Here is a 72,089-nt window from a genome sequence, read left to right on the forward strand (position 1 = left end):
AAACTAGTAAATTAACATTCCAAGTAGACATTTAACAATATTCTATACGTTGTTAGATCTCTGTGTATTCAAAATGGTGAAAAATATTCTGGGATCTTTTCCTGAGGAAAATGCAGGTTTGTCTTTTTGGGGTACTGTTACATTCAAGAAAATATGTTATAATTTTTCTAGCTATATCCAATTAGCTAGTTACTACTTTCTTTTAAAAAATTTGTCAGCAATTTTTCAGATTGCAGTGACCATATATTCAAGAATATTTAGTATAAATAGATTATACTTGCTATGACTATGGCTATAAACTGATTCCTATTTGTCCTATGTAAAAGATGTATGATAACATATATTATCTCCAGATCTAATTTCAACAATAGAAGAGTGAAGGAAAGTATTTAAACAATTTAATTTCCAAAATGTAGGTTATATTTATTGTTTTTTTTAAACACTTACATGTATAACTACTGTGACGTAATAGTATTTACAGAATAATAGTATTATGACCACTAGTGGAATTGAAGTAGAATGACTAATTTGATTCAGTTCTGAAAAGAACTGTAACTAGAGTTTTTTGAGGTGGCATCAAGGAATGAAAGTGTAAACAGACAAGCAAATACTAATCTTTAAACAACATGACAGAGACAAATATCAAACAATATTTATGAGTATGTATAAATTAGTTAAATATGCCAGTATAAGAAAAATATAGAAAACAGAGGTACTTGAAATGAAAATGTTGGCTGATTTAGTTAAATAAATATTTAAAATATGTGGATTTAGAAATGCGAACAGGCCACTAAACTATAAGTATGTATTCAACCAAATTAGTAATTAAGGATGCAAACTAAAATAACAGTTTCCTATTATACTGGAGAATTTTAAAATGGTTAAAAATGTACAATACTTTACAAGGTGTTGTAATGGGCACCATACTGCTGACTGGATTGTGGACTGCACAATGCTATTTTGGAAGAGGGCAAGCGATTTGGTGGTATTAGTTAAAAATAAAACTTTGTATATATGTTCATTAATCAAGCCCACTTTTTAGAAATATAGCTGATAAATATAAAAGCATCATAATATAAGAATGTATGTACAAAAATACTTATATAGCATTAAAATATATTTTTGTTTTTGAGGGACTAAGTTATGCCCTTATCATATATTTTACAGGTACTAAAAATATGGGGTGAATTGTGTGTACTGGTATGAATGAACAGCATTGATATACTGTTAAATAAAAAATAAAAGAATATTATAGAACAAGGTGCACGGTTCACCTTGCTAAAAAAAAAAAAAAAAACTCCATGAATATATATTTAATTGTATTATGTGAGCATATTGTTTGGTGCAGAAAGATTCAAAAGAAATCTAATTTTGATCAGTTTAAACAAATGAGTTTTATGCAAAGAAAATATTTTTTTTCTTTATACTACTCAGTATTTTTGAATAATTATATGGCATATGCTTACTTTATAATTAATTTTTATTTTAATGTAAAAAAGTCTCCTTGACAGAATTTAAAACATACGTACCTACTTTAGTATGATATTAATGGCAAAAAAATTCCTGTAAACAAAATTCTGCACTGCATATTGAAATTAATAGCTGGAAAAATTTTAAATAACAAAAGTTAAATAAAGGAGTAGGAGTATTAATATAAAAAAGTTGACATTCAAAGAAAATGACTTTAATGAAACAGAAGATTTATAATGAAAAGCTATAATATTCATGACACTTTAAAAAATATTCTCAAATATATTAGAAAAAACTGTTAGAAATACAATAATTTATTGATGTGAAATTGATAGAAGTGTATTGGTTTAAAAGAATAATCTGTGGCAAGAAAACAGAAAATATATAGAGAAATTAGTTAACAAAATTAATTACACATATGAAAGTCCTCCTTTTTTCAGTGTCCATATAAATTCATGTTGATTTCTCATGCACAAAATTTTGAAGAAACTCAAGTAAATCAAAAAGACCACAGTTTTACAGATTACATTCTTCAACATGAAGTCCATATAATTGAAATAGATTGTAAATGGTTAGATATCAGAAATAACAATAACAAACCTCCAAATACCTGAAACTTCATAGCAAATCAAAGTTAAAATTGCAAATTTAAAAATCACTAAAAAATTTAAATATCACAAAACACAACTCAAAAGATAAAATCTTAAGTTGTAAGCAAGTACTAATTAGACTCATATCTTCATTATATCTTAAAATCATAATATTTTACAAAGAGTAAATGAAACAAACAAATAAATAAACAGAAAAACAAAGGTAATGATTTTTTTTAACGTTTTTATTGGAGTATAATTGCTTTACAATAGTGTGTTATTTTCTGCTTTATAACAAAGTGAATCAGTTATACATATACATATATCCTCATATCTCTTCCCTCTTGCATCTCCCTCCCTCCCTCCTTCCTTATCCCACCCTTCTAGCTGGTCACAAAGCGCCGAGCTGATCTCCCTGTGCTATGCAACTGCTTCCCACTAGCTATCTATTTCACATTTAGTAGAGTATATATGTCTATATATACACTACCACTCTCTCACTTTGTCCCAAATTACCCTTCCCTCTCCCCGTGTCCTCAAGTCCATTCTCTAGTAGGTCTGTGTCTTTATTCCCATCTAGCCCCTAGGTTCTTCATGACCATTTATTTTTTTTGGATTCCGTATATATCTGTTAGCATACAGTATTTGTTTTTCTCTTTCTAACTTACTTCACTCTGTATGACAGACTCTAGGTCCATCCACCTCACTACAAATAACTCAATTTCGTTTCTTTTTATGGCTGAGTGATATTCCATTGTATATATGTGCCACATCTTCTTTATCCATTCATCTGTCGATGGACACTTAGGTTGCTTCCATGTCCTGGCTATTGTAAATAGAGCTGCAATGAACATTGTGGTACATGACCCTTTTTGAATTATGGTTTTCTCAGGGTATATGTCCAGGAGTGGGATTGCTGTGTCATATGGTAGTTCTATTTTTAGTTTTTTAAGGAACCTCCATACTGTTCTCAATAGTGGCTGTATCAATTTAAATTCCCACCAACAGGTTATGAGGGTTCCCTTTTCTCCACACCCTGTCCAGCATTTATTGTTTGTAGAGTTTTTATGATGGCCATTCTGAACGGTGTGAGATGATATCGCATTGTAGTTTTGATTTGCATTTCTCTAATGATTAATGATGTTGAGCATTCTTTCATGTGTTTGTTGGCAATCTGTGTATCTTCTTTGGAGAAATGTCTATTTAGGTCTTCTGCCCATTTTCTGATTGGGTTGTTTGTTTTTTGATATTGAGCTGCATGAGCTGCTTCTGTATTTTGGAGATTAATCCTTTGTCAGTTGCTTCATTTGCAAATATTTTCTCCCATTCTGAGGGTTGTCTTTTCGTCTTGTTTATGGTTTCCTTTGCTGTGCAAAAGCTTTTAAGTTTCATTAGGTCCCATTTGTTTATTTTTGTTTTTATTTCCATTACTCTAGGAGGTGGGTCAAAAAGGATCTTGCTGTGATTTATGTCATAGAGTGTTCTGCCTATGTTTTCCTCTAAGAGTTTGATAGTGTCTGGCCTTACATTAAGGTCTTTAATCCATTTTGAGTTTATTTTTGTATATGGTGTTAAGGAGTGTTCTAATTTCATTCTTTTACATGTAGCTGTCCAGTTTTCCCAGCACCACTTATTGAAGAGGCTGTCTTTTCTCCACTGTATATTCTGGCCTCCTTTATCAAAGATAAGGTGACCATATGTGCGTGGGTTTATCTCTGGGCTTTCTATACTGTTCCATTGATCTATATTTCTGTTTTTGTGCCAGTACCATAATGTCTTGATTACTGCAGCCTCGTAGTATAGCCTGAAGTCCGGGAGCCTGATTCCTCCAGCTCCGTTTTCTTTCTCAAGATTGCTTTGGCTATTCAGGGTCTTTTGTGTTTCCATACAAATTGTGAAACTTTTTGTTCTAGTTTTGTGAAAAATGCCAGTGGTAGTTTGATAAGAATTGTACTGAATCTGTAGATTGCTTTGGGTAGTAGAGTCATTTTCACAATGTTGACTCTTCCAATACAAGAACATGGTATATCTCTCCATCTATTTATATCATCTTTAATTTCTTTCATCAGTGTCTTATAATTTTCTGCATACAGGTCTTTTGTCTCCTTAGGTAGGTTTATTCCTAGGTATTTTATTCTTTTTGTTGCAATGGTAAATGGGAGTGATTTCTTAATTTCACTTCCAGATTTTTCATCATTAGTGTATAGGAATGCAAGAGAATTCTGTGCATTAATTTTGTATCCTGCTACTTTACCAAATTCATTGATTAGCTCTAGTAGTTTTCTGGTAGCATCTTTAGGATTCTCTATGTATAGTATCATGTCATCTGCAAACAGTGAAAGCTTTACTACTTCTTTTCCGATTTGGATTCCTTTGATTTCTTTTTCTTCTCTGATTGCTGTGGCTAAAATTTCCAAAACTATGTTGAATAATACTGGTGAGAGTGGGCAACCTTGTCTTGTTCCTGATCTTAGTGGAAATGGTTTTAGTTTTTCACCATTGAGGACGATGCTGGCTGTGGGTTTGTCATATATGGCCTTTATTATGTTGAGGTAAGTTCCCTCTATGCCTACTTTCCTCAGGGTTTTTTTCATAAATGGGTGTTGAATTTTGTTGAAAGCTTTCTCTACATCTATTAAGCTGATCATATGGTTTTTCTCCTTCAGTTTGTTACTATGGTGTATCACATTGATTGATTTGCATATACTGAAGAATCCTTGCATTCCTGGGATAAACCCCACTTGATCATGGTGTATGATCCTTTTAATGTGCTGTTGGATTCTGTTTGCTAGTATTTTGTTGAGGATTTTTGCATCTATGTTCATCAGTGATATTGGCCTGTAGTTTTCTTTCTTTGTGACATCTTTGTCTGGTTTTGGTATCGGAGTGATGCTGGCCTCGTAGAATGAGTTTGGGATTGTTCCTCTCTCTGTTATATTTTGGAAGAGTTTGAGAAAGATAGGTGTTAGCTTTTCTCTAAATGTTTGATAGAACTCACCTGTGAAGCCATCTGGTCCTGGGCTTTTGTTTGTTGGTAGATTTTTATCACAGTTTCAATTTCAGTGCTTGTGATTGGCCTGTTCATATTGTCTATTTCTTCCTGGTTCAGTCTCAGAAAGTTGTGCATTTCTAAGAATTTGTCCATTTCTTCCAGGTTGTCCATTTTATTGGCATATAGTTGCTTGTAGTAATCTCTCATGATCCTTTGTGTTTCTGCAGTGTCAGTTGTTACTTCCCCTTTTTCATTTCTAATTCTGTTGATTTGAGTATTCTCCCTTTTTTCCATGATGAGTCTGGCTAATGGTTTATCAGTTTTTTTTTTATCTTCTCAATGAACCAGCTTTTAGTTTTATTGATCTTTGCTATCGTTTCCTTCATTTCTTCTTCATTTATTTCTGATCTGATCTTTACGATTTCTTCTTTCCTTTTGCTAACTTTGGGGTTTTTTTTGTTCTTCTTTCTTTAATTGCTTTAGGTATAAGGTTAGGTTGTTTATTTGAGATTCTTGTTTCTTAAGGTAAGATTGTATTGCTATAAACTTTCCTCTTAGAGCTGCTTTTGCTGTCTCCCATAGGTTTTGGGTCGTCGTGTTTCCATTTTCATTTGTTTTTAGGTATTTTTTGATTTCCTCTTTGATTTCTTCTCTTGGTTATTAAGTAGTGTATTGTTTAGCCTCCATGTGTTTGTATTTTTTCAGATTTTTTCCTGTAATTGATACCTAGTCTCATAGCATTGTGGTCAGAAAAGATATTTGATATGATTCCAATTTTCTTAAATTTACCAAAGCTTGACTTGTGACCCAAGATATGATCTATCCTGGAGAATGTTCCATGAGCACTTGAGAAGTGTATTCTGTTATTTTTGTATGGAATGTCCTATAAATATCAATTAAGTCCATCTTGTTTAATGTATCATTTAAAGCTTGTGTTTCCTTATTTATTTTCATTTTGGATGATCTGTGCATTGGTGAAAGTGGGGTGTTTAAGTCCCCTACTATGATTGTGTTACTGTCAATTTCCCCTTTTATGGCTGTTAGTATTTGCCTTATGTATTGAGGTGCTCCTATGTTGGGTGCATAAATATTTACAATTGTTGTATCTTCTTCTTGTATTGATCCCTTGATCATTATGTAGTGTCCTTCTTTGTCTCTTGTAATAGTCTTTGTTTTAAAGTCTATTTTGTCTGATATGAGAATTGCTACGCCAGCTTTCTTCTAATTTCCATTTGCATGGAATATCTTTTTCCATCCCCTCACTTTCAGTCTGTATGTGTCCCTAGGTCTGAAGTGGGTCTCTTGTAGACATCATATATATGGGTCTTGTTTTTATATCTATTCAGCCAGTGTATGTCTTTTGGTTGGAGCATTTAATCCATTTATACTTAAGATAATTATCGTTATGTATGTTCCTATTACCATTTTCTTAATTGTTCTGGGTTTTGTTATTGTAGGTGTTTTCCTTCTCTTCTGTTTCCTGCCTAGAGAAGTTCCTTTAGCATTTGTTGTAAAGCTGGTTTGGTGGTGCTGAATTCTCTTAACTTTTGCTTGTCTGTAAAGGTTTTAATTTCTCCATCAAATCTGAATGAGATCCTTGCTGGATAGAGTTCTCTTGGTTGTAGGTTTTTCTCTTTCATCACTTTAAATATGTCCTGCCACTCCCTTCTGGTTTGCAGAGTTTCTGCTGAAAGATCAGCTGTTAACCTTATGGGGATTCCCTTGTATGCTATTTGTTGTTTTTCCCTTGCTGCTTTTAATATTTTTTCTTTGTATTTAATTTTTGATAGTTTGATTAATATGTGTCTTGGCGTGTTTCTCCTTGGATTCATCCTGTATCAGACTCTCTGTGCTTCCTGGACTTGATTAACTATTTCCTTACCCATATTAGGGAAGTTTTCAAATATAATCTCTTCAAATATTTTCTCAGTCCCTTTCTTTTTCTCTTCTTTTTCTGGGACCCCTATAATTCGAATGTTGGTGCGTTTAATATTGTCCTAGAAGTCTCTGAAATGGTCCTCAATTCTTTCATTCTTTTTTCTTTATTCTGATCTGCAGTAGTTATTTCCACTATTTTATCTTCCAGGTCACTTATCCGTTCTTCTGCCTCAGTTATTCTGCTGTTGATCCCTTCTAGAGAATTTTAAATTTCACTTATTGTGCTGTTCATGATTGTTTGTTTGCTCTTTAGTTCTTCTAGATCCTTGTTAAATGTCTCTTGTACTTTCTCCCTTTTATTTCCAAGATTGTGGATCATCTTTACTATCATTATTCTGAATTCTTTTTCAGGTAGTCTGCCTATTTCCTCTTAATTTGTTATGTCTGGTGGGTTTTTACCTTGCTCCTTCATCTGCTGTGTGTTTCTTTGTCTTCTCATTTGCTTAACTTATTGTGTTTGGGGTCTCCTTTTCCCGGGCTGCAGGTTCATATTTCCCATTGTTTTTGGTGTCTGCCCCCAGTGGCATAGGTTGGTTCAGTGGGTTGTGTTGGCTTCCTGGTGGAGGGGACTAGTGCCTGTGTTCTGGTGGATGAGGTTGGATCTTGTCTTTCTCGTGGGCAGGTCCACATCTGGTGTTGTGTTTTGGGGTGTCTGTGACCTTATTATGACTTTAGGCAGCCTCTCTGCTAATGGGTGGGGTTGTGTTCCTGTCTTGCTAGTTGTTTGGCATAGGGTGTCCAGCACTGTAGCTTGCTGGTCTTTGAGTGTAACTGGGTCTTGGCGTTGAGATGGAGATCTCTGGGATATTTTCGCTGTTAGATATTATGTGGAGCTGGGAGGTCTCTGGTGGACCAATTTCCTGAACTTGGCTCTCCCACCTCAGAGGCACAGCCCTGACACCTGGCTGGAGCACCAAGAGCCTGTCATCCACATGGCTCAGAATAAAAGGGAGAAAAAAAGAAAGAAAGAAAAAAAAGATTAAAAAAAATTAAATTAAATTAAAAAGTTATTAAAATAAAAAACAAAAAATAATTATTTAAAAAATGTTTTTAAGTAATTAAAAAGAAAGAAAGAAAGAACAGCCAAACGAAAAAAGAAATCCACCAATGATAACAAGAGCTGAAAACTATACAAAAAAAAAAAAAAAAAAAAAAACCCCAAAAAAAACAACAGACAGAACCGTAGGATAAATGGTAAAACAAAGCTATACAGACAAAATCACACACAGAAGCATATGCATACACACTCACAAAAAGAGAAAAAGGGAAAAAAAATATATATATATTGTTGCTCCCAAAGTCCACCTCCTCAATTTGGGATGATTCTTTGTCTATTCAGGTATTCCACAGATGCAGGGTACATCACGTTGACTGTGGAGATTTAATCCACTGCTCCTGAGGCTGCTGGGAGAGATTTCCCTTTCTCTTCTTTGTTCGCACAGCTCCTGGGATTCGGCTTTGGATTTGGCCCCGCCTCTGCGAGTAGGTCACCTGAAGGTGTCTATTCTTCGCTCAGAAAGGACGGGGTTAAAGGAGCAGCTGATTCGGGGGCTCTGGCTCACTCAGGCGGGGGGGGGGAGGGAGGGGTATGGAGGAGGCGGGGCGAGGCTGTGGCAGCAGAGGCCGGTGTGATGTTGCAGCAGCCTGAGGTGCGTCGTGTGTTCTCCTGGGGAAGTTGTCCCTGGATCATGGGACCCTGGCAGTGATGGGCTGCACAGGCTCCCGGGAGGGGAGGTGTGGATAGTGACCTGTGCTTGCACACAGGCTTCTTGGTGGCAACAGCAGCAGCCTTAGCGTCTCATGCCCGTCTCTGGGGTCCACGCTGATAGCCGCGGCTCGCGCCCATCTCTGGGGCCCCTTTAAGTGGCCCTCTTTATCCCCTCTCCTCGCGCACCAGGAAACAAAGAGGCAAGAAAAAGTCCCTTGTCTCTTCGGCAGCTGCAGACTTTTTCCCAGACTCCCTCCCAGCTAGCTGTGGTGCACTAGCCCCCTTCAGGCTGTGTTCACGCCGCCAACCCCAGTCCTCTCCCTGCGATCCGACCGAAGCCCGAGCCTCAGCTCCCAGTCCCACCCGCCCCGGCGGCTGAGCAGACAAGCCTCTCGGGCTGGTGAGTGCTGGTCGGCGCCGAGCCTCTGTGCAGGAATCTCTCCGCTTTGCCCTCCGCACCCCTGTGGCTGCGCTCTCCTCCGTGGCTCCGAAGCTTCCCCCCTCCGCCACCCGCAGTCTCTGCCCACAAAGGGGCTTCCTAGTGTGTGGAAACCTTTCCTCCTTCACAGCTCCCTCCCACTGGTGCAGGTCCCGTCCCTATTCTTTTGTCTCTGTTTTTTCTTTTTTCTTTTGCCCTACCCAGCTATGTGGGGAGTTTCTTGCCTTTTGGGAGGTCTGAGGTCTTCTGCCAGCGTTCAGTAGGTGTTCTGTAGGAGTTGTTCCACATGTAGATGTATTTCTAACGTATTAGTGGGGAGTTTCTTGCCTTTTGGGAGGTCTGAGGTCTTCTGCCAGCGTTCAGTAGGTGTTCTGTAGGAGTTGTTCCACATGTAGATGTATTTCTAACGTATTTGTGGGGAGGAAGGTGTTCTCCACGTCTTACTCCTACGCCATCTTGAAGCTCCTCTATGGTAATGATTGATATCAGCTTCTGTTGTCAGAAGGCCCTGGATTTGAATGTTGGCTCTGACACTACCTGGACAAATTATTGAAATCACTGAGTCACATTTTCCTCAGATACATGATTTATTACCATTTAACCACTCTGAACTTCACTTTTCTGTAAATGAAGATAATATTACCTACCTCATGTATTTTTGTAAGTTTTAAATATATAGTATTCATCCCAGTACCCTCAATAAATGTTAGTTATCCTTCTATTAACTCAATCATTAATAGTGAAATGATCACAGAGCAAGATATTTTCAAATGATCTTCAAATTACACCTCAATGATTATTTACTAACTCTGCCCATAAATAACATTAGACTTGCGCACAAAATCTGGGTCTACCAAAGGGCATTCGTGCATCCTAAAGCGCAAAAACTTGTGAGCAACACAGGGAAGGTGACTGCAGGTTAAAAGCACTGCCATCTTGCTAAGAATTGGGTTACTCATCTATAACGTATCAGAAATAACCTCTTTAACATGGTTATTACAGACCATTCTGTTAAGAGAATGTGTTAAAGAATTTTCTACATACAGATACACTGCACATTATAGCTGTTACTTTGTGCCAATGTGCAGAGTGGAGAATTTGCTAGCATCCTCTATTCCATGCAAATCACTCTTCTATTGGAGAATTACATACTGCATAGGAAAAAAAAATTATCTAAAGTGGAATTTGGATATTCATGAGGATCTATTTTGGTTTATGGTGAGATCTTAGGGGACACAAATGTTGTTTGAGCTAAGAGATTCTTTTAAATGAAGAAATGTGGGAAGTGAGACAAGGGATTTGACGCTATTAAAAGTTGTGGAGAAATAATGAAATAGAATCTTAGAACTAGCAAGACAGCACAAATTTCCTGTGTTGTGATTCAAAAGTTGGGAGAAGTTTGCTTGATTAGAAGGTAAATCAAATGACAATTTCCTTATTTTACACGTGCAGCTGACAGAACTATAGTAAGAAATTATCACAATGAAAAAATGAACTACCATCATGCAAAAACAATTGTATATATTAAAAATAGAAAATATTTTTAAAGTTCATGAATAATAGTCTGAGGTATTCATGATTTCACACGTTTTTGTTTATTCATTTGCTAAACCAATAAACAGTTCTTTGCAGAGGAGGAAATATTCTTGGTCAGAGAAGGATGAGATAAAGCAAAACCATGCACTTTTAAGAAGCATATAGTTGTTTCGGAAGTCTTAAATCAGGTGCATAAATCTACACCAAAAAAGAAAGCTGTATATAATGCATGATTACATTATAATTATTAAGTGATATGGAAATTTAGGGACGGAAGACATCAGTGAACAGGGAGTATCTAAAATAATTACATAGGTAGATTACCTAGTACTTTCACTACTTTACAGGAAGAAAAAAATGCAACTGATGAATTGAGAAGGTAGAGAATATCAAAAGTAAATGCTTGAAGTATTTTATTTTAACAGGCTTAATGGTTCTTAAAATTAACTTCAAGCTTTAAAATACTGCTTCCAAAACTGTTGGGAACATCAGTTTCACTCTGGAATGGATCCAGGTGAAGATAACAGAGAGTATAATGCACAGTGACATGTACTGGATGCAACAAATAAATAAAACAAATTTTCAGATTGAAAATAGCTGGTTCTATTAAATACTGTGTAATTTCAAACTTGCCAGTGAGAAGGACAAAAGCAGAGGAGAACCTTATGGACTGTGGAAGAGAAAGAGACATTACATTAAAAAAAAAAAAAAAAAAAAAAGGCTGGTGATTCTGCCTCTATGCTTATGAACTTATCTGAGACAGGAAATAAAACCACACAAAAAAGTTTCAAGGTCCAGGACCATCACACATGCTTTTAACTTATCAGGAATTGACTATTAAAACAATTGAATAATAAAAAATTGAGAACACATTTTTGGTCCGTAAAAGATAGTGTAGGAGAAACTACCAGTTTTATTGGAAGTTGTACTCAGTGTCAAAGTAGACTAACCTACACATTATGATGACACATTAGAAATTGTAGTTTAAAAACATCTCAATTTTTAATGAGTCTCCTACATGAAAAGTTGGCTTCAGGATAGAGTTCTCCTTTGTCTGACATTCAAGTCCTTTCAAATTTGGCAAATACATATGCCTTTCCTAGGGTTGCCAGATGTAGCAAATAAAAATACAGGGCATCCAGTTAAATTTTAGTTTCAGATTAACAATGAATAATCTTTTAGTATTATCCATTGTTTATCAGAAATTCAAACTTGAATGAATCAACTGTATTTTATCTGTAAGCCCTGCAGTTAACACAACATTACACAGAATGACTACTATGTGAAAATTAATTGTTGGGACAATGTGATGGAAAAATAAAGTTGAAAAAATGTTGTCTTAATTTGGCCTTCCCTGATTCAGTTGTTGAGACAAGGATTAGAGAGCAGGTAGGTTATTTGGAGGTAATCCGAGGAATCATGAGTCAGAGAATCAGGAAAAGAGACAGAGAAACCTAGTCAGCCAGTAAGCCCTATGATCAAACAGTGACTGCCACTGTGGGAAACTAGAGCTTAAACCTGCTGGGGATTCTGGGAGTCAGTAAAAAACACTTACCTCAGAGATATCTCACCTGAGGAGTGAAGGGTATGGGGTATTTATAACCAGTTCCTGTCTGTATTTGGCTGAGGTCAGCTATCAGGGCTAGAATTCTACAAAGACATTCATTCAGCAGAAAAAAAGCCCTCAGACAGAATTTCAAAAATAACCTTATTGGGAAGGGCAACAACTGTAGCCTGCATACCCACAGAACCGGAGCCCAGCAAATCTGAATTTGCTTGAATCATCAACTTTATTTATTATTATTATTATTATGTCCACAGCGCAGGGCTGTGGGATCTTAGTTACCCCACCAGGGCTCCAACCCGCGCCCTGGGCAATGAAATCGCAGGGTCTTAATCACTGGACCCTGGGGAATTCCCTGAATCATCAACTTTAAGTCCCTGGTATACTTTCATTTTCATTACAACAAAATGTCATCCAAATTCCTCATTATTACCTAACGTGGCTTTATCCACTACCACCATTTAGGTATGTCACTAATTTCAAATGAACACTCCAAGGTATTTAAATAGTTTTATCTCTTCAACCAAATCAACCAATGAGACAAATTGAACAGATTCATCTCTGTTCTTTTGCTCATGTAAAATACTTGCCAAGAGTGCCTTTTTCTCTTCTTTTCACTTGAATTCTTTCTTCAAATCCCATCCCTTCCATGAAGTATTTCTTAGGTCTTACACCTAATATGCAACAAGATGGAAATAGGAAGAGAGAATATATAGGTGGATATTTGCTCTGTTTGGATTGTACAAATTTGAGTATCCAGAAGAGATCAGAAAACTCCATATTCAAAACTGAATTGAAAATTCAGAAAAGGCCTATAGATATCAAGGCCAGGAAGAGCTATTCCTCCTTAAAGTTGTTTAGAAGGATTTTTTTTTTTTTGAAATTCACCTTCCTTGTTGTTTTTGGTGTATATTGTATTAGTTTTCTGTGGCTACTGTAACAAATTACCACAAACTTGATAGTTTAAAACAACAGAAATTTAACTTTTCACGGTTCTTGACACCAGAGAATGAAAATCAATTTCACTGTGCCAAAATCAAGATATGGACAGGTTATGCTCCTTCAGGAGGCTCTAGTGGAAAATTTGTTCCTTGCCTCTTCCAGCTTCTGACAACTTCCTGCATTCTTTGGCTTGTGGCCTCATCACTCTAATCTCTGCCTTCATGGTCACATTGCCTTCTCCTCTTCTTTGTATAATCTCTTTCTGTTGCTCTCTTATAAGAACACTTGTGATTGCATTTAGGGGCTATAATCCAGGATAATATCCCTATCCCAAAATCATTAATTTAATCACATCTGAGCAAAAAACTTTTCCATATAAAGTAACATTTCAAGATTTTAGGGATTAGAAAATGATGTCTTTGAGGGCCATTATTCTGCCTATTACAGATATTATTGCACCAATTGAGCATGTGCCCTTCCTCTAATATATTTTTATTTTTGTTATTTAAACTTTCACACTATATTGCATAGTTTGTTTTTAAAGTATTAATCTCCTGCAATAGACAAAATAGATTTATGTTGTGTGCTGCCTATTTAGAGAAGAACCTGAGTCTCATCTCCATATTTCCTTTATGTATTACTATGCTAGATACATGTAGAAACTCACCAATTATTGTGGAATCAATGTATATCATTAATATTAGATGATCATATGTCCGCTTCCACTTATTTTCTTTCTCTCTTTACTTACACTCTGTTTCTTGGAGTTTGAAACACTAATCAAACATTTTCTTTTCCTTGAAAAAAGGTAATATTGTAATTTAATGAGCTATTTCTTTCAACCAGTTCTAAAGATTAGTCTTAATTTGCTCATTACATGGTATAAAATGTAGTGATTCATCAGGTGTTATCTATGTTCTACCATCATAAAAATGTTGTTTATTCCAGAGTGTTATACAGTCTATTATGTATGCTGTAATCTATTGCTTATGACAGCTATTGCAGCCAGTTTTTTAGTCCTGAGATAAGTTATAATGATTGGAGCAAGTTATTAAGCCTTCCTGGGCTTCTGTTTCTCTATATATTAAATTGCTTGATTACATCCCAAGGATATTTGAAGGAGTAAAATAAATTGTATGCTGTTGAATAATATAAAACTCTACAATACAAATAGAATACTGCTACTATTGCTGCTAGTACTACTTATATCCTTAATAATAATAATAATGCAATCTGTGATTCTATCCTCTTGTCTACATAATATTTCTGGGGTGTCAATATTTTATGCCTTATATGTACAGCCTGGTAAACCATTCAGACCATCCACATTTTTTATGTTATTATTATGATTTATTATGACAGTTGCTTTCCATAAATATTCTTAGAGATTTTTTTTTAAACCTCTTGGGTTCTGCTGGCAATGATAAGAAAGAACCATGAGTGTAAATTTATCTAACATATTTTCTTTGGCACAGTAGAAAATTAGGGAATGAATATCATCTTCAAAGTGAATTAGACAGACAGAATCACAGGAAATTACTCCTCCTCAAAAATATTTCTTCACCAAGTAGAACAGAAGACCCCAGCTCCAACACATGAAGGGATAACCCACTTTTCCATCAGTAACAAGGCCTTACTAAGACCCCATCCGCAGTGAAGGGCAGTTCTCTATGTACTGGACATACAATGAATTAGAGTTTAACTTTGGTGAACACTTTCCATTTTTTTTAAACACTTTCCTTTTGAGAGACAAATTTTTATGTCAGTCTGGCATACAGCAGATAAATCTAATGAGATCAGCTCAATGTCTAGCACGTGATCCTCTTAAAATTTGTTGAATAAAGAAATCATCACAACCTAGTAAAAATCCAGGTAAAGAAGGAGAGGAAAACTTGGAGAGGATACTTTAAAAATAGAAAAGTAAGTCTGATAGTGATAATGGTAAAGGTAGAAGAAAAGAGTTGCCTAAATATAGAATAAATGCCCAAGATACAAGGCACATGGTGGTTATTTAGTTAATTATTTATTGCATGAATAAATGGGAGAAGAGTCAAGATTAAAGAGGTATTCAGAAAGAAAGTTAGCTGATTAAATATAAAACATTTCTTTGTTTTTTCACAAAATTAGTATAGAAGGATCATTCAGAAATCTATAAGCATTAGCTTTCCTCATGGCCAGTCTCTCAAGCTTAGGGGCACCAAGTTCAGTAAGAAATTTCTAATCCAGAACAGGAAACTTTTCCATCCACCTCTTCTACTTAACCAATTGGGAGAAGTTGATGATGGAATGAAATAAAAATGTAAAATAAAATGTGTACAGATTGATACTCTTCAGCTCATTTTCAATGTGAAGTACCTACCTAATATCAGTTTTGTCATCTACGTAAGAAAAGGAAGATATCTTAAAATTAAACAAAGGAATGATCTGACAGTTAGAATTAGAAGTAAATTTAGCAGTCTTGCTGGATATAAAATCAATACACAAAGATCAATTATATTTCTATACATAGGCAAAGATATTTTAAAAGTATGAAACGATGACATTTGCTATACTATAAAAATTAAAGTTTCTAGGATTAAATCTAATGGAAGATGTGCAAGACTTTGTTACTGGAAACTAACTTAAAAATATGTGTAAATACATATATGTGTATATATGTGTGTACATATATAGTTATAGATATGTTAAAGAAGACTTAAAATCAATTTTCACCAAATCAATCTGTATTATAACACAAAATCATTAAAAATCCCAATAGTTGTGTGTACATCAAATCTTATTATAAAAATCATATGAAATGCAAATGTTAAGAAAAGTTGAGATAATCTTAAAGAAGAAGAAGGAGAAGGAGACTAAAATAACATATAGTAAAAGAACATATACTTCTATTCAGTATCCTAATAAAATTAGAATACTGAATACTACTTCAGGGGTAAAATGACAATAAAACAGACTAGAGAGTCCAAGAAAAGATCCACATATATATGATCATCCGATTTATGAAAAAAGTGACACTACAGTACTATGGGTAAAAATGGTCTTTTTAACAAAAGGTTCTAGGTCAATTGGATATCAAAATGTTGAAAATTTATATATATATATATATATATGTATGTGTATATGTACACACACACACACACACATATATATATAGTGACTTCAACCTCAGAAGCCAATTCACATTACACAGAAGCTAGCTCCAGACCTAAATGTGAAAGATGAATCAATAAAGCTTTTAGAAGAAAATATAGGGTAACTTCTTCAGCTTTGAATACTTTGAATAGACAAAGATGCCTAAAAAAAACGCACTCTCCCTCTCTCTCCGTCTCTCTCTCTCTCTCTCACCCACCCACACACACAAACATATGAATAAAAAAGAAAACCACAAATAAACATAAAGAAAAAACATAAGTTGCTATACAGCAAAATTATGAATCTGTGCTCATCAAAAGACCTAATTAAAAGAGTGAAAAAGCTATCTACACAGTATACAGTGGAGAGAAAGCATTTGCAATACACGTATCTTATCAAATTCCTTACACCCAGAATATATAAGTAGCTACTAATAATTAATAGAAGTTTAATAAATCAATAGAAAAAATAGGAAAAAAAGATTAAGCACACTTTGTAAAAAGAAATATCGACATGCCCAATATACCTCGACTAATGTGTTCAACCTCACTAGTTAAGAGAGAAATACGAATTAAAAACACAATGGGCAACTGCTTCACAGCCACCAGAATGGTTAAAATGAACAAGATAACAAAATAAATAAATAAATAAATAAATAAATCCAGGGTAAGGATGAGAAGCAACCAGTATTATAATACACAGCTGGTGAGCATTCATTTTGACTTCTCTGAAAAACTCTTTGGCAGTATTTATTAAAGCTCAACATATGTATGCCCTATGACACATCAAATCCACTCCTAGTTATATATCCAATAGAAATACATACATGGGTTGACCAAATAGATATATAGAAATGTACATATCCCAAAACTGGAGACACACACTCTGCGTGAATCTCAAACACAATAATGAGTTAAGGAAGCCAGATACATGAGTTTACATTGTGTGATTCTGTAGACTCTGGACTATGACACTTTTGCATAAAACTAAATAATGATAAGGAGGATTGGTCTTAAAGCAATCACTTAATAATCTTCATGCACTTAAAATTTTTTATGGGTTAAGACGTAATTGCTTAATGTAATGATCTTTTCTGGATTTTTTTAATCCTATTTATCTGCAGCTTTATGTTATAGAACGTTTATTTTCCTTCTATTTTTGTAATTAATATTCCTAAGACTCTTTTTCTTACTCTTCCACCAGCCACACATTAAGTACAATAAAAGCATTCTTGGGGGTTTGTCTTCAGCCAGTATTCTTTTTTATTCTATATGATATCCCAAACAGTTTCATACCTTACCATAGCTTTATATTTATAGGTGAGGCAGCAATTTGCATTGATCACTCTAAAAACTCTTACATGCTTGTGACTTGTATTTGTTCCTGTCTGTTGAGGAACATAATATGGTATTCTCCCATCAACTCAAAACATTTTCAGAGTTGTATTTATTACCCCCTTGCTGACTTGTGTCAAAATCGTTTTGATGCTAAACTCTCCTTTATCATTCTTATCAATTGCTGAATCACACTGATTCTAACTTTGCAATGCTTTTCATAGCTATTCACTTCTTTTTTATTCCCAGTTCTACTGTCCTAGTTTAGGATCTCATCACTTTAATTGAATTCACATCAGCAATCATCCATTAATTATTTACTATGAGGTAGGAGCTATGAAAGGTACTAAGGATATTGAAATGAAAAAAAAAAAAACAGTTCTTATAGTTTTTGCAGTCTTTTGTGGGAAAGCAAAAAAGTAATTATACAGTGCTTTAAGTGTAATTCAGAAGTTATACATGCTAGATGAACACAAAGTAGGGGTTACTAATTTTATAACACAGGTTTTTTCCTCAACCTTAGCACTAATAGGATTTTTAGTAAGATAATCAATTTTTATGGGGGGTCTGTCCTATGTATTACAGCATATTTTTCAGCATCTCTGGCCCCTGCCCACTAGATGCCAGTAGCACCCCACTTCCAATTGTGAAAACCAAAAATGTCTCCAGACGTTGCCACATGTTCCCTGGGGAGGGGGGCAAAATTGTCCCCAGTTGAAAATTACTGCTATAATACAATGACCTGTTTTCTCCTACAAACTTCATGAATTCCCAAACAAGTTATTTTCTTAATATACTTTAAATATTCATAATGCTTCTATGAAACCCACTAAAGATGATCCATTACTTAATGAATGAAGATCAAACCTTTGAATATGACATTTAAGCTATTATTTCAACCACAACATACCTTTCTGGTCTCAACATCAAATACATCCTTTCCTTCAATCAAAGATAATGTTAGTTCTAGGTGCTTATTGTTTCAACACGTGTCCCAAACTCTCCACATGTTACACCTCCTTTGGAATTCCATCTACTGAGTTACTATGCCATGGTGGCCTTAAACAAGTCATTTTAATTTTCATTTTTTCATTTACTTACCTTTACTGTGGGGATCATAATGATAATTTCATAAGATGTTGTAAAGATCAAATGAAAAAAATGCAAGTAAAGATGGTAATAGATGTTGATAAATTGTAGAAAATATTATAATCCCTTTCAACTGTTGATATTATCCTTCAAGCTCATCTCATGTGACATTTTCTTTATTCCTCCTGAGCACTTCAAGTGAATTTTTCTCACTACTTCCCATAATACTTGGTTTTTAATCACTATAATCCCTTTTAATTTCATATCAGATTCTTGTCATGCATCTTCTCCATTATTTCAAGAAGTAGTCCTAGACCAAACTTTCTTACATTTTGCTGTATTCCAGTGCCAACATAACTGCCCTGCACAAAACAAATATTGTGATACTTGTAAAATTTAGTGCTCTTAAACCACACTTTTTAAAAAAATTATTTCTTTTTTTTTTTAAATTAATTTATTTATTTTTGGCTGTGTTGGGTCTTCGTTTCTGTGCGAGGGCTTTCTCTAGTTGCGGCAAGCGGGGGCCACTCTTCATCGCGGTGCGCGGGCCACTCACTATTGCGGCCTCTCTTGTTGTGGAGCACAGGCTCCAGACGCACAGGCTCAGTAGTTGTGGCTCACGGGCCTAGTTGCTCCACGGCATGTGGGATCTTCCCAGACCAGGGCTCGAACCCGTGTCCCCTGCATTGGCAGGCAGACTCTCAACCACTGTGCCACCAGGGAAGCCCAAACCACACTATTAAAAGATACAAGTTTTAGCATTTTTTGAGCACCTATTATCTTTCCAGGAACTGTCCTGGGAATATCTTATAAACAACTGATTATTCTTCACAATTGTGAAGGCCTAATATTGATATTCCTAATTTACATGTACAGAATCTAAACCTTAGGGAAAAAGTTATGAATCCAAGTCTATATTGTTAATAACTAACAAATTCAAGATTCAAACCTAATTATTGTCTGTCTGATTCCAAAATTCTTGATTTTCTGTTATATTGTGCTGTCCCTCAATATGAGATCTGTATATGGTCATGGTTGATCCATTTAGAACAGTAGTGTCTAATACAAATATAATGTGAGCCATATATGTAATTTAAAGTTTGTCAGTAGGTACATTAAAACAAGGTGAAAATAATTTTAAAAATACAGTAGACTTTAACTCAATATATCCAAAATATTATCATTTAACATGTAATTAATATAAAATTATTAATATGATATTTTACACTTCTTAAAAATATATATTCTTCTATTATAGTTAGAGGTTATTTTAGGACAAATTTTAACCAATGAAATGAAAATAGAATTCATTGTATGAAGCTTCTGATAATAATTTAATAGTAGCTGAGTCAGTTGGCATGGGAAATTCCTTTCCCTTACTTCCTTATATGAAAATGGAAGAAAAGAAACAAAGAAAAAGAGAGGTCATCCATGATATCTTTGATCTGTTGAACAAATCCCAACATCCAGCTATTTTGGACTTCTCTGTATATGATGCTAAACCCAATAGCTGAGTGAATGAGAAAGTAGTATCTGAGCAGAGACCTGAAGACACAAGACATGTGAATTTTGAGTGAAGTTCTAGGCAGAGGAAGCTGCAAGTGAAAAGACCTGAGGGTGGGAAGGTATTGAAAGTAGAATGTATCCAAACGTTTCAGTTACCAATGCCACATACCAAACTTCCCCAAATTTTAGTGGCTTAAAAAATAATCACTTATTTTGTTCACATATCTGCAATTTGGACATTATTTGGTGAGGGTGACTCATTTCGTTTCATGAGGAATTAGTAGGGGTTGAGAACTTAGGACTGGAGTACCTATTTTCAAAATAACTTATTCACATGGTCAGGGAACTCAGCTGGGTTTGTGGGCCATTATATCTGTTCCTCAACATGTGTGCTTTTCCACATTCTAATTGAGTTTCCTTGCAGCATGATGGCTAGATTCTAAGAATGAACATTTCAAGAATATCAGGAAAAACTTGTATTTCTTTTAATGACCTAGATTTGTAGGTCATATAGCATCACTTCTGCTCTAGTCACAGTTCTATCCAGACTCCTAGGAAAGGACACATAAATTTCACCTTCTGATAGGAGGAATATCGGGTCACCTTGTGAGAAAAGAAAGTGAAATGGGAAGTATTATTGAAACCAGTTTTCAACAAATACAGTGTGCCACACAAATGAAACGAGAACTGAATTCACCAAGTATCCATTAAGCTTATGTCATGAGCTAGATACCTTTTTAAACACCAGAGATACCAAAGTAAACAAAAGAGACAAAAATCACTTATCTTCCTTATGAGTTTTATATTCTAGGAGAAGAGTGATAGGGGATGGTGTCAGGAGAGTAGACAGAGCCTTATAGGACATGCTAATGGATTTGAGTTTTGTTTCTAACTATGATAGCTTTTATGCAGGGAAATGATATGGTCTTACTTATATTTTCAATATCACTCTCTCTTCTTGTGGGGAAGAAACAGAAGTCTATGTGTGTGGTGGGGGTGGGAATGGGGAATGGAAATTCCAAGAGAAGTTAGGATGTTAATGCAGCATTCCAGGCAAAAGGTGATGGGGTGGCTTGGACCAGAGTGACAACAGTGGATATGGCAAAAAGATTCGAGATATATTTTGATGGTAGAGGCAAAGTTTAGATTTTTGGATGAGATGTCTCCTGTGAGAGTAAGAAAATAATTAAGGATGATGTCCAGCTATCATTCTAGATAGAGGAAGCAGGCAATAAAAAAAATTAAGTAAAATATTTAGTATTAAGTTGCTTTAGGGTTTAGCAAATTAAAATAGAGTCGTTAGAGAATGATTCACTGAGAGAGTGACTGAAATAAAGAAAAAGAGATGTGGAAGTGAGTAATGCTATTATATGAAGGAAGACATACCAGAGAGAGGACACATCAATTAAAAATGCCAATGAATGTATGCAAAAGCAAGCCCTCAACGGAGACCACGCCAGAGCAAAGTGTAATGGTATTTCACGATATACTGTGTTCCAAACATCATTCATACCTCCTTCATACTCATAATTGTCCAAATATCACCTACAATGTTAGAGTAGCTATCTGACTTGGTTCTTCATATCTATATCCAGATCTAGATCTAGATATATATCAAATACCATACGTCAGAGTTCAGTAAACTTTTTTCTGTAAAGTGTCAGATAGTAAAGGTTTAGAATTTGAGGGCCATAAGTTTTCTGTTCCAACTTCTCAGTTCAGCAGTTGTAGCATAAAAATAGCCCTAGAAAATATGTAAATAAATGGATTGGCTGTATTCCAATAAAACGTTACTTACAAAATCAGGCAGCAGGCTGAATCTGGTTCAAGGGCAGTAGTTTGCTGACCCCTGCTACAGACACACACACACATACACACATGCATGCACACGCATTTGAATTGTAGCTTATTTTTAGTAACATGCACAGATTTTTAAGATATAGCTTGAATGATATTAACAGTGAACATACCCTTGTAAGCGCTGCCCAGAAAGAAATACAGTACATTTCCAAGAATGGTTTTTTTGATGTCTGCTTTTCTGAAATTAAACGTATATTAGACTATTCCCTATTCACTTTCTTGACTATTACCATCTGTGATATGGGTTTTTATTTCCCCCCTAGGTTCTTGATACTTGCATAAAATCAATGAATTCTGTGTAGTTTAAAAATAAAGTCTTGGATAACATTTATAATTATATTTTTTTCTGTGCGCTGATGAACTATCCATGCAAATCAAGAATCTGTTAACTACTCTGCTTATTCCTGAGTGGGGTACTCTATAGATAACCAAAGAAATCATGGCCTTTACCGCCACTGTGTGTGTGCATTGCATATGAACATTTGTTCAGTCTCTGTTAGGATACATTGTTTACATGCATATGTTAACATCTTGATGAGTAAATCTTGGCTAGAAAACAGAAGACCTGAATTCAGGTCACAGTTTTACACTTACTAGAAGTGCATCTGTGATTAAGTAAACAGACCTTTATCTGAAGCTATGATCTTGCAAAAGAAGAGCAGTAATTCTTGCATTCTTGTTCATCTCACTGGGTTGTAAAAAGGATTTCATCATGGAACAATGTATTTAAGAACAATATTTGAACTTTCAGTAGAATAAAATTATCTGGTAAAAAGCTCACTCTACATTGTTCTTACTGTATTTTCTATATTTTAAATTATTTTTAATAATTAAACATGTAAATATCTTAGCTATATAAATAAACTGGGAAAGGAAATCAAAATGCTTATTCATAATCCAGTAGCTGTTAAAAAGTGATAAAACCTACTCTTCCATTATTATTATCATCATCATTTTGATAAGCTGCTTATTTGTATGAAACATACATTTTTGTTTTGTTTTGTTTTGTTTTTAAACTTTGGGTTTATTTATTTATTTATTTATTTATTAATTTATTTATTTATCTATTCATGGCTGTGTTGGGTCTTCGTTTCTGTGCGAGGGCTTTCTCTAGTTGCGTCAAGTGGGGGCCACTCTTCATCGCGGTGCGTGGGCCTCTCATTATCGCGGCCTCTCTTGTTGCGGAGCACAGGCTCCAGACGCGCAGGCTCAGTAATTGTGGCTCACGGGCCTAGTTGCTCCGTGGCATGTGGGATCTTCCCAGACCAGGGCTCGAACCCGTGTCCCCTGCATTGGCAGGCAGATTCTCAACCACTGCACCACCAGGGAAGCCCCATACATTGTTTTTAATAATGCTTTGTTCTACAGTTTCTCTTCATATTTCTCTGAATATCTACTCAGAAGACAGTTAGTAGCCTTTCTTTATCAAGCAGGAAAGCTGCCTTCATTTACCATGCAGTCACTGTGAGTTTCATTTTTGTACTTTCTAGGAGACCTTTATTCTGGTATTATTGGCTATGATACAGGAAATCATTTATATAGCCACTTCTAAGAACTTCCTTTCCTGCTTCTAACTTTTAAACTGAAATTTTAGTGAGTTGTAAAATTATTACCTGGTCATGTATATCTTTCAGTTTACTACCCCAAACTTTAAAGTATTCATTATCCATTTACTCTACAAATTGCTTTGGGTATCTACTATATATCAGTGTATATATGTTCTAACAAACACCTAGGGATAAAACCATGAGCAAAACAGACAAAGATCTCTGCCGTTGTGGCAATGAAGGTTTAGTTGTGTTTTATTTTTAAAGCTAAATAAATAAGTAAATAAGAAATAAGAAATAGAAATATATAGGATGTAAATAAGTGCACTAATAGTGACAAATGTTATAGAGAAAAATAAAGGTAAGAAATTAGTCAGAGATAATCTTCGTGGGAATGGATTGGAGAAATTCCTATTTTACATGGTGAGAGAAAGCACCACTGATAAAGTGATGTCTGAGCAGAAATGTGAGAATGTGTTGGCATGTGCTTTGCTGATATCTTCAAAAAAATATTGCAGGCACAGATAACAGACAGTGCAAAGGCCATGGGTTGGGAGCAAGCCTGGCATGTTCAAGGAACAGCAAAAAGGCAGTATGGCTGAAGCAGAGGATAAAGGGGTGTGGAGCATAGGGAGAGATGAGGATGGAGAGATAACAAGGAGAGGAAGCCCAACTTTTAAAAATTCTTATAGATGCTATTAGGAAATTTTGCATTGATTCTCAGTGATATGCCAAGCCATTGGGGTACTGTGAGTGAGAAGTGATGTGATCTGATTTTTATTTTTAAATTGTTTTGGCTACATCATTAAATTTTATCTACCTCAGTAAAAATGGCCATTAGTCTGTGGGTTTGATTAGTTTGGGTGTGATAATCAGAACCGGGCCCGGGAAGACTCTTTATTCTACAATTGGCAGTATCCTGCCTCTATATGTTCATGCACAAGTGTAGCCATCCACGTCAAAGAAACAGGATTTCCATCCAGGATTCCTCATACCTAACTGTTCTTGTAAATCTTGGCTGGTGTTCCTTTTATTTTCCGGTAGGATTTCCAGAGTGGTCCAAACTCCTCTTCATTAGAAGAAAATAATGAAATAAAAGCTAGACTAGCTAAGAGTATACAATTTCTTGTTTATCTCCAGTGTGTGCAACTGACTGTGAGATACAGGATGGACTAAAATTTGGGGGTTTTTGCCTTCTATATTATTAGAAAACCTCTCTACCTTCAAATTGTCTTTGGATATATTCAATAATCTTTTTTTTTGAATGATTGAAAAATATGTGAATAAATATATGAATGATAAATAAATAAACAGAAGCAATTTTCATTGCCTTCTGTGCCAAGTATTTTCCAGCTGTCCCTCCTGGGCTACTCTTAAAGTTTCTCTCCCCTTGGGAGATAACCCATCTAGATTGTATTAGTATCTGGAGGCCTGTGATTCTCCTCTCCATTCAGACAATGAAAATTAGAGAGAGGAAGTACAGTAAGGGAAGAAAGTGAGTTTGGAGTATTTACTGCCCAAGGATTGTTCTGTCCTTGAGAAGTAATCCTAAATTTGTTTTTCTCTCCATAATGAATCATTCTTCTTTTTAATGAGGCAGCTCTCTCTACAAGATTCTCTTTCACTTATAATTCCAGTAAACTCTTCTTCTCCTTGTTCTTTTGGTCCTACGACTGCTCCATAGCTGCTGGTCGAGATTCCTGTCCTCTCCATTGTGGGTCCTCTACACCCTGCCCACGCCTCAGTAATTAGTCTCCTTATTTATAAATCCTCTTCAGATTATCCTGATTTGCATGTGGCATCTGTCTTCTGCTAAGACTGTGACAAATACACTGTCAGTTCCACTGCTGCTCGGCAAATACAAGTACAAATGTTAAAAGGAAGAGTAGTAGGCATCTTGAGATACATGATAATATTTTGCTTGTCTTATTGAACTTATTTTCCACTCCAGTTGGCTGTAACTTCCATTCTAGGGCACTGAAAGGCTAATGGGATATTAAGGCTTGAAACAACTTAAAGAGATCATCAAATCTAATTCACTAATTTTCTAGGTTGAGAAACTGGGACAGAGTTTCCAAGTTTGGACCAACCTTGTCTGCAATAGCTGGGAGGCATTTGACCGATCCAGTCCACTACTGTCTGCCTCCTGCGTTACAACCATAGCTTCTCAGATGCTCTTCTCCCTTAACACCTGTGCCCAAAATGAATTATTAGCAAGCAGAGTAAGATCACTTCTTTGCTCAAAACCTTCCAATGGCTTCTCATTTCATTCTGAGGTAAAACCAAAGTTCTTGAAATCAGTACATGATCTAGCCCCTCCCTACCTCTGGGATCCTAGCAATCTTCTTACCTTCTCTCTCTTCTCTTTTTACAGCCTCCCTGACAGGACCAAACTATTCCTATGTGTGTTAAGGCCTTTGCACTGGAAAGCTCTCTCCAAATTATCTGCATGGATTACTCCTTTGCTGATACTGAAATGTCACTTTATCAAAAAGGACTTCCCTACCCACTCAATTTAAAATAGCAGCCTTCACTTGTGGTATATAGGTATAGGCATAGAAAGATAGATTCTTTCTTTGTGCTGTTTTATTTTTTTATTTTTTTTATTTTTTAAAGATTTATTTTATTGATTAATTGATTGATTGATTGATTGCTATGTTGGGTCTCCGTTTCTGTGCTAGGGCTTTCTCTAGTTGCGGCAAGTGGGGGCCACTCTTCATCACGGTGCGCGGGCCTCTCACTATCGTGGCCTCTCTTGTTGCGGAGCACAGGCTCCAGACGCGCAAGCTCAGTAGTTGTGGCTCACGGGCTCAGTCGCTCCGCGGCATGTGGGATCTTCCCAGACCAGGGCTCGAACCCGTGTCCCCTGCATTAGCAGGCAGAATCTCAACCACTGCGCCACCAGGGAAGCCCCTGCTGTTTTATTTTTTGATGTGCCACACCAAACATCCTATATACATTATATTATATTTAATTGTCTATTTATTTTTATTTTTTGTCTATTCAAATGTAAGCTTAATAAAAGGCAGGGATTTTATTTTATTTTTTCCATTTTGTTAATTACCAATCCCTGCAGACTAGAGAATCACTAGCATATAGGAGACACTCAAATGTTTGTTGAAAGAATAAATGACTTGTAAAGCTTCATTTGTTTGTATGATGAGACAGTCAAGGTTGACAAACAGTTGTATGGTTTTACTGGGATCCTTGTAAAGATACAAGGACTTAGAAGATTCATTTCTAATCTATTAGATTTTCTGTTATCAGCAGGATAACTACTATTCTACTACATGACAAGTTTAACTGTGTATTATACTAAAAAATGAATAAAAATACCCCACCATTTTTAAGATGTAGATTTTTTTTAAAAATCCAGCTGAAATATAATCAAGCAAGAGAATATATGGGTCACTCTATCCATTTACTTATACATAAATTATACCTGGATATATTGGCAATAATATAGCAAGCAGGAACGTAAACTGATGTTCACATCCTTATTACATATAGTTCCCACACCTACTATTATGTGAAACTAGGATACGAAATTTGTATTACAAGTGTATAATAGAGGAAAGGAGTATATTTTGTTCTCCACAAGAAAGCTACAGGAATTCATTTTCTATTCTTCATTACAGAGTCAGAGATTTATAGTACTACTTACTGCATTTCATAAATCAGAGCACTGGAACAGCATTCTCCCTGCTAAAGTTATGCCTCATGGAATTAAGAAACAACTGTGTGCAAAGTGGAAGATTCTGTTATTCATATACTCATTTCCATTGTGCCCTATAGAGTAAACTCTGGAAAGAAGCCTATTATCTAAATGGGTTTGCACATCCTTTTCTTATAGAACTTGGATTTCTCATATTTTTTTAAGTTTCATAAAAATGTACATGTTTGTTTTTATCTTCCTGAATGACGGCTCAACAGAGTCAAGAATTTTAGAAAGTGGAGCCTTTGGTTTTTTCTTTTAACTTTTTACTTTGATAAAATTTCAACACAGAAATTTTGCTAGGGTAGTACAAAGAATTCTGTAAAATCTTCAACCAAATTTCCCCAAAGTTAACATTTTGCCATATTTGCTTTTGTTTTCTCTTTCCCTCTTTCTTTTTTTTTTCCTATCTCTCAATCTGTGTGCACATGTACACATTCACACACACACATTATTTTCTGAATCTATCACGTTATAGACATGATGCCCTAGTACTTGGACCTTAAATTGAGGGTTTAATAATCAAGGTAATGAGGCAGGATAAGAATCAAGGATTAAATTTTTTGTTTGTTTTCCCTCTTTAAAGCGGTGTGAGAAAGACATTGATATGTTATATTTTATAGGAAGATAAACTTGAGACTAAATTTTCAAACACATCTTCTGGCAATGTCCTCTATGTACCCCATTCTCCAAATATACTGTACTACTTATCCTTGGGAAAATTGTCTTTTGGGACTCTCATTGGATAATCATTTATTGAATAAAATGATCACCTTAAAACCATGCTATGCCCAACTAAGGATAAAGGAGAAAACCATACCCAAATGAACCAAAGTTCTTTACCAAGTACCATGTGGGAGGTCATGTTTTCCTTTGCCTCTTGCTCTGTTTAACTAAGCTTTTCTTGATGCCAGAAGTAAAAGAAATGAGCTTTAGTTAGGACTACCAAGTAGCCTTTACTCAATTATTATCAGCACTTCTTGATGAGAACTATTGGTTTTGTTAGGGGCTGCATATCTCCTCAGAGCACTGCTAATAATGATTATGGTAGACAGCCTATTTTGAGTTCCACATTTATTTTTAGTATTTCAACAACATGTGGCATTGATAGTTAAACAGCCAATTACTGTGGCTAATGCTGATGATCTTGCTGTACGTTAAAAGAAGGTATCACACTTGAACTAGCAGAAATTTAAGATTGCACTAAACTGATTGAAATATTTATTTCCTTTAACCAATAATACTGTCTCCAAAATGCTACTCTTTATATTTATTTTCTTTGATCTATACTTTAAAATTAAAATTAACTTTTTTGAAAAGTGTCATCATTGTTAAAAGATTTTGTTTCAAAATTATTTGTGACTGGAAATCAGTATGTGTAGGAGGCCACAATGTTGAAAAGGAATTCTGATGAAAAAGAATATATGGTTCAAAGCCCTCGTGTATATCACATATTTAAGAATCTAATATGTACTATAAGTGACTACTAAAGATGGAATAACTCCAAATTCTACAAACTCTATGACAAAGAAAGTTGCTTATCACATCTAGACACCAAATGAAGCTCTCAGTCATGGCTTTGAAAACAGTTTTTTGATTTTCATTTCAGTCATTCCTATGTGTCTCCTCAGAAACATCTTGGATGTAGGCTTATAATAAAATGGCTGTTTTTTGTGATCCCTAAGATGATGCAAATGTACAAAATGAAACACATATTAATGGAAAGTACTACAAAGTGTGATAATAATTATCACATTTAGGTACAGCTAGTAAAAGAATACACATAATTATGTGACCCATTTCCCTTTAATATAAAATTTAAAATACTCTAAGGAAAAAATAACCTCAAAACAAGACACTGTGAAACAATTTATTGACCAAACTTTTGAAAGTATTTGGGACTTCAGATAGCCAAAGCAAGGAAAAAAAAAAATGTTTAACTGGATACAGGAGCGATAGGTACATAGAATTTCAAAACAGGTCACATGCAGATAGAGGTTCTCAGACTGTTAACGTGAACATATTCCCACATTTAAAATGTGACATAATTAATTATATTTATAATGAGAATTGTCTTCTAATAGTAGGCAAACAATAGTGAGAGGATCTGGATATTTAAAATGCATAAGCACAAAACTCAGTAACATGAATAGAACTGCATTTTAGAAAATTCTTAATGACCCATAAGTTAGTGTCTATGAAATGGATTGTCAGGATATTTCACTTTGGGAAAGCAAATGTGTTTGGGCAAATGAAGATGACAGTGTGGTGAGTCAGAACTTATCAGGATGTTTGTTGACTGAAGAATTAGTATATATATGAGAAATGACCCTTTCTAAAGAAAGAAGAGGTGAAACACACTTGGTCTAGGGGAGAGAAAGAAGAAAATTTGCACACAGTATATTGTGCTATAACCTCATTTTTCTACCTAACCTGCCCTGCCCACCATTCAACCTGATGGGCATATGCCAAAACTCTGGGAACTGAGAACTGTAAACTCTGTCAGTAACTCAAAAGAAACATTCTCTTATTAAAATATCTTTAAAGTCAGATAGTTCACACTACTTCATGACTCCCTCCACCCCTTCTCTAAGATAACTACTCTAAATTTATTTTTTATATCGTGGAAGAGGTTAGTGAATACTATCTTGAATGGGTATCAGTAAACTTCTATTCTTTTTTCATGAAGTTGAAGTTATAGTATTCAATATTTCACCAATGAAATGAATTACACTACTATTAATAGATTTTCAAATGTTAAACCTTGCAATCATAGGATTAACTTTATTTGGTAATGATGTATTAACCCATTTTGTATTGCTTGATACTGTTTGCTAATATCTTTTCATATGCATAATTTTGGTTCTGTTTCTGTTGACTGATTATGTTCCTCATTATGTATCACATTGATACGTACTTCTTTGCATGTCTATTAAGTTTTGTGTTCATGCTTAACATTGTCACATTATGCATTGAGTGCCTGAATTATATTCCTTTCTTTTAGAATTTATAATTTTATTTGACTAACATTTAATTTATTTGTGTAGCATCTTGATCTTTTCTAGGCTTGACTTTTAAATTTATTTTTTTATTGAGATATAACAAACATACTGTAAAATCTAATTCTTTAAAGTATAGAATTCAGTGAATTTTAGTATATTCTAAAGCTATATAACCATCACCAATATCAAACATTTTCATCACCCCCAAAGCAAATCTCATACCCATTAGCAGCCATTTCTCCTCCCTCCCCCAGTCTCTGGCAAACACTCACCTTTCTGTCTCTATACATTTACCTATTCTGGACATACTATATAAATGTAATTGTACCATCTGTGGCCTTTTATGTTTGATTTTTTACATAATATGCTTCAAGGGTCATCCATGTTATAGCATGTATCAGTATATCATTACTATTTATGGCTAAATACTATTCCATTGCATGGATATATGAAATTGTGTTTATCCATTCATCAATTCATAGGCATTTGGCTTGTTTCTGCTTTTCAGCTATTATGAATAAGCTGCTATTAAAACCTGTGTGCAAGTTATTTGTGTGAGCATATGATTTCTATCCTCTTGGGTGTATATCTAGGGATAGATATGCTGGGTCATATGATAATTTTGTTTAACTCTGTTAGGAATGGCCAAACTGTTTTCCAAAGTGTTGGTACCATTTTACATTCCCACCAACAATGTAGAGGATTCCAGTTGCCCATCCTTATCAACAGTTGTTATATCTTATTGATCAGAGCCATCCTAGTGTGTGTGAAGTGGTATCTCATATGATTTATATTTCCTTAATAAGTAATGATGTTGAACATATTGTCATGTGTGTATTGGTTATTTGTATACTTCTTTGGAGAAATAACCATTCAGATCCTTTGACCATTTTCCAATTGGGTTGTCTTTCTTATTGTTGAATTGTAAGAGGTCTTTATATATTATAGATGAGTCCTTTAAGTATATGATTTGCAAATGCTCTCTTCCATTACCTGAGTTGTCTGTTCACTTTCTTGATTGTGTCCCTGGTTAGAACCTCCAGTACAGTATTGCAGAGAAGTAGTGAAAATAAACACCCTTGTCTCGTTCCTGATCTTAACAGGAACACTTTCAGTCTTTTGCCATTGAGTATGATGTTAGTTACAGGTTTTTCATAGATGCCCTATATAAGACTGAGAATGTTCCTTTGTATTCCTAGCACGTAGAGTGATTTCATAAGGAAAGAGTGCTGACTTTTTTGTCAAATGCTTTGTTGTTGTCTCTTGAGACAATTTGTTTTTTTGTTCTATTTTTGCCTATTAATATGGCACATTAATTGATCGACTTTCTTCTGTTGAAGTGACCTTGTACTCCTGCTAAATACTTCTTGGCCATGGTATATAATGCTTTTTATATGTTGCTGGATGCAGTTTGCTCATATTTTGTGAATGATAATTTTGTCTATATTCTTACATGACATTGATCTATGATTTGTTTGCTTTTTGATATGTTTGTTTGGTTTTGCTATAAAGATAATACTGACTTCATAGAATGAGTTGGTTAGTGATCCTTCCTCTTTTATTATTTGGAAAGTTCTTTAAATATTTGGTAGAATTCAGTAGTGTATCCATCTAGGTCTGGGCTTTCTTTTGTTGGACATCTTTATATTACTGACTATGTTTGCTTATTATAGTTCTAGTCAGATTATCTATTTATTCTTGTCAGTTTCTGTAGTTTGTATCATGCTCACAATTTGTTCATTTCATCTAAATTATCTAATTTCTTAGCATATATTTCTTCATAGTGTTTTCTTATCGTTTATATTTCTGCAAGACTGATAGTAATCTCTCCTCATTTATTCCTGACATCAGTAATTTGACCCTTCTTCTCTATGTTTTCCCTTTGGTTTATTTAACAGAGGTTTCTCAAACCTTTTTAATGAATTTACTTGGTTTTGTTAACATCTCCATAGTTTTTCTACTACCTATTTTATTTCTACCTAATTTTTTAATATTTTCTTCCTTCTGTTTCTTTGGGTTTAGTTTGCTATTCTTTTTATACTTCCTTAGGGAGGAATGTTAGATTATTGATATAAGATCTTTCTTCTTTTTTGACATAGACATTTACAGCTATAAATTCTCCTCCAACCACTACTTTGGCTTTATCCCATATGTTCTTATATGTTGTATTTTCATATTTATTTGCCTCAAAACATTTTCCAATTTCCATTGTGATTTTTTTTGGAATCACTGTTTATTTAGGACTGTGTGGTTTAATTGCCACATATTTGTGAATATCTCAAATTTCTTTCTGTTATTGATTTTATTTCATTTCATGGAGGTTGATATTTTGTTTCATTTCAATCCTTTTATATCTAATGAGGCTTGTTTTATAGCCTAACATTTGGTCTATCTGGACAATGTTCTATATGTACTTTTGAAGAATGTATATTCTGCTGTTGTTCTATATATGTATACTCTGTGGAGTGTTCTATACATGTCTTTCGGTCTAAATGGTTTGTAGTTGTTACTCAAATCTATTTCTTTCCTGGTCTTGTGTTTATCATTCTATCCGTTATTGAAATTGGAATGTTAAAGTTTTCAGCTAACATTGTTGAATTGCTGTTTCTCACTCTATTTCTGTCAGTTTTGTTTTATGTACTTTGGGTCTTCGTTGTTAGGTGTTGTTAGGTTTACAATTTTTATATCTTTTTGATGGATTTACCCTTACCCTTTTATCATTATAAATTATATTTCTTTTCCTATAGTAACAATTTTTTTCTTAATGTTTATTTTGCCTAATGTTATTATAACCCCTTCAGCTCTCTTTTGTTACCATTACCATGGTATATCATTTTCCATCCTTCTATTTTCAAGCTTTATGTTACTTTGAATCTAAACCGTATCTCTGATAGAAGGCATATAGTTGGATAGTGTTTTCTCATTCATTCATTTTTTAAATCTGTCTTTCTCTCCTCTCCACCTCCATTAGCACCTTTGGTATGTTAAATTTTAATTTAATCCTCAGATTACAATTAATTTCTTAATTTACAATAATCTAGTTCTTATTAAGACCAAATTAGTTACAATTTCAGTAGTTTACAAAAATTTTAATGTATATCACTTTATCCTCTCTACTTCCTCTATTTTTTTGCAAATTATATTTTTATACATTGTAGTTCAGTAGATATATATTTATAATTATTTATACAGTTGTATTTTTGTTATTTTTTTATCTTTATTTTTTAAATAGGCTGTTTGTTAGAGCAGTTTTAGGTTTATAGCAAAAGTGAGTGGATATTACAAAGAGATTAATAATTACTGCTTTATGCAGTTGTATTTTAGGACAAATAGCAGAGAAAAAGTATTACCAACAAAAAATACATTGCACCCTCTTTTATGTTTACATATTAGTTATCTTTAAACCTGTCTTTTATTTCTTCATATAGATTCAAGATATCATCTAGTGTCTTTTCAATATTATATTTCAATTATATTTCAATAAAATAAATGTTAAATTAGTGGAATTTAGGGTCCAGTCTATGTAGTTCTCTGTATCTTAGAGAAACAGAATAGTGAATGCAAATTACCACATTTAATTTCTTATGTGTTTGCTGAATAAATTAATAAATTGCTTTATGATATTTTCAACTGTTATTGATAATTTAGAAAATTCGAGTGAGAAAATGTTTCTATATGGTTTATATGCTTGTCTTATGCAAATAAATATAGCTAAAATAAACTCTATGGAATTATGAACAGACAAACAGAAGGATGGCTAAACAAATATGATATGTAACAACCATCAGATATCTGCAGCAAGAAGTCTGTAGTAATTTATAATAATATATGTTTAAATGATTTCAAAATTAAAAAAAGTTTTAGGGATGAAACACAGTAACTTTAATATTTTGACATTGAAAATCTACTGTGTAAGCTATTTATGAAAGTATTTAAAAGGACTGGGATAATATAAAATGACAACAATAATGTAGTAAAGTAACCCTCAGAATTTCAGGTAAAATTGGAATGGCCAATTTATGTCATCAATTGCAATTAGTTGGAATTCGTTATATAACTTATTGTAAAAAAAAAACCAATATGCTACTGTATAATCCTAAAATTAATACATTTTTAATGTAACTACTGCTTTAAGGTCAAAACTTAACTGAGGTATTTAATTGGAAATATTGGAACAGGTATCTGGACACATTTGGTACAATATTGATCTTAAACCCTTTAATTCGACACTTTTATTATATAACAAAATTACATAATAGCGTAACTTCCTAATTTTCTCAGGTCATCTAATTTTTCTCTTTCTTTGGTTTTTCATTCTGAAATTAATTTTTCTGACCAGTCTTAAATTATCATACCTTGAAATACTAAAATATTTTTTCTGGAGACACAAAAAGTCAATAAATATTTGACATAAAGCACTGCTTTTCTGTTCAAATGAACTTTGGTCATAAATAAAAGTGTTAAAATAAGCTCTCTGATGCTCTAAAATAAGTGTGTTTAGTGTGTTTAAAGTTTGCCACCAACTTCATCCCCATGGTTTTCAGGTATTTTACTACTAAAAGAGAAAATTACTTAAAGGTATTGTTCTGATAGTTTAAGCTGTCCCAATTTTTAAAGACCAAGGGCTTCACCAGAAGGTTGCAGTCTTTTTATCGATATAATCAGCAATCACAATATGCAGAATTCCCTTCCTAAGATAATAAATGGATTTCCTTCTAAGGGTCTTATTTTCCTGCTGTCTATTACCTGCCACCTGAACCCCACACTTTGGAACTCATTCTCATTTATGAGGCACTTGGCCTAATTTCACGAGCACCTCTCATTCAAACTTTGTTTTCTTGCTGTATGACCATTAGTTTCCTAGGTGTCACCATTCTAGGTGTCACAGATTCTAGGTATCTGTGTAGATCTTCAGTGCCCACCTATTATTCCTTCAACTTACATTAAGAACCTGAGTTCACATCATTACAAACCTACAACTGCGGTTCCTGCAAAGATTTTCTGGGTCAAAACTTCAGGGCATCAAGCCCCTGCTTTAGTGTTCTTCCTGGTTATGTTCTTTTATACACATCCTCTTTGCAGGCTTTGACCAAGGTCTCCTGCTTCCTACCATCCTATATCTTTTTACCATCTTCCCTTTTGTAATGGAAATACAACTGTGGAAATAAATTGGTATTATTTAAGCCATATATCTGATTATCTGACTCCCCTACTCCATATCATAAACATAAATCTCTTTCTCAGTTTCTCCACTGAATGTTTGTACAAGATGTTGTTAACTGTGTTTCTCTATTATTAGTTTCCTTATTTCCATTTGTAATTGTTCAGTAATATAAATAACATAATGAGTTAATCAGTGTTTATTGAGTAACAATAATTTGATCAGAACTGTGTCGAAACAGGGAGATTGAAAAAAAAAAGTTTAAGTTGTGACAATTAACAAATGACTAACAAAGTGTATGACTGGGGGATGAGGAAGGGAATGTCATTTCTTTTACTCTCTTTTTCATTCCCTTTTTTTCCAGGAAAAGCTAGGTTTTGCCAAGAAAGTACAAAAGCATGCCGTGGAAATATTTTACGGTGGTAAAGATTTGCACACACATTATAAACCAGGAAACATTGTCAGAGTCTGCTATTTAAAATACAATAATATCTACCCAAGGTTATAACTAGAGGTTTACCTTAGGGATTAAAGTTTTCTCATTTTATAATATTTTATTAGATATAATTAAGTGAATATTTAAAACCATGCATTTGCTCCCTAAAAATTATATGAGGTTTATGGAGGTAGAAAAACAGGAATAATACAAAACATGTACATTACTTTTATTCTAATAAGTGTGGCTATTTCAATAGTTTAGCCATCAAAGAAGAACAGTAATAGTTATGAACATTTTAAGAAACCTAGAATCTGTTTATTTTATATATTTTCCACTTAAAAAACATATAATAAGTACTTAATATGTTCCAGGCATAACTCTGCATGAATTAACTGTATGCACATTTTATTAAGGAGCTTTAATTAGTTTTCACATTTTATTGAGGAGGAAACTAAAATACAGAGAAGTAACAATGTTTATCTATTTTACAGTCCACATAAAATCAATAATCAAGCTAGGGCTGATACAGTTTTAAAACTGAGCAAGATCATGTGTTTAATTTGATATTTTTGAAATATGTTTTCATAACTCATTAATTCTATTATTTTTGATATTAGAGGAAGTACTAAAAGTTCTATAAACTATGAAATACAGAATAGTTGTTTTTTTTTTTTTCTCTCATTTGGTTTAGGGCATAGCCCTGAGTTAGAAGCTCAAAGCCTTTCACCTATATCATGTAATCTGTTACTTTTTAATATTTCTGTGTGTATTACTAATTTCTTTCATTTACTGATAATACAAAAGTTAACCCAATTTTTTACATTTCATGTCTAACATGTAATTAAAATATAATAATGACTTCAGACATATTATAGACATATATCTATACAGAGTAAAGAAAGTAGGATGTGGATATGACTTTTCTTAAATTTCCTTTTCAAGAGAAATTCTAGCTTTAGCATCTTGTATTCTATAACTCACTTCCGTTTTTCATATTATTTTAGTTTTTTGCCTTGATATTATTTCACTTTTGACTTGAAAAATGCATATTCCTGTTCAAATTTTTGTTATACCAAACTACACCTATTATTGATTTCATTAGGTGCCATAAATAACACAATTATATTCTATCTAAAGACAGAGTGTTGTTTTCTGATTGACTTTTATGACATCCTTCAAAATTGTTTAGCATCCTGTTTGTTCCAATATCAAATTCTCTCCTTTGTCCAGAACATTCTTTCCACTTGCCTCCTTGACTTCCTCTCACACATCGCCCTCTATTATGTATAAGTACGTATATGACTGATTACAATTATACTTTCCACTACCAAACACTTCCCTACTACTTCCTTCATGGATGGCCCACATAATCTATTTTTCTTACTGTTTTGTAATGATCTATCTTGCACCCTGGCAAGTACATATCAAGATTTTTCTAAATGAAGTAAAATATTTTCTCTTATAAAATAGTAAAACCATCGCTGATTATTTTGGGTGTGGAGGATTCAACTTTCATACATAAATGCAGTTTCTAAAAAATATTCCCTCCAGTTAATATTCTCTTTAAATATGTTTTGAATGTTATATATTACATATATTTGCATATCATGGCTCTAGTTAATGCCAAGTTTTTGACAATACAAACTGCCTTGCATTTCATTTTTATGCATGTGCTCCACTGCATTTTACAAAATAAGCATACTAATCTGTGTCTTAAAATGACACATAGCATATTTTTATTCCCTTCAGCAACTTTGTTGAGATACATTTTAAATCTTCTTTTAATTTATATTTAATTTTATTCTTAGCATTTACAATGGACTTTCCCCTGAAATAATACAATTCATACCATACTTAAACTTCCTGATAATATTATTTAAGCATTTTTGTAATATAAGGTGGCATTAGTATAATCTACAAAAGAGTAAATGTGGAAAGCCTCAAAGGACAGTGAAAGTAGATATAGTATTATATGTTTCTTTTATATCTCTAAATGTACCATATATATGCCAAATACTTCAGAGAAAATAAGAACTGTTTTACAGATTAAGTGAAAAATCACACTGTCAGAAAAAATGTGTCTTTGAGTAATTTTCACCTAGCATAAATATGTGAAATGGACTGTGGCTTTATACTGCAATGTGCAAAGGACAAATAAATTTTATTTCTTACAGTCAGTAAATTAAAATGTAGGGAATTTTCCATTAAGGTGATGAAGTAAATGTGTTTTTTCTGCAATTTTTCTCTCTGGGACAAGCAAAAATGTGACAGAAAGAATGAAAAATTTAAAGGAAGAAAATATCTGAATGAAATTAGGAGATAACCAGGACCCCTAGTCACTTGAATAATGTAAAAAGATACTCCAGATAAACTGAAATTTGGACCAAATTGAGAGAGAGAAAAAAAAAAAAATCTACCTCTCCAATTTTGGCGTGGCAAATAATAATTGTAGAAAATAGGCAGCGTAACCTTAAAGGAACCAAACAGTGATTATTTATTCATTCATCACTGATTGATTCATTCATTTATTCATTCAATCATTCATTTTTTTATAGAGCAGCAGGATTGTGGGCATGGATGACTGTGGGAATGTCTTGCAGCCCTGCTGAGTATTAGAAGGTGGTAAACTAGGGAATGTTGAAATGAAAAGGTAAATAATGTAGAAGATACTAATAGTCATTGTGTTGAAATTAAACAGGGGTAGTAGGTGACAGTCACTTCTGCAGCAGCTTTCCAGGGTCAATTTATGTGAAATAAATGACAATTCCAAGAGAGTGAATATGGGGACTCTGTAAGGTAAACTATATTCTTGCTTACTCTGAAGGAAAAATTATACAACGTAGGTGAACCATTTGTAAATATCTTCGCCCTTAATTTGATTATTTTTCTGCTGCTACTTTTGCTTTTGTTTGACTCATCTGTTTGTACAATACTTTATCTGAAGGGCTTTTTGTTTTATCTTAGATGTTCTTTTATCTGTTTGATATTAAAGGAGGGTCTCCATAGATCATGAATCAGGATATAGACCACCAGAGCTTCCTTCCTATCCAATCTAAGCTGGCCTAAATATTAATGGCTGGATGACTTACTGGGCTGGTGAATGACAGTGAAAAGAAATTGGTCAGACTTTGCTTTGGAACACTCCTTGCCTAGTTAATTCATTAAATAAGTTCGCTTTCTTTTGTTCAAGTTTGGGGGTCAAGAATGGTCCAACCACTGAACCTAGACCCTACTTATTCTCTGAGTGGCAAGACAAAATTTATAAACACATACTTTTGACCGACTTGAGGCCTTTTGGTATCCTTTTCCTGTTTGTCATGTGTTTGTCTATTTCAAAGTTGCTACCTCCTACTGAAAGACCTCACACTTCCTGTATGAAGTCTCACTATAATCCTAAACTTGTTTTGGGAAAAAACTATAGATATAGATAAACTAAACCTAACATTGGGCAGATGAGGAACTCTAGACATGTTAGAATTAATAAATTAATACGTTTAGAGGAAACCTAGAAATTCAAAAAAAAGGTATTTAAAAATTAATAATCAACTTTATTTATATATTTTGTTTAACATCTTTATTGGAGTATAGTTGCTTTACAATGCTGTGCTATTTTCTGTTGTATAACAAAGCGAATCAGCTATACATATACATATATCCCCATATCCCCTCTCTCTTGCGTCTCCCTCACAACCTCCCTATCCCACCCCTCTAGGCGGTCACAAAGCACCAAGCTGGTCTCCCTGTGCTATGTGGCTGCTTCCCACTAGCTAACTACTTTACATTTGGTAGTGTATACATGTCAATGTCACTATCTCACTTCGTCCCAGCTTACCCTTCCCCCTCCCAGTGTCCTCAAGTCCAATCTCTACGTCTGTGCCTTTAGTCCTGTCCTGCCGCTAGGCTCATCAGAACCATTATTATTATTTTTTTTAGATTCTATATATATGTGTTAGCATACGATACTTGTTTTTATCTTTCTGCCTTATTTCACTCTGTATGACAGACTCTAGGTCCATCCACCTCACTACAAATGACTCAATTTCATTTCTTTCTATGGCTGAGTAATATTCCGTTGTATATATGCACCTCATCTTCTTTATCCATTCATCTGTCAGTGAACACTTAGGTTGCTTCCATGTCCTGGCTATTGTAAATAGTGCTGCAATGAACATTGTGGTACATGACTCTTTTTGAATTATAGTTTTCTCGGCGTATGTGACCAGTAGTGGGATTGCTGGGTCATATGGTAGTTCTATTTTTAAATTTTAAAGGAACTTCCATACTGTTCTCCACAGTGACTGTATCAATTTACATTCCCACCAATAGTGCAAGAGGGCTCCCTTTTCTCCACACCCTCTCCAGCATTTTTTGTTTGTAGATTTTTTGATGATGGTCATTCTCACCAGTGTGAGGTGATACCTCATTGTAGTTTTGATTTGCATTTCTCTAATGATTAGTGATGCTAAGCATCTTTACACGTGTTCGTTGGCAATCTGTGTATCTTCTTTGGAGACATGTCTATTTAGGTCTTCTGCCCATTTTTTGATTAGGCTGTTTGTTTTTTGATATTGAACTGCATGAGCTGCTTCTGTATTTTGGGGATTAATCCTTTGTCAGTTGCTTCATTTGCCAATATCTTCTCCCATTCTGAGGGTTGTCTTTTCATCCCGTTTATAGTTTCCTTTGCTGTGCAAAAGCTTTTAAGTTTCACTAGGTCCCATTTGTTTATTTTTGTTTTTATTTCCATTTCTCTAGGAGGTGGGTCAAAAAGAATCTTGCTGTGATTTATGTCATAGAGTGTTCTGCCTATGTTTTCCTCTAAAAGTTTTATAGTGTCTGGCCTTACATTTAGGTCTTTAATCTATTTCGAGTTTATTTTTGTGTATGGTGTTAGGAAGAGTTCTAATTTCATTCTTTAATATGTAGCTGTGTAGTTTTCCCAGCACCACTTATTAAAGAGACTGTCTTTTCTCTACTGTATATTCTTGCCTCCTTTATCAAAGATAAGGTGACCATATGTGCATGGGTTTACGTCTGGGCTTTCTATCCTGTTCCATTAATCTATATTTCTGTTATTATGCCAGTACCATAATGTCTTGATTACAGTAGCTATGTAGTATAGTCTGAAGTCAGGAAACCTGATTCCTCCAGCTCCATTTTTCTTTCTCAAGATTGCTTTGGCTATTCGGGGTCTTTTGTGTTTCCATACAAATTGTGAAAGTTTTTGTTCTAGTTCTGTGTAAAATGCCATTGGTAGTTTGATAGAGATTTCACTGAATCTGTAGATTGCTTTAGGTAGTATAGTCATTTTCACAATGTTGATTCTTCCAATCCAAGAACATGGTATATCTCTCCATCTGTTTGTGTCGTTTTTAATTTCTTTCATCAGTGCCTTATAGTTTTCTGCATACAGGTCTTTTGTCTCCTTAGGTAGGTCTGTTCCTAAGTATTTTATTCTTTTTATTGCAATGGTAAATGGGAGTGTTTTCTTAATTCCTCCTTCAGATTTTTTATCATTAGTGTATAGGAATGCAAGAGATTTCTGTGCATTAATTTCATATCCTGCTACTTTACCAGATTCATTGATTAGCTCTAGTAGTTTTCTGGTAGCATCTTTAGGATTCTCTATGTATAGTATCATGTCATCTGCAAACAGTGACAGTTTTACTTCTTCTTTCCTCATTTGGATTCCTTTTATTTCTTTTTCTTCTCTTACTGCTGGGCTAAAACTTCCAAAACTATGTTGAATAACAGTGGTAAGTGAAGGCAACCTTGTCTTGTTCCTGATCTTACTGGAAATGATTTCAGTTTTTCACCATTGAGAAAAATGTTGGCTGTGGGTTTGTCATATATGGCCTTTATTATGTTGAGGTAAGTTCTCTCTATGCCTACTTTGTGTAGGGTTTTTATTGTAAATGGGTGTTGAATTTTGTCAAAAGCTTTTTCTGCATCTATTGAGAATATCGTAGGGTTTTTATCCTTCAATTTGTCAATGTGGTGTATCACGTTGATTGATTTGCGTATATTGAAGAATCCTTGCATTCCTGGGATAAAACCCAGTTGATCATGGTGTATGATCCTTTTAATGTGCTGTTGGATTCTGTTTGCTAGTATTTTCTTGGGGATTTTTGCATCTATGTTCATCAGTGATATTGCCTGTACTTTTCTTTTTTTGTGAAATCTTTGTCTGGTTTTGGTATCAGGGTGATGGTAACCTTGTAGAAAGAGTTTGGGAGTGTTTCTCCCTCTGCTATATTTTGGAAGACTTTGAGAACGAGAGGTGTTAGCTCTTCTGTAAATGTTTGATAGAATTCGCCTGTGAAGCCATCTGGTCCTGGGCTTTTGTTTGTTGGAAGATTTTTAATCACAATTTCAATTTCAGTGCTTGTGATTGGACTATTTATATTTTCTATTTCTTCCTGGTTCAGTCTCGAAAGGTTGTGCTTTTCTAAGAATGTGTCCATTTCTTCCAGGTTGTCCATTTTATTGGCATACAGTTGCTTGTAGTAATCTCTCATGATCCTTTGTGTTTCTGCAGTGTCAGTTGTTACTTCCCCTTTTTCATTTCTAACTCTGTTGATTTGAGTCTTCTCCCTTTTTTTCTTCATGAGTCTGGCTAATGGTTTATCAATTTTGTTTATCTTCTCAAAGAACCAGCTTTTAGTTTTATTAATCTTTGCTACTGTTTCCTTCACTTATTTCTGATCTGATCTTTATGATTTCTTTCCTTCTGCTAACTTTGGGTTTTTTTTCTTCTTCTTTCTCTAATTCCTTTAGATGTAAGTTTAGGTTGTTTATTTGAGAGGTTTCTTCTTTCTTTAGATTGGATTGTATTGCTCTAAACTTCCCTCTTAGAACTGTGCTTGCTGCATCCCATAGGTTTTAGGTTGTTGTGTTTTCTTTGTCATTTTTTTTTTAATTAATTAATTAATTAATTTATTTATTTTGGCTGTGTTGGGTCTTCGTTTCTGTGTGAGGGCTTTCTCCAGTTGTGGCAAACGGGGGCCACTCTTCATCGCGGTACGCGGGCCTCTCACTATCGCGGCCTCTCTTGTTGCGGAGCACAGGCTCCAGACGCGCAGGCTCAGTAGTTGTGGCTCACGGGCCTAGTTGCTCCGCGGCATGTGGGATCTTCCCAGACCAGGGCTTGAACCCGTGTCCCTGCATTAGCAGGCAGATTCTCAACCACTGCGCCACCAGCTAAGCCCTCTTTGTCATTTTTTTCTACGTATTTTTTGATTTCCTCTTTGATTTCTTCAGTGTTCTCTTGGCTGTTTACTAGTGTATTGTTTAGCCTCCATGTGTTTGTATTTTTTACAGTTTTTTTTCCTGTAATTGATATCTCATCTCCTAGCGTTGTGGTCGGAAAAGATACTTGGTATGATTTCAATTTTCTTAAATTTGCCAAGGCTTGATTTGTGACCCCAGATTTGATCTATCCTGGAGAATGTTCCATGAGCACTTGAGAAGAAAGTGGAATCTGTTGTTTTTGGATGGAATGTCCTGTAAATATCAGTTAAGTCCATCTTGTCTAATGTGTCATTAAAACCTTGTGTTTCCTTATTTATTTTCATTTTGGATGATCTATCCATTGGTGAAAGTGGGGTGTTAAAGTCCCCTATGAGGATTGTGTTGCTGTCGATTTCCCCTTTTATGGCTGTTAGCATTTGCCTTATGTATTGAGGTGCTCCTATGTTGCATGCATAAATATTTACAATTGTTATATTTTCTTCTTGGATTGATTCCTTGATCATTATGTAGTGTTCTTCTTTGTCTCTTGTAATAGTCTTTATTTTAAAGTCTATTTTGTCTGATTTGTGAATTGTGACTCCAGGTTTCTTTTGGTTTCCATTTCCATGGAATATGTTTTTCCATCCCTCATTTTCAGTCTGTATGTGTCCCTAGGTCTGAAGCAGGTTTCTTGTAGACAACATATATATGGGTCTTGTTTTTGTATCCGTTCAGCCAGTCTATGTCTTTTGGTTGGAGCATGTAATCCATTTACATTTAAGGTAATTATCAATATGTATGTTCCTATTACCGTTTTCTTAATTATTTTAGGTTTGTGTTTGTAGGTCTTTTCCTTCTCTTTTGTTTCCTGCCTAGAGAAGTTCCTTTAGCATTTGTTGTAGAGCTGGTTTTGTAGTGCTGAATTCTCTTAGCTTTTGCTTGTCTGTAAAGGTTTTCATTTCTCTGTCGAATCTGAATGAGATCCTTGCTGGGTAGAGTAATCTTGGTTGTAGGTTTTTCCCTTTCATCAGTTTAAATATGTCCTGCCACTCCCTTCTGGCTTGCAGAGTTTCTGCTGAAAGATCAGCTTTTACCCTTATGGGGATTCCCTTGTATGTTATTTGTTGCTTTTCCCTTGCTGCTTTTAATATTTTTTCTTTGTATTTAATTTTTGGTAGTTTGATTAATATGTGTCTTGGCATGTTTCTCCTTGGATTTATCCTGTGTGGGACTCTGCGCTTCCTGTACTTCATTGACTATTTCTTTTCCCATATTAGGGAAGTTTTCAACTCTAATCTCTTCAAATATTTTTTCACACCCTTTCTTTTTCTCTTCTTCTGGGATCCCTATAATTTGAATGTTGGTGTGTTTAATGTTGTCCCAGAGGTCTCTGAGACTGCCCTCAATTTTGTTCATTCTTTTTTCTTTATTATTCCCTGCAGTAGTTATTTCCACTCTTTTTATCTTCCAGGTCACTTATCCGTTCTTCTGCCTCAGTTATTCTGCTATTCATTCCTTCTAAAGAATTTTAAATTTCACTTATTTTGTTGTTCATCATTGTTTATTTGCTCTTTAGTTCTTCTAGGTCCTTGTTAATCGTTTCTTGTATTTTCTCCATTCTATTTCCAAGATTTTGGATCATCTTTACTATCGTTACTCTGAATTCTTTTTCAGGTAGACTGCATATTTCCTCTTCTTCTGTTTGGTCTGGTGGGTTTTTACTTTGCTCCTTCATCTGCTGTGTATTTCTCCATCTTTCCAGTTTGCTTAACTTACTATGTTTGGGGTGTCCTTTTCACAGGCTGCAGGTTCGTTGTTCCCATGGGTTTTGATGTCTGCCCACAGTGAGTAAGGTTGGTTCAATGGGTTGTGTAGGCTTCCTGGTGGTGGGGACTGGTGCCTGTGTTCTGGTGGATGAAGCTGGATCTTGTCTTTCTCATGGGCATGGCCATTTCCTGTGGTTTGTTTTGGGGTGTCTGTGACCTTATTATGATTTTAGGCAGCCTCTCTGCTTATGGGTGGGGTTGTGTTCCTGTCTTGCTAGTTGTTTGGCATGGAGTGTTCAGCACTCGAGCCTGCTGGCTATTGAGTGAAGCTGGGTCTTAGTGTTGAGATCGAGATCTGTGGGAGAGCTCTCACTGATTGATATAACCTGGTTCCAGGAGGTCTCTGGTGGTCCAATGTCCTGAACTCAGCTCTCCCACCTCAGAGGCTCAGGCCTGACACCAAGCCAGAGCACCAAGACCCTGTCAGCAACATGGCTTGCAATGATAAGAGGAATAGGAGGAAGCCCCGCACCTAGACGCTGTGCAGCCAGTAGGTCCTCATGTCTCCACCACGCTGGAAGCAATGCTCCTCCGTGAACTCCAGCTCTGCCTCTTCGCTCCCACTGTCTCTAGAAAAATGCACCACTCCTTCACTCAGTTTCCTTCTGGGTTCTCCTGTCTCTGGCAACCTGGACAGAGAATGCTCCTGCCCCATGACATTCAGACCCAGAACGTCTTCACTCGAGCCCAGGGCTGGCTAAGTTTTGTTTTTTTCAATTTCTTTCCAATTCACATACTTCCTATCATCATAACAAAACACACTCCACATTAAATATTTTTGATAATTTTCTAGAGAGACAGAAGGGAAAAGCTTTTGGAGTTTCTTATTGGACAAGTCCCATCTGGTGCTCTTACCATTTGCTTGGACTGTGAACATTTTATGAGTTACAGCATCTGTGAATTCGCACTGTAAAATCCACAGATGGATTCTGGTATTTCATAGCATGCTGCTGCCAAGGGTATACTTTAAATTTATATATGCCCTCTTCACCAGCCAACATACTCCCATCAAAATAAGAAAAGAACTATTACCTGAATCACATATGTAACTGAAAGTGAAGGATCTCAATGCTAACTCTCTAAGGCAAGAGGATGTATAGTGCCCTAAGGAAAAGGTAAAGGCCAGTGGATGGCCAAAAAAGAAATGTTAGAGAAGGATTCACACATTATAAATAGGTAATCATATAATTTATTGTCTAAACTTAGATATTTTTGAGAGAGAAACAGAATGCTATTAATTATTATGTCAAGATAACAGGCATAAACTAGACTATCTGGCAACCTAATTTTGATGTCTGTTAGTGAGACAGTGTACAGTATTAAGGGATTAAGTCTAGTAATAAGAAGAAAGTGCATATCAAATACTTGAGGTCTCCTTAGTTATCCATGTTTTAAAGACATTTAGGATTATTAAGACTCATATGTATGCTTGCAGTGAGCATTTATTGTTTGCTTCTGTAGCATCCATGTGCCTTACTTCCATTATAGCCCTACATTTTGTTTGTGTAGTGACATCTCCCTTATTTAAGTTCACAAGATCTGGTGGAGCGTCACTCCAAATTTTTATAGGCCAAAGTTGTTTGAAATAGAAAAATTATGCACTAGAATAATTTCAGTTTCAATGTTTTGTTTGATTCTTTGTTGATACCTTACTGGAGAAATGTCAGACAAACATTTTGCTCATTAACATGTGAATGAATAAGAAAAGGAAAAGGTCAGTAGGGAGGTATAAAAAAATCTAATCCAATCTTACTCTTTTATTCTATAAAGCTTCTCTCATTTCTACCAACTGGCTATCTATTCATTTGTAGTTTAGTATTCTGATGATATGGGACATATCTCTTGTTTTCTTCAATTGAAGAAATTCTCTGGTTTTCTTCAATTGAAGTATTGAGAACTTGACTTCTGTTATTTATGCCCATAGCTCACATTTAGACTAGAAACAGAAATTAGTATCAAGCTTATATCTATGTCTAGTTTGGTTTAACTCTTTTGTAGTACTGTTTTTATCCCTGATATTCAACATAATACTCTTCTCAAATTAGACTTCTTGTTATAAATAATGCAAAAAAATAAGACATGGATCCATTTAAAATGCATAGAATTTTATGGATAAAAATTAATGAATTGCCTATTTACTACTAGGCAGGAACTTCAAGTTCACATTAGTCAAAAGGAGACATAAAATACAGCCTAAAATTCTTATTTCACCATCCTCAACTTCCACTACTTAACACAGCATGTGATTATATTTTCTAAAAGTTTTAACTTTTAGAAAATATTAACTAAACTATTTTTGTTTAGTTAATATTGTTTTCTGACTTATGCACTTCACAATACTTATCTTCAACAAAATATCATATATACATATATAAAATGGGCGCTTGTAATTTTGTGACAGAATTCACTCTTAAATATAGCTGCCATAAAGAATTATGGACTAAATCAGGCATGCTAAAAATACCACTTTTATTTTGAGGTTATGTATATACATGTCAAAACAACTAGCTGAAAATGTGAAGTACTCAGTCAATCAACCAGTTATGTTGTCTACATGATGCCAAAAAGCCAGCTTGATTGATCTGTGTTTCCAGCCAGATGAATTGACTCTATACAGTCAGTGATGTTATCTTTATAAAGAACAAAGTTGATCATGTCATATCTCTGCTTAACAATCTGTCCATAACTTGTAGGATAAAATTCAAAATCCTTAGCTTGACAAAAAAGACCTTTCAAGATCTGCCCATAGTTTGCTCTTCTGACTCTAACGTCCTTTCCACTTTGCCTTAACCATTGTGCTATTGATGATTATACTTTCTCCACGACATTCCAGACACTTTCACGATTGTTTTCTGTGAACTTTTCCTATGCTAGCATGCTCCACAATTACCTGCTGTATCCACTGACTTAATTTTTCAGCCGGAAATTCCTTTATCACTCTTTAAACTGTAGCCTAAAGGTCACATTGTCAGTTATGCCTTACCTTGCACCACTGTCTCTGCTCAATTCCATTTGCTCCCATAAAATTTTTATTTAGGGCATAGGAAACAAATGATTAATGTTATCTGGATGAATATGTAAATGAATAAATTAATAACTTGGTCAGTTATTTATATGTTAGAGTCTGAGTCAACATTCCTAAGGTTAATTATGTATCCCTGGGCCACTTCCATTTCACTTCACTTGAAAATGTGATATATACCTTCCATTATGTGAAAAATTTTGTAATCAAAGTGGTAGCCTCTTTATGCGAGATCATCAGTGTTATAAAAAAGTAATCTAGGAAAACCAGTTTTGTTACTATGTTTATTATTTTTGTTAATGGGCATTTTTACTTAAATCTTCTTATGCTTTAACATACCGTTAGTACTTTTTCTTCAATTTTTGTTTCATCATTTTCAACTTTCTTCCACAATGATTCTGGTACATAAATGGCATACAGAATCCCAGATATAGTTCAATGTATAACATTGAGGTTTCGGGGAGTGAAGAACAAGTTAATTTCATTTATTTTTCCCCCTTGATTTTACAATCAATTTTTTCCTCTTCGATCTGAAGCACCAAATTCTCCTGATTTCTTCCTGTCTCACTGGTCATTCCTCTCAGTCTCCTTTGAGACTTTTTTCTCACTCCTCACACCTTTTAACACAGGTTTGTCCAAGGGATTAGTCCTTGGATCTCTGTATTCCACACTCACTCTCATGGATCACATCTAGTCTCTTGCCCTAATAAATAAAATTTTATACAGTGATAGCTCCAAATTTATCTCTCCAACCCATATCTCTCCTTAAACCCTAGGATCTACTGCCTATACTACATCATTATGTATATGAACAGTAGATATTTTAAACTCAACCTATTCAAAACTGAACCTCTAATTATCTCCCCTCCGCAACACCTGTGTTCTTTCCCACCTTAACTAATGGCCATTTCAGTCTTCTAGTTGCTCAGGAAAAGTAAGTAGTTAAATAGGTAACTAGTGAATAAAAGATAGATAAATGATAGATGGTAGATAGATAGGTAGATAGATAAAGTTAGGTAGACAGGCAGAGTTGGAAACATCCTTAAAACTTCTTTCTTATATTCCATATACAGGCATACCTCACAGATTTGGGTTTGGTTCCAGACCACTGCAATAAAGCAAATATCATAATAGAGCAAGTAATGAATTTTTGGGTTCCCAGTGCATATAAAAGTGATGTTTACACTATACTACAGTCTATCAAGTATGCAATAGCATTATGTCTAAGAAAACAATGTACATATCTTACTTTAAAATATTGCTAAAAAATTCTAACCATCATCTGAGCCTTCAGCAAGTCATAGTAGTCACATCAAAGATCACTGATTGCAGATCACTATAACAAATATAATCATAATGAAAATGTTTGAAATATTGTGAGAATTGCCAAAATGTGATACATAAAATGAGCAAATGCTGTTGGAAAAATGGCACCAGTAGACTTGCCCGATGCAGTGTTGCCACAAGCCTTCAGTTTGTAAAAAATTCATTATCTGCAAAACACATTTAAGCAAAGAACAAAAACAAACAGAAAAAAAAAAGTGTGCCTGTACAACTCATTGAAGTACATCTAATGTAGTACTACTTCAAACCATCACTATATGGACCTTTACCCAGGGGATGAAAACATCATCATCTCTTAGCTGTATACTTTCAATAGCCTTTTAACTGCTTTCTGGCTCCCACTTTTACACTCCTATAGTCTATTCTCAATATAGCAGTCAAAGTAATACTTTTAAAACACAGAATCAGATCATGTCACTCTGCTCAGTTCCTTTAATTGCTCCCAATGTGGAGAAAAGGGGACCCTCCTACACTGTTAGTGGGAATGTAAATTGGTATAGCCACTGTGGAGGACAGTATGGAGGTTCCTTAAAAAACTAAAAATAGACCTACTATACGATCCAGCAGTCCCACTCCTGGGCATATATCCAGAGAAAACCATAATTCGAAAATATACATGCACCCCAATGTTCATTGCAGCACTATTTACAATAGCCAGGACATGGAAGCAACCTAAATGTCCATCAGCAGAGGAATGGATAAAGAAGATGTGGTACATACATATAATGGAATATTACTCAGCAAAAAACAAAACAAAACAAAACAAAACAAAACACGAAATAATGCCATTTGCAGCAACACGCATGGACCTAGAGATTGTCATACTGAGTGAAGTAAGTCAGGCAGAGAAAGACAAATGTATGATATTGCTTATATGTGGAATCTAAAAAAAAAGGGTACAAATCAACTTATCTACAAAACAGAAATAGAGTTACAGATGTAGAAAACAAACTTATGGTTACCAGGGTTAAGGAGGGGAGGGATAAATTGGAAGATTGGGATTGACATATACACACTACTGTATATAAAATAGATAATTAGTAAGGACCTACTGTATAGCACAAGGAACTCTACACAATACTCTGTAATGGCCTGTATGGTACAAGAATCTAAAAAAGAGTGGATATATGGATATGTATAAATGATTCAATTTGTTGTACACCTGAAACTAACACAACATTGTAAATCAACTGTATTCCAATAAAAAATATTTAAAAAGAAGTGAGCGCCCCTGCTCTTACAATCAGCTACTTGGATCTACATTATCTGACACCCCAGTTACCTCTCTGGCCTTTTATCCTTCTTATTCACTTTGTACACTTCACTCCAGCCACAATGACCACCTACCTCTTACTCTGAGATTCCAGCCAGGATCCTGCTTTAGAGCTTCTCTATTTGTTATTTCTTCTACCTGGAAAACCCTTCCTCCAGCTATACAAATAGCTTGCTCCCATAACATTTTCTTGTTTTTGCTCAAATGTCACATTCTTCTTTTTTACTGAAATATATAATTGACTTACAGTATTATATTAATTTCAGGTGCATAGCATAGTGATTTGATATTTTTATGCATTACGAAATGATCACCATGATAAGTCTAGTTACCATGTGTCGCCAAAGTTATCACGATATTATTGACTATATTCCTTATGCTGTACATCATCATGACTTATTTATTTTATAACTGGAAGTTTGTACCTCTTAATCCCCTTCCCCTATTTAGCCCATCCCCCACCCCCTCCTTTGGCAACCATCAGTTTTTTCTCTGTATCTATGAGTCTTTTTCTTTTACTTTCTTTTTTTTTTAAAAAGTCCACATACAAGTGAAATCATATGGTATTGCCTTTCTCTGTCCTTCAAGTGTTACATTCTTAATAAAACCTTCCCTGGCCATGCTGTCTACAAATACAACCCCTTTACCCTCATCTACATATTCCTCTTCCATGTCTTATTTTCCTTGCTGGCTCCCTTCACCTCCTAATATCCTATATAATTCACTTATTTAGTTTATTATCTGTCACTCTCGAGTAGAAAGTAAGCTCCACAAATGAAGTTATTTTTGTCTGTTTTGCCAGAAATAAAGTCATATTTGTTAAATGAATATCAGTGATTTTCCTGCAGATGCTGAACGATAAAATGTGGCTATAATCTTTGACTAAATATGCTTCAACTCCAAACCTCAATATTTCGACATAAACCAAAACTGCAAGCCTCCCTGAAGGGTAATAATATCTAAATTTACCACATGTGAAGTATATCAGAACTCACCCCTTTAACGAGTAGATTTTACAATCTGAGAAAAAGAAAGGCACATGTTCAGTTCCTTCTCCTAAACATGTTAATAAGCATATCATTTCTCCTCCTAATAGAGAGCCTAGAAGAGCTCCTGCCATATTTTTAAAAATATATCTATCCATAGAAATTCAAGAAGTGAGAAATCAGTGTTCCTCTCTAATAGGCATGACATAAAAAACTCAGCAGAAAAAAAAAAGCTTAAGGGCAATTTGCCATCTTTCAATTATTTCATACATAAAAATAGATAGCACTTTGTATTTTCAAAGAAGTGTGGTCATGTGGTCATGGAAATCTGAGGACACATTGGCATATTAACTACTCATTACTTGTATCAGTGATTCCCACATGGGCATTGTTGCTTCTCAGAAGGGATGATTTTTTTGTGTGCAGGAGTTTCCTACTTGTTGCAAGTTATTTCATATTCCTGGCCCTAACCACCAAATTATAGTAACCATTTCTGTTTCTCAGTACTGTCAATCACAAATGTTTCTACACCTTTTCAAAAACCTCCTAGGTAGGCAGTTGAATACTGATTTTCTAAATAATTTTTTAGACTACTATATCAAAATAACATGTCTATTTAAATAAATCAAAGATGCCAGTATGTCTCATCAGCAGGTGCTACCAGAAGTTAATTTGCTATTTTACTGCTTTGAGGTTGATCTGGGTCAATCAGCCTAATATTTCTTGGTTTAAGCAAGTATGAATGTACACATTCATCTCAGGGTTTCATGGAATTTAACTTACAGCACAGGCTATTGAAAAATAACTGCAATAATTAGAATCTGAAGTACCTTATAATTATATTTTTGGAACGTTGTTTAGTAGAAAAAAATTCTTGGATTTTCTAATGTTTGATAGTCAAAATCAGCATCCAATGTAATAGGTTATTTCAATGACAGTATATACCTAGAGCATATGCTTATTTCTTTAATGAATAAAATGTACTGCTCCAATATTTTATAGCAAGGATAAGAATTAGGGAGACAAATAAAGAAAGGTAATTAAAAATAGCAGCAGTTAATCATTTAGAGCAAAGTGCTTATGAAACATTCTGGGGAATTAATAGAAATTTAGTATTCATATTCAACTAGACCAGAAAAGCAATTAATGGTAGTATTATTTTTCAGATATAAGGGCTTCTTAATAGCAGTACAGATCTTATTGGATTTACTTTCAAGTATTCATGAAGAAAAAAAATTTCAAGGAAAAAGTTTAATAAATCAGTAATATACAAAATATGTTACTATTATGTTATGTTATATTAAGAAAAAAATTGAACATACCATTTTGTACTAATGTAAACTTTTCAAAAACAGAGTCTGATAGTTAACAGAGGCATCATTTAGAAAAAAATATCAGGAATCAAATTTCAACTGAATAAAACTCAAAAGTTTAAGTACCGTAAAATAACACAGCATCATCTACTCTCTTGGATATTAAGCATTTGTTCAGAGAGTAAAATATTTGAGATAGAGTAAAACAAGCAAGACTTGAGAAATCATTCTATAAGGTGGGCTCCTGGGTTGTTATTGGGTGTCTCTACACATGAAAATATACACGTATTTTACTTTTTTCTTTTTAATACTTGCAGGGATTGACATGAATGTGTATCATGATTTAAGATAACCAAAGGAGGTATTGATAAAGAATAAACTTAATTCTGCTTTTGGCTGAAGTGTAGTAACAGGGTCTAGATTTATCCTCTTGTCTGAAAACAAACAAACAAAACATGTATCAATCAAGACTTCAAAAACATTTTCTATTTTCAACTTTGTGAGAGATGAAGTTTCTCTTGAAACTACTCAACTCTGCTATTTTATCTCAAAATTAGTCATAGATGATATGAAAATGAATGAACATTGACAAATTTGGCCTGTTGGTCATAGCTTGGTGGTCCATGGGATATATAAAACAATGGTTTTTAAAATATTAAAAACCAAGCAACAAAAGACAGTCATTTCTGAGACATGGGAAACAAACAAAGTGTATTTTATGATTTACCAACTTAACGCCTCTTCTGGATCATAGTGGTGTGGAGGAGAATTCAGGTTGGAACACAGTGAGCTCTTCAATTGAGGAGCCACAGTGGATTGTCCAGGAAGACCAAGGCAGCTAGAGTCTAGAGAAGAGAGAAGAGCTAGACAGAGACGAATCCTGGAAATCTGCAGACTGACCTACTCAAGTAATTCAAAGTGTTGATTACACATGCATGTGAGAAAACTACTTGATGCCCAAGGGTGGAGGAGGGATATCATTTCCAAAAAAGGGAGGGAACAGTACCCAGAGCTCACTTAAAACCAGAAATAATACCTGTTCCTTCAAGTCAGAAAGGCAAACCTCGTAATTCATAAGACATTAAATAGAGTACTCAAAAGGATCTTGCCTTTGTAGTGGGAAATAATTAGCTCTATACTAAATGCTGCTCTAGTCCTGTCTAACAAGGGAAGGACTAAAAACAAGATCCAAAAGAGCCAAACTGTTTCCTAGTAACTTATCTACAACCCAGCTTAAAGCTCAAAATGTGTATAGGGATAGAAATATATCCAGAACCCAAAAGGTAAAATTGACAATGTCTGGCATTCTTTCCAATTTTACTAGGTATACAAAGAAGCAGGAAAATATGATCCAAAATTAGCATAAAATAAAGTAGCATAAACAAACCCAAAAATGTCACAGCCACTAGAATCAGTAGGCAAGGACATTAAAAAATTATTATAACTATATTTCATATCATCAGAAATGCAGAGACAACAATGAACATGTTAAGTAGAGACAAGGAAGTTTTCAAAATGACCCAAATCAAACTTCTAGAAATGAAAGCCAAACCTCAGCATTGACAATGATCCTGCATGGAAATAATGACAGATTAGACATTTCAGAAGAAAATGTTAGCAAACTTGAAGGCATAGCAACAGAAACTACCCAAGGTGAAATAGAAAGAGAAAAATGATACACTTTAAAAAATAAACAGAATATCATTGAGCAATGTGATAACTTCAAGTGGCCTAAAATGTGCATAATTGAGACCCTGAAGGATGAGGGGAATTTTGCAAATATAATGGTCAAATAATTTCCAAACTGGATGAAAACTATACAATCCAGGATCCAGGAAACTCATGATTTCCAAGGTTAAAAATCATGAAGAAAAATACAACAAAGCAAAACATAATTTAATTGCACAAAATCAGTTATAAAGAAAAAAATCTTAAAAGCATCTAGATTTTTTAAAAAATCATGTTAGGTACAGTGGAACAAAGATATGAATTGCTCATTAGAAACAATGCAAGTGAAGAAGCAGTAAAGCAACATCTTTAAATTTTTTTTTTTAAGTCAACTTATAGTTGTATACCCAGTGAATATGTCTTTCAAAAGAAAGGCAAAAAAGTGTGACTTCCCTGGCGGTCCAGTGGTTAAGACTTTGCCTTCCAATGCAGGGGGTGTGGGTTTGATCCCTGATTGGGGAGCTAAGATCCCACATGCCTCATGGCCAAAAAGCAAAATATAAAACAGAAGCAATATTGGAACAATTTCAATAAAGACTTAAAAAAAATAGTCCACGTCAAAAAAAATCTTTAAAAAAAAAAGGCAAAAAACCTTTTTTTCTAACATATAAAAGTTAAAAATAATCATCACCAACAGAATGACAATACAAGAAAAGTTAAAGAAAGTCCTTGCTGGGGTGGTGGGGAGGGCAGAAACTAACTGCTAACATAGGTAAAAAGTGAAAAGCACTGGAAATTTTAACAAGGTGGATCAATACATAGGTTGTTTTTCTTATTAATAAATATTTAAAGATACTTAACTTTTTAATCAAAAATAATAACATACTGTGGAGTTTACAACATATGTAGTACCAAAATATAGGACAACAAAAGAACAAAGGCCAGGAAGAGAAACATAGCATTATATCATTCTCAGATTTTTATACTATATTTATAATGGTTGTAACACTTGAAAGTTGAATGTAGTAAGATAAAGACATACACTATAAACTCAAAAGCAACTTCTAGTGTAACAGTATAATTGCTAAAAACCAACAATGTATACATAATGGAATCATTTTAAAAATGTATATAGTACAAAAGAAGGCAGAAACAATGTAGGAAAACAACAAAGAGGAAAATACAAAATAAATATTAATATGGTATATTTAAACTTAAACATATCAATTATCCTATTAGTTGTAAATCAAAACACTACAATTAAAGGTGAATTATCAGATTGGATGAGAAGGAAAAACAACTGTACACTGCCAATGAGAAGCTCATTTTAAAGATCAACACAAGCAACCAAAAAGGGATTGATCTCCAAAATATACAAACAGCTCATGCAGCTCTATGTCAAAAAAACCCAAACAACCCAACCAAAAAATGGGCAGAAGATCTAAATAGACATTTCTCCAAAGAAGACATACAGATGGCCAAAAGCACATGAAAAGATGCTCAACATCACTAATTATTAGAGAAATGAAAATCAAAACTACAGTGAGGTATCACCTCATACCAGTCGGAATGGTCATCATCAAAAAGTCTGCAAAAAATATATGCTGGAAAGGGTGTGGATAAAAGGGAACCCTCCTACACTGTTGGTGGAAATGTAAATTGGTACAGTCACTATGGAGAAAAGTGCAGAGGTTCCTTAAAAAACTAAAAATAGAGCTACCATATGATCCAGCAATCCCACTCCTGGGCATATATCCAGAGAAAACCATAATGCAAAAGGGCACATGCACCCCAGTGTTCATTGCAGTACTATTTATAATAACCAAGACACGGAAGCAACCTAAATGTCCATTGCCAGAGGAATGGATAAAGAATATGTGGTACATATATACAATGGAATATTACTCAGCCATAAAAAAGAATGAAATAATGTCATTTGCAGCAACATGGATGGACCTAGAGATTGTCATACTGAGTGAAGTAAGTCAGACAGAGAAAGACAAACATCATATGATATCGCTTATATATGGAATCTAAAAAAAAGTACAAATGAACTTATTTACAAAACAGAAATAGAATCACAGATGTAGAAAACAAACATATGATTACTAGGGGGGAAAAAGGGGGAGGGATAAATTGAGAGAATGGGATTAACATATACACACTACTATATATAAAATAGATAACTAGTAAGAACCTACTGTATAACACAGGGAAATCTATTCAGTACTGTGTAATGACCTATATAGGAATAGAATCTAAAAAAGAGTGGATATAAGTACATGTATAACTGGCTCACTTTGATGTACAGCAGAAACTAACACAACATTATAAACTAACTATACTCCAATAAAAATTTTTAAAAATAAGCTTAAAGATAAAAATTAAAAAAAAAAAGGACCGCAAAAGAAAAATGAAAGGATACAAAAAAAGATACATCTTGAAAACACTAAAGAAAAGAAAGCTAGAGTGGCTATTTGACATCAGACAAAGTAGGTATCAGATAAAAGAATTTGGCTAAGATGTTTTCATGACACAATACAAAACTATAAATGCTTTCTGACTAAAAATTGAAATCTCTTGAATTTCTTAAGGAAGTGTTTCATTTTATATACACATACCATGAAATACATAGACATAAATAGATGAATAGGTAGATAGATTATACACACGTGTATACATATTTAACATGTACTTGATAATACATATATGATAGACTGTATAAGTAATGTATATTTATATATAAATATGTATAGTTAATATATATTTAAATTAGATTATTACTTTCAGGGTAAATAATTTTACTTCAGGTAGATGACAGCAAGTCCTGAAATTCTATGTTTGGTTCATTAAGTAGAAATCTAGCTACAAGAAAATTAACAGTATAGCTATTAAAAGAAGGAATTTAAGATGAAGGTGTAGATGTATAGATAATTATTTGATTTGGGGGAAGAACCTATATTGATTTAACTATTTCAAAAACACTTCAGTAGTTAAAATTACATTTCAATTCAAATGAAAGATTATGTTAAGTTAAGAAAAAGGAAAAAGCATAATGTAGCAGAATTAGTTTAATATAGAGAAATGCTGATTATAATGATTAGAGTGCTATCTTCTATTTTTGTTGTCTACTGAGTATAAAAATGGCATTTATATGTCTTTTGTTTCCTAAATCTAGGAATTTAGGATTAAGATTATTTCATTTCTAGCATGCCAAATTGAATTATGATATGTAGGATGGATAGATTGCATAGAAAGATAATTTTATTTCCTTCAGTTGACAACTGGAATTTTAGATATTATTATAAAACCAGTAGAAGCAACAGAATACCCAAACTCAGGAATATGAATAAATTATGTGATATAATAGCTTGTTTTCAGAAATAAAAACTTAGTGGCCCTCACGAGAAACTAATAAGGAAGTAGGCAATTAAGCAATTCTCAGTTTATTTCTTGAATTTAATTTTTTTTCAAAAGATTAATAACAACTTTGAACATGGGTTGGCAGACTGAAGTTCAAGTCTGGCCAACTGCATATTTTTTAAATAAAATTTTGTTGTACACATTTGTTTATGTATTGTCTATGGCTCCTCTCATGCTATAATAGCAGAGTGTAATAATTGTGACAGAGACCATATGGCTTGCAAAGCCTAAAATATTTAATATCCAACCTTTACGTGAAAAGTTTATTGACCCCTAGTCTAGAACCTTTAAATAAGGATTTATTAGTTTCCCTCTCTTTACAAAAAATTATATAAGCTTATTGTAAAATGCCAAGAATTACAGAAAACACAAATTAGACAAAATTGCATACCCTTGATATTATTTCAATTCCCTGGCTATCGATAGGAAGACTGCATATGAAAATTGTGTTACTCTAAGCCAGAGGGTCTTAACCTCGTTATACATACATTAGAATATCTAGAAAACTTTCAACAATTCCAATTTTCAAGTCGTATCTCAAACTAATTAAAAGAGAATGAGTGGGGAGGAGGAGACGCCATAATCAGTATTATCTTTAATACTCCCTAGATGATTTCAGTGTGCAGCCCATGTTAGAAAACATGTCTCTTGGCAGAATCTGACCTCTGTGCTCCTCCTATAATGCTTTGTTTAAATAAGGCATAGCTGAAAATGTAATAACAAAGAGACTTAATATGCCTGCAACAACTCTTGTGTTTAGCCAATGTTATAAAAAATTAAAGCACAATAAATACAAAGCAGAAGTAAAACCACTCAGAAAAGTATGATGGAAAGAATTTCTTCAAATTATAGTTTTGAATTCTGGAAAAGAAATTTTGATTGAAGGGTATTAAAAAGTGCAGATATGGGAAACTGCCCAAATCTTTTGTTAATAATGTATATTTAGGTAAGAATTCTCAATTATGTTATTAACCTTTCAGCTTAATTTATTTCCTAAACTCTTACTATGGAAAGCAGTCTTTTAAAACTACCTGCAATATTAAATTGACACAGAGACAACAACAGTGTTTTTCTACTTGTAAAAATGTATTCCCTCAACTAAAGATAGCACTCAAACAAAGATATAAAAGCAGCAAATTGTTAAGGTAAAAAGAGAAACTTCCCTGTACCTCTATTAAAAGAGCAAAGTTCAGACAAAGAGTTGCCTTTCTAAGTACATGAAATCAGAGAATGCAGTAAATGTTAATTATAAAATTATATTCTGACAACTAGATGAAAATCAAGCAATAAAGCTTAAATATAGGGATTTAGTAATAGAGAAACAGTTGGAATCTGAAAGAAAAAAATCACATTATGTAACTAATGAAGAAAACATATGCTTTATTGTCTCAATGTTGTTTTTAGAAAATAACAAATTATAAACTTCAGGAAAAAATGTCAGATTGCAGCTAGAATACTATTCTTGTATAAACTGAGGGCCTTATGAAAAGTATAATTATTAATAAAAAGTGAAAAAGTTGTAATTATTACCAGGATTACTTTTTCTGAACCAGAAGAAAAAATGAAATTATGCCAAACTGAATTGGTTCCGGGGATATTGTAAATAAGAAGGAGGATTCAAAGACTTAAAACAAATAATAACATTATTGATATTAATGCTAATTTTCACAGTATTAATGAAAAGAAACCAAAAATACAAAGATGGTTTCCTAATAAGTATAATTTTACAAAAAATGTTCTTGAAATTGTATGAAACGATAAAGCAAAATTAATCTTGACAAAGTTTATGCTATCAATGATGAATAAAGAAGAAAACCCAATTTAAATTGGAAATATAAATTGAATGTACAGAAATAGTCTTCATTTTTCTACATATGAAATCAATTACATATGAAGCCCATGAGTACGGGTAAGGGAAATCTAACTTTATACCCTCAAAGTCCTCATAACTTTTCCAGTTTATTCAGTTCCTTTGGGTAAATGGTGTTTCTTGATTTATTCCTACACTTTCTTTTTTAGGGGGTTCAAATAAATTTTATATGAACCTCATGGTCTTAGTGAGAGGCATTTGGTCTTGTGCTCTGTCTTTCTGTTCTTCGCTGGATAAGCTAAATTGTTTGATCCATTTGTTTTTTGAGTATCTGGAGTATTCCTCAGTGCATGTGCAGATGAGGTGTTCCTGGACAGGTCACACATAGAAAGTCTCCTTTACTATGTTTTATACTCATAGACCCCTTTCTGACTGAGCTCCACCCTCGTTCTCAAAGGCAAATTCAGTTTGTCATTCATAACAATAATAATAACAACAACAATAATGATAATGTTAAGTAGCCTAATAAACTAAGAGAGCAACATACTTAACCTAACAATGAGGTACCAAAATATTTATTAAACATGCTACTTGATTGGGAATTATTAGAAGTGAACTCTTCATGTTAGAAATAAATAAATAAAAATAAGAATGCCCACTAACATTTTATTTCTAATTAAACTAGTGCTGAATGTCTAAATTAGCACAACAAAGAGACAATAATACAAGCTTTAAAACTGGAAATAAAGAAATAAAACTACTATTACTCTTATATAATATGATTGTCTACATAGAAACCAAAAAGCTACGTATAGACATACTGTTAGAATTATTTGAAAACTTTAAAAATTTGCTGGGTATGAAAACTGTAATATATAATGAAAAATCACAGTTTTAACACTAGCAATGGTAAATTAGACCATAAAATTTCAAAAAGATATTGTGTACCATAGTACCAGAAAAACAAAGTAACTAGAGAAAAACTATAAGATTATGTTAAAATATTATCAAAAGGTCTCACTTGGATTCAAGAATTTTTATAAGTCAAAGTTTTGTTTTGTTTTCTTATTTATATGACTAGAGACCAGGAACAAAGAGAAGATTCCCACTTCCAAGTCCCATAGAATTGTGACTTACTGTATTATCCAGTTCCCCAAATTATTCAAGTACTGTATTTTTGAACATCAATATGTGATTACCCCACATTTTCAACTATATTGAGAAGTATTTTAAATTCTTTTTGTAAATTACTGTCATATTTTATTATTTATATATATTCACTATAAAATGATACATACTTTTTACATACATTTAGTAATCATAGCTAAATTTTTATGATTATAAGTGACAGATGTCTGCAGCTTGCAATCATTTCAACTTGACATTTTCAATTATTATAGCTATAGTGATGAAAGAAGATTAAGGAGCTCTCAGATGCCAAATCCCATTATTTAAACTTTGTGTATAGCTGTCAGGACCTAATAATTCCAAAGGGATATAAATGTACTTTGATAAAAATGCATATGGACAGTCCTCTTTGCAATTTGAAATGGAATATAACCTCTCTAATATAGTATATGTTAAAAAAATAAGTGTAAACCTATTTTTTAACTCTCAGTTCTCCTTGAAAATGATACTGTGAACTTGTGAACTTGAAATGAAGCAGTAACCAACAAGTAAGATCATATCGCTTAGTAAATTTTAACAATTTAATTATATGCCCTAAATTTCTTTAAAAAATATAATTCAGAGTATATATTCAGGGTTACAGATACTAAGTTTTCTAAAGTTTATAGACATTACTATACTGAATCGTACTTTTTCTTCCTTTTGTTTAACATTTCTCTCAGCAATTTGCAGCCCAGTCTTTTTCAATTCATTTTTGAAAGGAGATGATTTATAAAGAGTACAACATTTCCTTGACACTTGCACAGAAACCTTTTGTACCACAGCACATTTATAACCTATTGACGGTTATTGTGAATTGCATTTCTTAAAAATTAAAAAGCAACTCTAAGTTTACCCTGTTCCCTCTTGTAGTTTTCAAAAATGTATTTTGTATGGGAAGATAAACATAAAGTACAAATAAATTTCTTCTCTTTATTACTGAGCAGATTTAAAAAAATTCACACATATAAATGTATTGTGAGTAGTGAGTAAAAAAAATGAGATAAGGTTGGGGTTGGAGAGGTAGTAATTTTTTTAACATTTGAGAAATTTAACATCATCTTCCAATTTCGCTTTGATACTTTCCTTCTGATTTCCATCTAAGTATTTTTCAGAAACCATGGTGTCTCACAAACTATCCATGATCAGCTGAACCCAATATTTCCTTCTCCTTTCTTAACCTTGCTACATTTTTAAAACATAGTTTTGAGATATAATAGATATACAATAAACTGTATGTGGTTAAAGTATAAAATCTGATAAATTTTGACATTTGCATACACTGGTGAAATCATCACCATAGTCCTGATAATGAACGTATCATGTCACTCTCCAAACGTGTCTCCTAACCGTTTATAATACCAACTCTCCCAACCCCCATGTTCTCTCTCTTTCCTCTAACCACTGACCTCCTTTCTGTTTCTGTGCATTAGTTTGAATTTCCTAGAAATTTATTTAAATGGAATTAAACATAAGATACTATTTTAGCCCAAAATGGTTAAACTGGTATGTATTAATAATAAAGATTATAGAGATGGATGTTGCATTTGGGTCATCAGGTAAGAATTCACTGAGAATGAGATTTTGAATGAGGACCTGCAATGGTGAGAGAGTGAGCTATGTATGTATCTGTGGAAAGAATGATGTGGATAGAGGCCTAGCAAATTCTTTGAGAAAAAAGGAGGCCAGTGAAGTTGAAACAAAGTAAATGATGTAGAGGATAGTATGAGATAAAGTGAGAGATATAATATGGTGTCTGAGTTTCCTAGTTCTGCCATAACAAAGTACCACAAATTTGGCGGCTTAAACAACATAAATTTATTGTCTCACAGTTCTAGAGACTAGAGGTCCAAGATCAAGTTGTCAGCAGGGTTGGTTTCTTCTGAGAGCTATGAAGGAGGGATCTTCCATACTCTTCACCTAGCTTCTGGTCATTTGCTGGCAATGTTTGATTTTTCCTGGTTAGGAGAAGCATCACCTCTATCTCTGCTTTCATCTTAAAATGGTATTACCACTGCGTGTGTGTGTGTGTGTGTGTGTGTGTGTGTGTTTGTCCAAATATCTCCCTTTTATAAGCTTACCAGTCATATTGAAATAAAGGCCCACCCTACTCCAGTGTGACTTCATCCTAAGTTAACTAATTATGTCTGCATATAAGGTCACACGCTAAGGTACTGCAAGTTAGGAGTTCAACTTATTAATTTTGTAGGGACATAATTCAAACCACAATAATAATTCAACTCATACAATGGTATAAATATGTAGAGAAGAAATAATGCTTAAATTAAACAAATTATTTCAGAAAAGAGAGAAATCTCTTTCTGAACAGATCTCTATCATTTTATGAGGACATCATAAGCCTAATACAAAAACTAGACAAAAATATTACCAGGAAGCAAAATTATGGGCCATAACCTCCCATGAATACAAATAGAAAAAATATAATTAAGTAAGTCATATCAAAGAGAATCCTGCAGTATCTAGAAAGGATAATATGTTATTAACAAGTTGAGTTTTTTCCAAGGATGCAAGTTTGACTTGACACTAACAAATAATAATGATAATTGATCAAATTAATAGAGAAAAGGAGAAAATATGAATATTTCTCATATTTATTCTCAATAAATCAAGTAAAACTTTGATAAAGTTTAGCAAACATTCATTTAAAAAGTCATTAAAGTACAAATTCACTGGGATTTCTTCATTCTGGTAAAGGGCACTACCAAGAGCCTAAAGATACTTAATAGTGAGACACTGAGACATACTTAATAGTGAGGCATTGCCACAAGGCTCAGAAATAAGGTGAGGATGAACACTCTTACATTTCTGCCTATTAGTGTACTGGAAGTCTAGACAACTGCAATACAGCAAGAAAAATAAATAAAATGTATAATAATCTAAAAGGAACTGCAAAACTTGCATTTACATGAAGACTTATATGTGACACTTTAGAGCAACTTTGTTCATAATATTCTCAATCTGTACATATTTGAATGTCCATCAACATAGAAATAAGGCACATTGTAGCATATTCACTGATATCAGTATACTGATAGCATACTATCAGTCAGTAAATACAAACTATATAATATGAACAACATGGCTGATTCGTATACATGTTTTCTGAGAGAAAGAAACTGAACTTAAAGTAAAACATAAGTCAGTCTTCCATTAAGTTCCTGAATAGTAAAAACCAGTCCATAGTCATAGAAGTAGAAGTCAGAAGATGGTTGCCAATGTGGTGGGGAGAGTAACTGCAAAAGGTTCATAGGCAAACTTAATGGGATATCAAGATGTTCTGTATTTTAAGTTGTGTGCTTGTTACATAGATGTCTACAGTTGTAAAAAGTCCTATAACTGAATGCTTAAGAATGATACATCTTATTTCCTGTAAATTACACCTATGCAAATGAATGAATGAACATGAGTAGGTACATAAATCACAAATGACCACCCCACATCTCCCCATTCTTTTTTAAAAAATTTTTATTGGAGTATATAGTTGCTTTACAATGTTGTGTTAGTTTCTCCTGTACGGCAAAGTGAATCAGCTATACATATACATATATCCCCTTTTTTTGGGTTTCCTTCCCATTTATGTCACCACAGAGCGCTGAGTAGAGTTCCCTGTGCTATACAGTAGGTTCTCATTAGTTATCTATTTTATACATGGTATCAATAGTGTTTATATGTCAATCCCAATCTCCCAATTCATCCCAACCCCCCTTGCCCCCTTCGTATCCATATATTTGTTCTCTATGTGTCTCTATTTTAGCTTTGTAAATAAGACACATACAGCTCAATATCAAGAAAACAAACAACCCAATCAAAAAATGGGCAGAAGGCCTAAATAGATATTTCTCCAAAGAAGACATACAGATGGTCAACAAACACATGAAAAAATGCTCATAGAGGGAAACTACCTCAACATAATAAAGGCCATATATGACAAGCCCACATCAAACATCATTCTCAATGGTGAAAAACTGAAGGCATTTCCTCTAAGATCAGGAACAAGAGAAGGATGTCCACTCTCACCACTAGTATTCAACATAGTTTTGGAAGTCCTAGCCATGGCAATCAGAGAAGACAAAGAAATAAAACAAATACAAATTGGAAAAGACGAAGTAAAACTGTCACTGTTTGAGATGACAAGATACTATACATAGATAAGCCTAAAGATGCCACCAGAAAATTACTAGAGCTAATCAATGAATTTGGTAAAGTTGCAGGATACAAAATTAATGCACAGAAATCTCTTGCATTCCTATACACTAACAATGAAAGATCAGAAAGAGAAATTAGGGAAACAATCCCATTCACCATTGCAACAAAATGAATAAAATACCTAGAAATAAACCTACCTAGGGAGGTAAAAGACCTGTACTCAGAAAACTATAAGACACTGATGAAAGGAATCAAAGATGACACAAACAGATGGAGAAATGCACTATGTTCTTGGATTGGAAGAATCAATATTGTGAAAATGACTATACTACCCAAAGCAATCTACAGATTCAATGCAATCCCTATCAAATTACCAATGGCATTTTTTACAGAACTAGAACAAAAAATCTTAAAATTTGTATGGAGACAAAAAAGACCCCGAATAGCCAAAGCAATCTTGAGGGAAAGAAAACAGAGTTGGAGGAATCAGACTCCCTGACTTCAGGCTATACTACAAGGCTACAGTAATCAAGACAATATGGTAGTGGCACAAAAACAGAAACATAGGTCAATGCAGCAGGATAGAAAGCCCAGAGATAAACCAACACACCTATGGTCAACTAATCTATGACAAAGGAGGCAAGGATATACAATGGAGAAAAGACAGCCTCTTCAGTAAGTGGTGCTGGGAAAACTGGACAGCTACATGTAAAAGAATGAAATTAGAACACTCCCTAACATCATACACAAAAATAAACTCAAAATGGATTAAAGACCTAAATATAAGACTGGACACTACCAAACTCTTAGAGGAAAACATAGGAAGAATACTCTTTGACATAAATCGCAGCAAGATCTTTTTTGACCCACCTCCTAGAGTAATGGAAATAAAAACAAAAATAAACAAATGGGATCTAATTAAAAGCTTTTGCACAGCAAAGGAAACTATAAACAAGATGAAAAGACAACCCTCAGAATGGGAGAAAATATTTGCAAATGAATAAATGGACAAAGGATTAATCTCCAAAATATATAAAGAGCTCATGCAGCTCAATATTAAAAAAACAAACAACCCAATCAAAAAATGGGCAGAAGACCTAAATAGACACTTCTCCAAAGAAGAGATACAGATGGCCAAGTGGCACATGAAAAACTGCTTAACATCACTAATTATTAGAGAAATGCAAGTCAAAACTACAATGAGGGATCACCTCACACCAGTCAGAATGGTCATCATCACAAAACCTACAAACAATAAATGCTGGAGAGGGTGTGGAAAAAAAGGGAACCCTCTTGAACTGTTGGTGGGAATGTAAATTGATACAACCACTATGGAGAACAGTATGGAAGTTCCTTAAAAGCTAAAGATAGAATTACCATGTGACCCAGCAATCCCACTACTGGGCATATACCCAGAGAAAACCATAATTCAAAAAGACACATGCACCCTAATGTTCATTGCAGCACTATTTACAATAGCCAGGACATGGAAATAACCTAAGTGTCCATCAACAGAGGAATGGATAAAGAAGATGTGGTACATATATACAATGGAATATAAAAAGGAACGAAATTGGTCATTTGTAGAGACGTGGATGGACCTAGAGACTGTCATACAGAGTGAAGTAAGTCAGAAAAAGAAAAACAAATATCATATATTAATGCATATATGTGGAATCTGAAAAATTGGTAGGAATCGTCAGTGGCAGAACTATGACTGGAACCCTCACCTACAAATCATAAGCTGGTTATTCTTTCCTATAAAGGATATCACCCCTCAAAAACACTGATAAAAGATAACAAAATACCACATAAAACATACATTTTTGATGAAAATTATCTCATATGGGTTTAGGTTAAATTTAATCAAATAAATCATTGTTAAATCATTTATTATTTTAAAAGACTTTTAAAAGCTACTTAGTGGCATGTCTTCCACATCTTTGCCTGACAGTTTTGAGTCTTGATCATGATTATAGTTATATCATTTTTTTTTGAGTGACCTCAGAGAACTCTTATACATGGCACACAGGTTAGCCTCCAAATTCCCTGTGAATTTGGTTTGGTGGTAGGCAAGTGTCCTGTTCTTTTGAGTGATGTAAGATAATGTACTTAAAGAAATGATGACTTCTGAAAAAAACCCAGCTGAGATTATCATGCTAAGTGAAGTGAGTCAGAATGAGGAAAGCAAATACCATATGATATCACTTACATGTGGAATCTAAAATACAACATAAATGAACTTATCCATGAAACAGAAACAGAGTCATAGACATAGAGAACAAACTTGTGGTTGCCAAGGGGAAGGTGGGTGGGATAGGGATGGACTGGGAGTTAGGAGTTAGCAGATGCAAACTATTATATATAGAATTGATAAACAACAAGGTCCTACTGTATAGCACAGGGAACTATATTCAATATCCTGTAATAAACCACAATGGAAATGAATATGAGAAGAATACATATATATTTATATATATGTATGTATAACTGAATCACTTTGCTGTACACCAGAAACTAACACAACATTGTAAATTAACTACACTTCAATAAAATAAATTTAAAAAAAAGAAATACACACACATTTTATTATGAATAAAATAATTAAATATCTCCTGAATGGAATATAGGAGGAAATTGTGGTGATATTGTCACATGATTTTGTTTGGATATGAAGAGCCTTCTATTTTCAAAAGAAAAAAAAAAACTAAAAAAATAAAGATAAATGCCATGCTAGTCCAAGTGTACGCTTATGGAAGTTTACATCACAAATGTTCAAGGGTTTTTCAAGGATCTCACCAGTTTTCTTTTCTCTCTGTCTCTCTGTATCTGTCTCTGTTTCTGTTTCCTCTCTCTCTCTCTCTCTCTCTCTCTCACACACACACACACACACACATACGTCACTGAAGATATCTTCTAATTCTCTTCTGCCCACAGGTTTTTCTTTATGTCACTCTAACGATTCTTTTCATTTTCACTTTGACAGGGAGAAAAATTAGTAGCTTACTATTTTTCCTCATGATAGTTACCTGGCTTCTAGAAGTCCAACATCTGTTAAACCATGGCTTAGCTCTGATTACTTCATGCCTTCTGATAACTCTTTATTTCACTTAAATTTGTAGACAGCAAATTTTCTGGAGTCTCAGTAATTTGTTGGTATGAATTGTTGAACGATATTCCCTGCTTTGTGTGTTCTAATGAGGCCAGTGGTTCATTCTGAGTGTCTGTGTCTGGTGAAGATAATAAGCCTGACAAGTCTGTTAGTCACAGACATGTCTGCAGTGAAGGATGCAATGAGCCTCAAGTTTAAAATAGATCTTTCTGTTTGAAACAGACAGGGTTTCAAACACTTATATTGGATTTTTTTTACATCAGCTGACATTTTAAAACTATATAGAGAATTCAGAAATCTGATACTTATATTTTTAAAATTTATTTTTGTCCTTTTCTTCAGAAAAATAAAACAAAACAAACAATGCTTATCACTCTGTGAAATGAAGAATTTTAGCAAAGGGCCCTTCAAAGAAGTCACTGTTGTTTTAAAAGCAGTCTATAGAAAGTTTTTATTTGGGGTCAGTGGTTTGAAATTCTAAAATAGTTAAGCAGTAAGCAATACTGAATTTTCTAAGATCTTATTTAAATATATTTTAAGTACACAGTGGTTTATAAAGTTTGAGAGCAAATAATAAAATTTTAAGTATTGCTGTTCTGAACAGAGTATTGTTCTATTTTTAATGTCATGAAAAACACTTAGCTTGGTGAGAATAAAATTTGTCTCCTGTTAGATTCCAATTAATTATATTGTTAGAAAATTAATACATAATTAATTAACACATAATATCTGTAATATTTTTGGATGATTAACCTAGGAGACTGTTATTAAAATACATTTTCGTCAATCCAGATGAAAAATGCCTGTCACCTATAGAGATTTAATATTATAGATTTACAAAATAATAATCTCAGAGGGTTAATTATATTTCATGGCTGATGAAATACTAAATTACTTTGTTCCTGAAATGGACATTTTACTTTAACCATACTTTTAAATATTTCTTTTCTAATGACTGATTGAAAACCAGATTTAGCACATTTGAAATGCAGTTTTGTATACGATGGCAAAAATGTACAGGAAACTAGTAAAAAGTCTTTCATTCAGTTATTTTAACTTGCCATCAATCCAAGTTTTTCTTTTTTTTTTTTTTTTTTCCAGTTGTTTTATATGTTTGCATTGTGAACATTTAATTCATTTTCTTATCTAGGACTATTTAAGCATACAAAATATTTTCCAACAGGTCTTACTATAATCTAAAATGCATACTACAATATGTAAAGCAAAATTCATTTCAGAGTTTCTCTCCTTATACATATATACATTTTTTGTTTGATTTAATTTTGGTATTTTGTTGTTGCTTTCTTCTAAATTTTGGGTTGTTTTGTATTGGTCAACAGAGTTTATTTTGGGATTAACTCAGAAGGACCCAATGTTGGACAGGATAAAAATCAAAAGAGTCTTTAACCTTTCTAATTTTGTGAAAATGGAATGTCTTTGATAGTAAAAATTAGTTTTGGGGGACTCTCAGGTGCTATTTAGTGACATTCTGAAGTAGTTCATAGAGTTTTCAGAGGGGCCTAATTTATAACCAGGGATTAGTTTAAAAAGAGAAAGCCTCTGAATGAAGAGGCCATTTATCTACTTCACTCACTTACCCTGAAGGAATTTCTATTGGGCATAATATTTCAAGAGATTTTCCTGACCAGTAATTTCCCAGCGGTGAGAACACTGCTTCTGGAAATTGGAGTATATTTGTATTGCAGGTTTTCTATCAATTATATAGTAAAATTTATGAAGTACCTAGATTTTTTAAAATACTTGCCTAAGCATTACATAAATGTAGAATAAGTTTCTTTCTTTCTCTCTTTAAAATGTAATTAATCACTGAATCTTCAAATAAAATTTGAAAGGCTTCCTCATTCTAAGGAGTTAGTTATAAAGTTAGGTACAGTTCAATATGCTTAAGAGCATCTTGATGTTCTCATATGAAAATAACAAGACAAACCCAAATACACTGAGAATATACTTGTTTAAAGTAATTATCAAACTTTGTTAAAAAGAATAAATTATTATATAGTTGTATTTAAAAAATATTTAGAGGAGAAATATTTTATAACTGAACTTGCTTAACTTAAAATTGTCATGGAGCATTGTTTTGAGTGATAGTAAATAGATAATAAAACAATATGTACCATTTATCAAATGCGCTATAAGGTGCTTGACATATATTTTCTCTAATTATCTTAATAGTTAAATGCTAATAAAAAGATACATTTATGCTCAAGTGTATAAAAATGGCCAAGATATTATATATAGAAGTCTATGCAAATCTATCTGTATCCTTTCCCTTATATCAGAATGTCAGCTAATGTTTAAATTAGCATATAGATTTTTGCTTGTAATTAATAACAATATATTTTCATTTGAAACAATTTTATATTTTGAATACTCATATTTTGAACAATACTTATATTTTTAACCTTTTTTCAGCAGTAAATACTATGTAATTTCACAATCATTAAACGTAAAAAAGCAAAATTTATCTGAAGTGCTTTTCTTAATGAGTTGACTGGGAATGCTTTGTTTTGTTTTGCTTTTTAATCAGTGTATGTATTTGTGGAGTAAATGAATTATGGCTAAAATGAGACAGTGTTTGGTATCAATTCAATTCCTAATTTTTTAAATTACTGAACATGTTAACCCTGAGAAAATACTGTTCACAAAAATAAATCAATTGAAATTGTAGAAAATTTTTATAACAATGTATCAATTTTTAAAACTCATTCTAGGTTATAAGCTGAATATAAAATAAAAGTAGTTTTAATTTCTATTTACAAACAAGAATGAAGAAGAAAGAATATAGTATGAAACTACCTGCCTTAGAAAAGTATGTGTCCCTGAGAAAAATATTCCAAAAATTCACTAGTATATACAAATGATTACTAATTATACTTTTTTTTTTTTTTTTCACTTAGAAGCAGCTTTTAAACCTGATAGATTAAGAGGTACAAAAATGGGAATAGTATGAATTTTATTATGACTTTGTCTATGTAGCATTTTATGTAATAATTTTAATTATCACTTGCTTTAATTATTTTTGTCAAAGTTATAAAACTACACATATATGTTATCAATTTTATGAAAAATGTTCGGTATATAACCTGTTTGGTTAAGTGAATATATAGTGTCATACCAATTAGTCAAAAAAGACAAAATATCTGACATAAGTTGTCAGTTCAAAAATATACAATAATACATACTCTATAAGAAATATATCTGAAATTTAATTCTAAGAAAGATAGATCAGATAAAATGTAACCATATTGCTAGTTTGTTGATTCCCGGAGTTGTCTCTTTACTTGATACCCAGAAGATTCTTATACTCAAGAGCAATTCATCAAAGTAAGATTCTGGAGAGCTGAGAGTATGCCTTTCTTTTGCAAAGTGGGAGAAAAGCATTTGTGAAGCCAGGTAAAAATTGAGATCCTTTAGGAAGCAAAAAAATATGAAAATTAGTTCTCTACATACCTCTGGGAAAGTTTTCATGTACCCAGTGGTACTTTATCTCATTTTGAATACCATTGATATATGAGACAAAAACTTAAGTTCTTTAAAAAATATAATCTATAATCTAGTCTCAAATTATTTTTTAATTATTATAAAGTATACATAACTTAAAATTTACCATTTTAAGCAATTTAAGTGTACAATTCACTGACATTAAGTATATCTGTATGGTTGTGCAACCATCCCACTATCCATCTTCAGAACTTTATCATCATCCAGAACTGAAACTCTGCACACATTAAACAATAGTTCCCCACTACTCCCTTCTCCCAAC

This window comes from Eschrichtius robustus, chromosome 3 (assembly GCF_028021215.1).
Source record: "Eschrichtius robustus isolate mEscRob2 chromosome 3, mEscRob2.pri, whole genome shotgun sequence".
NCBI classification, from domain to species: Eukaryota; Metazoa; Chordata; class Mammalia; order Artiodactyla; family Eschrichtiidae; genus Eschrichtius; species Eschrichtius robustus.